The sequence below is a fragment of the Miniopterus schreibersii genome (genome assembly GCF_964146895.1).
Source record: "Miniopterus schreibersii genome assembly, chromosome: 8".
In the NCBI taxonomy this organism is placed as follows: Eukaryota; Metazoa; Chordata; class Mammalia; order Chiroptera; family Miniopteridae; genus Miniopterus; species Miniopterus schreibersii.
In genome coordinates this window covers 79217592-79289680 of record NC_138109.1, presented here as the reverse complement: position 1 = coordinate 79289680, position 72089 = coordinate 79217592, and the positions used below count along the sequence as shown (strand labels likewise).

Below are 72089 nucleotides of genomic sequence, written 5' to 3'. Positions count from 1 at the left end.
AAGGTGCCACTGGTCAGGGTATCTGCTGGGGGAGGAGGCGGGAGCTGTTTTACAAGCGAACAAGGTGTGGCCTAGCATTTTTCTGAACTAAATTGGTGACCAGAGTGGCCACGGGAAGACCTAAGGTTTAGTCTCACAGACACAGGCCAGGGTCTCTGTGCCGTCTCCCTCTGGGTGAGCACAGGTGAGTCAGCCTCACCATGAGGCGGGGGGGGGGGGGGGGGGGGGGGGGGGGGCTGTTTTCCCCACATAATTGTCTGTACATTACTGCCTGAGAAAATATGCTCAGAAGTGACAGTGGCAAGTGGCTTGACTTTTGTGCCTCAGTGTTTTCACCTGAAATGGAGGTCTTATTCGTAAGATGGTTGTGAGGGTTAAACGAAATAATTCATTTAAAGTGTTAAGTACCCAGCCTAGACGAGGAAGGTACGAATGGCAGTCATCATTCTAATGGAAGGAGTAGCCCAATGTTGCTGTCGCTCGAGCGCCTTCAAGGGGCTCCTTGAGCCCGGCCGGGCGTGGCTCAGCCGCTGAGCGTCCACCTAGGATCCGGTTCGATCCCCGCTCAGGCACAGGCCCGGGCTGCAGGCTCGGTCCCCAGCGGGGGCGTGCAGGAGGCAGCCGATCAATGACTCTCACCATTGGTGTCTCTATCTCTCTCTCTCCTTCTCTCTGAAATCAATAAAGACATATTTTTTTTTTTAAATTTCAGGTGTACAACTCTATAACATGGCATCTGCGTACCCGTGGCATACTGCTGTGCGCTCACCACCCAAGGCCTAGTTTCCTCTGTCACCATATATTTGGCCCCCTTCACCCTCTTGGTCCTTCCTCCATCCCCTTCCCCTCGTAACCATTCTGTTGCATCTGTCTTTAAGTTTTGTTTGTTCATTTGTTGCTTTTTGTTTTATATCCAACATATGAGTGAAATTATCCAGTTCTTGTTCTTTTCCTGACGTATTTCACTGAGCATAATATGTTCCAGGTCCATCCACATATTGCAGATAGCAATATTTCCATCTTTTTAATGTCAGTGTAGTATTTCATTGTGTAGTTTATCCTAAACTACAAATTTATCCTGGGAAATCGTCCAAGCTTTACACAGAAAGGTTTTGGAACTTGACATTAAGCTGCCCCATGAAGAAATAAAATGTAGTTTCCCTGGGTTCACAACCAGAACCTTAGGGAAGACTAGGATAAATATCAACAAAAGGAGTTTTTCTAGTTCAACTCCCTTCTATACGAATGAGAAAACTCAGAGATCTGTGCTTCCAATTCTTCAGCTACTAAGAGGCTGAGCTTATGTATCCTGACAGGTTGATGTCGATTCCACTTTTTTTAATATGTTTTTTTAATTGATTTCAGAGAGAGGAAGGGAGAGGGAGAGAGAGATAGAAACATCAATGATGAGAGAGAATCATCGATTGGCTGCCTCCTGCACGCCCCCCGCTGGGGATGGACCCCCAAAACCATGGTCTCCTGGTTCATGGGTCGACACTCGGAGCCACACCGGCTGGGCATCTTGATTCCTTTTTACCTCTCTATTTCTTTCTAGTAAATTACCCTCCAAAAAATGTTCTCCACAAAATTTCTTACAAGTATGGGGATAGGAATTACAACATTGTCAGTCATGTAACAATGTTATATAATAATAATTTCATAACTTCCAAGTAATATAAATACACTAGGACTCAAATAGTTACAAAGTAAGAAATATTTTGTAGATAGAAGGAGGTAGGCTGCATATATTTATAACACTCATCTATTTACTTGATATGATATATCATGTAGGTATTTGGAAGAAAGTTAAGTCACAGCAATAGTGGAGACTACAAAGCAATATGAGAAAAACCCCACAGTTCGTACAGCTAACGCCCTTACAACCTAATCAGACAGTCAAGTGATACACAAGGAAACTGAACCAGCCTCACAAAACAACAGTTAGAACTGTTTTGGGAAATGGGAAACTTGCTAACCAATAGTGTGTGGACCTGTACCCCAAGTTATTCTTTCATTCAATGAGTATTTCCTTGAATGCCTAAAACCTGCCAGATGCTGCTTTAAACGCTGGAGATATAGCACAGGTAAAATTCCCTGCCCTCATGAAGTTTATAGTCTAGCTGGGGAGATGAATAATAAACAATATTAATACATAAAAATACAGTATCTTAGATAATAGCAAGTGTTAAAGAGGAAATTAGAGCAGAGGGAGAGGGCAGGGATTGTTACGGTAGGGCGTTCAGGTTAGGTAAGCCTTAGGAGAGGTGTCCCTGGGGGTGAAGACCTCAGTGAGCGAGGAAGTGAGCCATGTGGCCAAGTGGGTAAGAACATTCCAAGGCACAGGCACAGCAAGTGAAAAGTCCTGAGGTAGGTGTGTGCCCACAGTGCTTACAGCCCGGGGTTACCGGGGGGCAGGTCACAAGGATCTCGGGAACCACAGGAAGAATTGTTTACTCCAGTTAGATGAAGGCCAGCGGGTTTGGGCAGAAGAATAATTTTACCTGATTTATATGTAGCAGGATTTCCCTGGGTGCTCTGACAAGATAAACTGTCGGGGCCAGGATGGCGGCAGGTGTGGAAGCAGGAGCCTGGTCAGGAGCCTATTGCAATAATTCAAGCAAGAGATGAAGCTGCTCTGAAGGCAGGACTGAGAGGACGTGCTGACCACGAGGATGTGGACAGAGAGAGAAGACAGAGGTGAATCCCGGGTTCTCCGCCAGAGGAAATGGAAGGACGACGTTTCCTTGATGAGCTGAGGAAGCTTCCAGGAGATTCCGGCTGGGGAGAAAAGACCCAGCACTCATTTTTTTTTTTTTCCAAATATATTCTTATTGATTTCAGAGAGAAGAAGGGAGAGGGAGAGAGATGGAAACATCAATGATGAGAGAGTCATTGATCACCTGCCTCCTGCAAGCCCCCAACGGGGGATCGAGCCCACAACCCAGGCATGTGCCCTGACCGGGAATCAAACCACGATCTCCCGAATCCTAGATCGACGCTCATCTGCTGAGCGCCAGGCCCAGGACTCAATTTTGATTCATCTGGAATTAATGTTCTGTATAGTATGAGGTGTAGGGGTCAACATTCATTTTTTTTTCATATGGATATCCAGTTGTTCCAGGACCATCTATTTAAAACTACTTTCGTTTCCCCTGTTGGGTTGCTATTTCTAAATTCACTATTCCATTCCATGCTCTATTTGTCCATTCGTGTACCGACAGACATGGCGTTGATTACTGAAGCTGTAGGAGCTCTGCTTAGGACATGCTAAGTCTAAGATGCCTATTAGACAACCAAGAAGAGATGTCGGGCAGAAGAGCCTGCATTTGCAAGAGAGAGAGGCCAGTGCTAGAAACATAAATGTGTCATCACTATACAGATGGTGCTAAAAATTATCACCCTGCATGGGTGTTGCTACCGAGTGAGTGTGGACAGAGAAATCCTAGCCCTGAAGGCGCTCCGACACTGACAGGCCCGTGAGGTGAGGAGGAGCCAGAGATGAAGGCTGAAAAGGGCTGGTCAGAGAAGAAGGAAAATCAGAAGGGTGGTATTGTCCTGTGACCCAAGAGAAAAGTGTACAAGGAGAGGACACCAGTCAGCTGCCAGTTCTGTCATTGGAATGAAGATGGACCAATACATTTAGTGATGCGAGGGTCACTGGTGAACTAAGCACAGCAATTTCCATAGAATGGCAGGGGCAACGGTCTGATCAGAATGAGTTGGAAAGAAAATGAGAAGAAAGGAACTGGAGAGAGTGTGCACGGACAATTCTCCCAAGGGAGGAGTTGGGAAAGAGTGAGGCTGTATCTGAAAGGAGAGAAAGGACAGCATTGTTTAAAGCTAATGAGAACGATCCCTTAGAGAGGGAAACCTGGTGCTGCGGGGGAGAGAAGAGAAAACTGCTGGAGCGGTGCTCACAGGCAGGTGAGACGAGGCAGGTGGAGCTCAGCTGCAGGTGTTACCTTAGCTAGGAACACAGACGATCACAGTAAGAGAGGAGAAGAGCGGTCCACGGGGGGGCTGGGAATTGTTTATGACTTCTTCAATCAGTGTGCATCTCCTAGACTGTGTACATTTAAAAGCTTGGGAAGACGGTGTAGATTGAAGTAAGCAAGTAAAGGCTCTGGGCAGGGTCAAGCCCAGAGAAGGGTTGGGAAGAAGGAAATTCACAAGAGAGTCCTCTTACCATCTGCCAGTTCCTTTCCCTTGGCCAACACCTGCCAACGTCTGCCCTGAGTTCTTAGAGACTACTTGCATGGAAAACATGCCCCCCCCCCATTGATGCCCAAAGACATTGCCAGATTTTTAGAAAAATGTGCTTTCCTGATTTCTCTCCCGCTCTGCCACTCTCCCTCGCCTTCCTCCTGCCCCTTTCCTGAGCTCAGATGCATGGCTTCCCCTCTCCCTCCCTACCTCCTTCCATATTCCCAGTCGCTCTCCCCGCTCCTTTACCTGCCAAGCTCTCCCAGGACTTGCACAGCCCTTACTCTTGGTGAGAAGGTTCTATCTCCCAACTCACTGCAACCTTTTGTATTTCTGAAACTAGCAAGATCCTCTGCCTAGAGCAAGAAAATGAATCAGGAGGAAGAGGGGAGTGGAAGGCAGAGGTGAGGAGGGCCCTGGCATCTGCTAGTGCTCTCACCTTTGACCCTCACATCACACACTCAGGGCTTTCTTGTTAATTCTGCATCATCCATGAGGAAGCTAAGGCTAAGAGAGGTTATGTTACATACTTGGGGTTACAGAGCTCATAAGAGGTAGAACCATGACTTAAACCAAGGTTTTCAAGCCCAAACCACCGCATCTTTCCCATCACTTTGCACATGGCAGGTCCTGTGTAGATTTTCCATAGCATTGGTTTGTAATAGTAATAGTTAGGCTTTGATCAGCTCCTCTAGATCTAATAAAGGGGTTGGACTGGATGCTGAATAAGGGTTCCCCTCTCTATGAGTCTTTCTCAAGTAAATATATAAGCTTTTATTTTACCATGGGCTCAAAGAACAAACGAGAAACAGTCACTAACCAATAGCACAGTAATAAAATGTTGATGGACTGGGCTGGAAACAAAAAATACATAGAGAAGAAGACCTTCAGTAATATCGCTGGTGGCTCAACAGGTGCCAACTTGTAGCTGCTGTTTGCTCTGTAGTAACAGTAGCAGGTACAGTGTCTCAGGAGTGACAGAGGCCATGTCACCCAGTCCTCCAGCAACCCCATGGCCAGTTTGTGTTATAAGGACACTAAAACTTGGAGAGAATAAATACTGTGTCCCTGGTCACACAATCAGTAAATACCAAAATCAGGTTTCAAGCTCAGGCGGCCCTATCAAGAGCCCTGAATCTAACACAGTGCTGCTCCCTTAGTAACTACTTTTCAGGGATGCCATTTCCAGGGCCAAAGAAGCAGTAAGTGTTAGAGCAAGACAGAACCTTGGAAATTAAATCTCTCATTAGCAGACAAGGAGACTGAGGAGCAGGATTGAATGGCATTGTCTGGTCCCTCAGACACATAATTGAGGTTCACAGCCAGTGGTCTCTCCACCTGTTGTGTTTTTACTAGATGCAATAAGGAGCTAACTACAGACAACTTCGGGGAGAAATCCATGACCCTTTGCAAAAGTAGAGTCAACCAAGCCTTAGACAAATAGGAATATTGATCTAGTTTGGAAAAATAACTCATTAATCAAAAGTCCCTCTTGGTACCCTGACATCTTCCACCATCACAGTGCTCAGGCCCCAACCAGGCCCCAACTCACCCCTACCCCAGACTGGTTATCACCAGGTTTCATAGTGATTTGCTTGATAAGATTAAAATAGCAATGCCACCTCTGAGGGACAGTCTCGGGGACTGAGACAGCAACTGTTACAGCAACTGTCATACTGCTTTAGTCAAGGAGACCTTTTGGGGAACTGAAAATAGAACCTTAAGCATATCTGCTGGTTTCACTCCCATCCCCCTCCAGCCGGCTGGGTGGTGCACTCCACGCCCTTTCAGAGGTTCCCCAGGGCCCCTGCACCTGGGGTCTTCACAGTATCTGGCCAAGTCTGTGTCCAGCACTGGAACAGAAGTCTCACCCACCCTAACCTTGTTTGATACAATTCCACCTAAACCCACCGCCCCATCTCCAGTACCAGGGTTCTATGGGAAAACCCCAGCCCAGAATAGCCATCATCCTCTGAGAGGCCTAACATGGTAACTAGACCCACACAGAGTGCGTACCAGAAAGAAGCCATGAGCAAGTAGCTTCTTCATGTGGCCCACAGAGGTCCTGGAATTATTTGAGAGCAAAAACCAATCCATGTGGAATGGTTTGAGCGACTCAGGTGTAGGAGGCTGGGAAGGAGAGGGGAGCAATATAGCAACATTTTAGTATGTATTTCAATAAACTTCCTAGTGCCCATGAGAAAAGCATTCTCTTTCATTACATCATCCTCCATCCATGCACATAGCCATCCACACATCGATTTGTCCTTCCGTTGGTCCGTACCCAAGTCACAGGGCAGTTGCTTGCCTGTCTGCACCAAGCAACCCTGACTACTAGGGACAAAGCTTGCTTGTATGATTGGGTGTGCGGATGCCCACCTTTACTCTTCACAGACACTGATTATCAGCTTCATGTGCCTGGCTCTGTGCTGTGTGCTGCAGACAGCAGAGTGGAAAAGCTAGAGCTCCCCATCTCAAGGAGCCCCCAGCCTATTGTGGAAGGAAGGAAGGGAGGGAGGGAGGGAGGGAGGGAGGGAGGGAGGGAGGGAGGGAGGGAGGGAGGGAGGGAGGGAGGGAGGGAGGGAGGGAGGGAGGAAGCAGGAATTGTATCAGAAAGCAATGGGCCCAAGGGCAGGGTGTCCACAGAGCTCCATGGAACCGTACAGGAGGGCCACAAACCACCTGTTGGAGGTCAGGGAAAATACATACCTCACCCGCCTGCACAAACATTAGCCAACCTGGGACCTACCTGACGACAAGAGTGTTCTCATAAGTCACTCCAGTGCTCCAGCCTGACTGCAAGCCATGGCTTAATAAGCTCTGATGTGGGCGCCCATCACTTTCAAACTCACGTCCTTGTCTTATGCCTCTTTGTCTATAAAAAGCAATAGTCGTAGAGCCTCCATCTCGATATCACTGTGAAGATTAAATGAAAAGTCGTATACAATCCACTTAGTACAGGGCATGTCACAGAATGTGAGCTCGGTCCATGACCTTTTATTCAACCTAATTATTATTAGGTTCTGGAGTCCGTGACTGAGCTTCATGGATATTCTCCCCACAGTGATTCATTCCACAGGAAGCCTCTTTAAGCTTGGCTGAAACTTTCATTTCTTCCAATTTGCAATAACATATCACAGTCCTGTTCCTCTTTACTTATTTGACATGTAAGGAAAAGAAAAATCTCTCAGTCTGAAAGGAGAAACTGAGGCACAAAGTGCAGAAACTGCTCGTCGATACAATATTTCCCCTCAGGGCTGAGGACCAGGTTGTGTTGCGTATTGCCCCTCAGCCCCGATGCCACGCATGAGGTTGCAGGATTAGGGAGGAAGGGCCATTTCCCGAAAGGCCAACATTTCACACTGGGGGAAGAAAAGGAATGTGCCCTTTAGTCATCAGCGTGTCATTTCAAGTGGCCCAACCATCCCGCGGTCTCCCCAACAGGAAGGGTACTGGACTAGGAGTGTGTCTCGTGCCCTTGGAACGGGAGGCTCTGAAGTCCCAGACATCACACACTCTTCCCGGACGCCGTGCCCTGAGGCCGCCTCTCCCACCGCCTCCTGCGCAGGCGGGGGCTCGTTCGCCAAAGTTTTCTGGCGGCTGCAGCTGCCATTTCTCCCTTCACTGTGCAGAGACACAAAACAAGAAAAAAATACATCACGGATAGAGGGGAATAAGAAGATAAATAACTGGGAATCAGCTATTTTACCCATCTTCCTAGATTCTCTGTCTCTAGACATTTCTGAGCGGCTGGTCTGTGTTCGAGGGGCTGGGGGGGCTGAGGAAAGGCGCGCAGGGAAGGCACACAGCAGCTCCCGTCCTCGTGGGGCCCGGCGTGACCTACAAACACTCACCTTGAGCCCTTAAAGATCCTCAGTCACCACACAGAAGCCCAGATCAGTTCCCCAGACCTGAACGAAACGAGAAAGACCCCATCTGCTCCCATTCAGTGTTCACTGTGCTCTGCAGACTCAAGAATCCACATAGGGATTTCCAATATATATTTTCTTTTATTGCCTACCAAAGACAGTAATCTGGACATGAAGAAATTCTATTCAGGATCACCAATCCAGAAAAGTTTCCCCAGACTTCCATGGTGTAGAGAGGCTTTTCAATTCTCTGTCTTCTTTTTTAAGAAATAGAAAATATTCTGTGTGTATGCAGCATTTTATTGAGCAAACTAATGTTTATAATTTAATATAAACATTATATGTTCACTCTGTACCACCCGTCACTTATGTACTTGACTTCCAGTGTGTTCAAGTAAAGTAAATCTAAAAGAGGATTGGGGGGAAAGGATCATAAAGAGACCTGGGAGAAAGACAAAAGATAAAAGAGGTGGAAACAATAAGGCAGGAGAGAAAAACAGAGAGAAATAGGGAGGAACTGGGTGGGCTCTAAGAGAGTTCTCGTCACAGGTCCTTCCCCCGAGGACCCGGGCTTTTGGCAATCGCTGTGCGTTGGGATGTGGATCAGCTGGTCTGCTACCCACTGTTCCAGGTTCCATTGCGAGACGACACAATTCCCAAGGGTCTCCACTGGCGACATTAACCAGAGCAGCCCACCCCGAGTGGAAAGGTTTCCTCTGATTGCCCAGCCGAAGGACTAGATGGATCTGAGCTATGGGTCCTTAGGCCAGCTTGTCTTCTCCTCCCTTCTGCCCCTCACTCTTCTAAGATCGGAAATGCTTGAGGACATAGTCAGTGTCTCCTAAATTAACTGCAAAAATCCAAAGTCCTTGAAACAGGAGAAACTAAACAGACACGTGGAAATTGACACAACCCAACACTCATCATCGCTGGCCCAATGTACCCACGTCCCCACAGACACGCACTTCTGTCTGGAGTGCTTCTCACTACTGCAACTCGCTCCTCCACCCTCCACCCTCCACCTCAATTGGGTTTTCTAATTGCATTGATGCTCAGAAATATAGTAACCTCTCATTTTTAGAAAAAGAAAATACACTTCTTTCTTTTTTTAATTGAATTTATTGGAGTGACTTTGGTTAATAAAATTATATAGGTTTCAGGGTACAATTCTGTAATACATTATCTGTATATTGTATTGTGTGTTCACCACCAAAGTCAAGTCTCCTTCCATCACCATTTATACCCTCCCCACCTTCTCCTACCTCTCCCACCCCCCTTTTCCCCTGGTAATCACCATACTGTTGATTACGAGGGTGTCTTTTTTTGTTTTTTTGCTTAATCCCTTCACCTCTTTCACCCAACCCCTTTACTCCCTCCCCTCTGACAGCTGTCAGTCTTCTTTCTATATCTATGAGTCTGTTTGTATTTTGTTTGTTAGTTTATTTTGTTGATTAGATTCCACATATAAGTGAAATCATATGGTATTTGTCTTTCTCTGGCCAGCTTATTTCACTTAGCATAATACTCTCCAGGTCCACCCATGCTGTCGCAAAGGGTAGGAAGAAATATACTTATATCAATTACTGTATTCTGTAGTAAGAGTTAAGTAAAATTAAATGAGGTCCTAACACTTATATTTTCACTAGGCCTACCTGATACGACAGCTGCAAATAATCTTTTCATCCATGTTGTCAGGTTCATGACAACCTGCAAAACAATGAGGCACAGAAAGCTTTTTAAATGTAGCCATACCAAATTTGTTAGCCTCCGAATTCCTATTCACTATGTATCTGCAGGTATGTCTGAAAATCAATGAAAGTTCAGCTCTATTTCCAGTTAACCTGAAGAAACCCCACCTCCTCAAGAAGATCACCTGAGAGTCATGAGAAACTGCTGCTGTCACCAGAGCCCACTGTGTCCCCAACCCCAATCACCGAGCTCACTCTGTGCCACCCATCACTATGGACTTGACTTGTGCAAGCCCCAAGTATCTCTGTCTTTATTTCCTATCAAAATGTAAGCTCCTAAGAGGCAGGGCCTTCGCAATAATAAAGAAATGCACTGTTTCACTGGGGAGCCATGCCTGACAATGTGGTTCACCGTAGCGACTGGAGGGCTCACAGCACCAATCTTCACTCCCAAGCTCTGGTTTCTGATCCTTCCACCACTGAGGACCTGAACTTGAATCTGGCACCTTGATCTTTATACAGCTTTATGCTTATTGCCACGCTTAGCCAACGCACAACACCTTGGCTGTCAAGCATGTATTCAATGAACACATGAGTGAACAAATAATAAATTGTTGATAAATGATACATGTTTGTAGAACTATTATAGGGGTTGTTTTTCTATGTGGATGGTTTTGTTGGTTATTTTGATACATCAACTCAGAGTGTGACATTATTTCCCCATTTTACAGATGAAGAAACAGGACCAGAAAGATCAGAAGAGCCACCCAAGTGGAAAAGCCACCTCTCAGACACCCACCCCTGATTTCAAGCCCACTGCGCCTTTCGCTCCACACAGCTGCCCACCTGAAGCAACACCATTGGACCTGAGAATCCAGGTCTCTGTAAAGAGTGTCACTGCACTGTGACCTTCAGGGACTGGTCTTCTCATTCCTTTGCTGTCCTTGGACAGCACACCCGCTCCATGCTGCCTTCCACGCCAAAGAAGGCTTCTTCTCAGGGTAGGAGACTGTACCTTCTGGAGCCCGCCTGCTGGAAATGAGGTGCCATTCTCACAACCCACACAATCTGGTTCCACTCCCCCACCCCCACCCCCACCCCCACCTAGCACTAGGGCCACTCTCACCCCCTCTGTGAACACACTGGGGCACATCTAAGAGCAGAGATAAAAAGTCCATTTTGGGTGCAGTGGTTCAACCACAGGCAAGAAGTCATTGTTGACAGGAAAAAAGTGCTTATTTGCACCCAAATGACTTAGAATTATTGCTCCTTCACAACCAGAAATAATTTGTGTGTGTGTCTCCAGACAAATTTATCAAAAAACCTCATTTAGTTACAAGAATAAATCTCTTAAAAATTTTTGTGAAGTTATTTCTAACATTTTCTCACTAATCATCAAGGAGGTGTAAATTAAACCACAATGAAATATCACCTCACACCTGTCAGAATGGCTCCATCAACAAATCAACAAACAAGTGGTGGAGACGATGTGGGGAAAAGGGAACCTCCTGCACCGCTGGTGGGAATGCAGACTGGTGCAGCCACTGTGGAAAGCAGTATGGAGGTTCCTCAAAAAATTAAAAATATAACTACCTATGACCCAGCAATTCACCTTCTGGGTATTTGTCCAAAGAAATCCAAAACATTAATTCAAGAAGCTATATATGTTCCTATGCTCACTGTAGAATTTTTACAATAGCCAAGATATGGAAGCAACCTAAGTGCCCATCAATAGAAAAATGGTAAAGAAGAATTTGTGTGAGTGTATATATATATATATATTTGGTGTGTATGTGTGTGTGTGTGTGTATATATATATATATATATATATACACACACACACACACACACATACACACCAAATGAAATATGACTGGGCCATAATAAAGAATAAAATCTTGCCTGGCTGGGCGTGGCTCAGCGGTTGAGCATCGACTGAGGATCCAGGCGATCAGGGTTCAATTCCTGGCCAGGGCACATGCCCGGGTTGCGGGCTCGATCAGTGACTCGCTCATCATTGATGTTTCTATCACTCTCTCTCTCTCTCCTTTCCTCTCTCTGAAATCAATAAAGATATATTAAAAATAAAATAAAATAAAATCGTGCCATTTGCAACAACATGAGTGAACCTAGAGGATATTGTGCTGAGTAAAATAAGTCAGACAAAAAGAGACAAACACCATATGATTTCACTTATATGTGGAATCTAAAAAGCAAAATAAACAAACAAAATAGAAACAAACTCATAGATACAGAGATCAAACTGATGGTTGCCAGATGGGAGGCAGGTTAGGGGGATAGGTGAAAAGGTGAAGGGATTAAGAAGTGCAAATTGTCAGTTATAATAGTAGTCACAGGGATATAAAGTAGAGCATAGGGAATATAGTCAATAACATTGCAGTAACTATGTATGGTGTCAGGTGGGTAAACTAGACTTATGAGGGTGATCACTTCATAAGTATATAAATGTCTAACCACTACGTTGTACACCTGAAACTAATACAAGATTGTATGTCAACTGTAATTCAAAATTTTTTTAATTATTAAAAAATATATTGGATGTATTAGAATTCTAAGATTTATTTAAAATTTTGATAACTTTTTACTCTTGAATTTAAAATGTCTTATAGACATGAGAAAGACTCTAAAAAGAAAGGTTAGAATCACCAAGAAGAATGTTGTTTTGACAATGGTCCCAAGAGCTCAGGTCACTGTGCGGAGATACAAGGACCCAGATGTCACAGTCTTATCCTTAAGGAGTCTGTGTAGAAAAAACCCCACAACCAACATAATCCTTTCTGCCCCCCCGCCCAAAAAAAAGGGTACAAGGGAAATCACTCCCTGAGAAGTGCCAACTAAAAGTTTCAGAGCGATTGGGATTTGATTTACATTAATCAAGAAGTGCATATAAAAGAGCAGAAGGTGACTACTAGGACTGGAGAGCAGTGGCCAGAAAAGTCAGCCTACTCCCTTTAACTTAACAGATAAGGAGACCAAGGCCTAGAGAGTGTGACTGACTTCCTCCACACTGTTAGCAGTTGAAGTTGAGGCAAGACTAGAAGCAGATCTTGAAGCTCTCTGTCTCCTTCCTCTACTCTACATTCTCAAGCAAACCTAGGCAAGCAGGCCTTGAGAAGGTGGCACACAGAGGGAGTGAAAAGGGGCCCCAGTCTTCCCTGTGGTGGCAAGAATGCCCAGAGGACAAGCAGGGCCACACTGGCTCATTAACTTCTAGTTCAGGAGTGAATTCACTGGCACAAACACCCACAGGTTTTTTGGGCTTGTTTGCATTGGACTGGCTTGCAAGGGCTGAATTGATTTGACTTAAATAAAATGGAAAACTGGGAGATCAGTGAGGACCACAGTCATGTGGCATCTACTCAGTTTCTTCCCCTGAACAAGAACCCACCTGTCCAACCCATGGAAGAGCCAGCCCTGAGAGTACAATACCACCTACATGTCAACCACTGACCAGAATCAATGTGTTTCTGGAAAGTCAATGCATTTTTGAGGGATTCCTGGGGAATCCTTTTGGAAATGAAGAGTCCATCTGCCAAAATAAACTGTAAATCACCTCCTGAATTACCCATTCAGCCAGATGACTGTTGGTGTATTATTCTTTCTTGAGTATGTGGCGTTTGTGCCTCTAGTGGACTGAATGACTCCTGAGAGAACCAAGCACTTGCAGAGAAGTAGCAGGACAAATCCCCAACGTTCAAGGTCAGAGCTGCCAGGGCCTCCCCCTCGCTCTGGACTCAATATCAGGTTGAAGGAAATTTGAGGAGGAAGATCCACAGAAATGTAAACGGAAGAGGACTCCATGACCTATGGGATTTCTTGCACTTTTTTCTCTTTAAAGAAAATTCAAGTCAGCCCAGCTGGGCGTGGCTCAGTGGTTGAGCATCGACCTAGGATCCAGGAGATCGAGGTTCGATTCCCAGTCAGGGCACAGGCCCGGGTTGCGGGCTCGATCTCCAGCCTATCATCAACGACTCTCTCATCATTGGTGTTTCAACTCTCTCTCTCCCTCTCCCTTCCTCTCTCTGAAATCAATAAAGATACATTAAAAAAAAAAAAAAATCAAGTCATTCAGAGATTACAATAAATACCAGAGAGGAAGTCCTGCCTCAGAGAAGGATGGATGGAGCCTTTCCTGGGGACTGATATAGTATTCAATCCAAGCAATTATTCGGCATGAAATTATTCAAACTGTTTGGTCTATGCCGATTATTAGTGAAAGCTTACTTAAAGAAATGCTTTTTATGAAATTCACCCATAAATCCATAACCCTAATAACCCATTATTTTAATTTCTCACATCATTTTTTTCCTAACATTTATCTGTGTATCTTCACACATAGCCACAAGGGAAAGCCACACTATTACTACAATTTTCTGTTCCGTTTCTTTCCCTTGCTGTTCCACAGCACTTCACTTTTCTACTTAGAGGTTATACTGATCATTTTGAATGACACACACCTTTCTCTGCTATTGACAGCACATAACTTCACTTAGTCTTTTCCCCATTGTTGAAATCCATAACATGTGATCTTGACTCTTCCTTAGGATGGTCGGCTATACTGGCAACCACTTTCCTTGAAAATCAGACTGGGAGATCATTCCTGTGAGAATCTACCTGCTCTGCGAGGGGTGCCTTCTCCCAAGTTCAGTAACTGGTTATGTCCTGGCTTAAGCTGTTCTCTAATTGTTTTGAATGCATTCATTTTGTCTTACTAAAGTACAGCTAGCTTATTGCGACCTGAGGGAATTTCTCAGCCTCAAGGCTAATCAATAGCTGCCAGTCATGAGCATAAAAGTGGAACTCATTAGTTGACCGTAATGAATAAGCAACTTCTGAGTGCCTGGTAAGGCTCAGACACTGCTAGCGGTGCCACGTAATTGTTCTCATTTAGTTCCCATGACCACCTCATGAAGGAGATGTTTTTAATTGTAATTTGCAAAGAAGGAGACTGAAACTCAAGGATCAATTTTTGTCTATCACAAAAAAGCCAGAGGAGTTTTATAAATATCCATTTCCTAAAGTTTAACCTCTTAAGATTTAGCATTTTTGAGACAGATCCTTAATTCATCATGGAAATAACCCTCCCTGGTGTTAAATTAAATTACCTATTGCTTTCTGGGATCCCAAGCACACACAGCAGGGCTTAAGAGCAAATGGAATGTCAGGATGTGGGATGACAACTTGAACCAACAAGGATGATCTTTAGTCCCAGCTACTCCTGCTAGAATGATATTGCTGGGAGAATTAAACAAGATAGACGTGGTGAATTCCAAGACCTAAGCCCTATTCAGAAACATGGACACAGAACAGCAAAGCTGAGAAGGATCCTTGAGGTCACCAAGAACAAGCCCTGTGGGGTTTTTTATTGTTGTTTTTTGTTTTTTAAGGTATTTATTGATTTCCGAGAGTGGAAGGGAGAGGGAGAGGGAGAGATAGAAACATCAATGATGAGAGAGTCATTGATCGGCTGCCTCCTGCACACCCCCAACTGGGGATTGAGCCCGCAACCCAGACATGTGCCCTGACCGGGAATTGAGCCTCGATCTCCTGGATCCTAGGTCGATGCTCAACTGCTGAGCCATGCCAGCTGGGCAAGTCCTTCACTTGTTTAACAAGTGAAGAAACTAGAAGTTCAAAGACAAAATGAAAGCTCTCACAGAAGTCAGGAAAATGCCATGATGAAGGGACAGATGTTCCTCATTTCATTCATCTGAACAACAGGTGAGGAAGTAGGGGGTTTCCATAGTGTCACTCTCGAGACAAAAGCTTCTATTTTAGGCACCGAGGCCTGCATCTGCCCTTTCCAGATGGGCTTGCAAAAGGAGAAATGAAAATTGGCTTTTCTCACCATGAGCTAGAGTTTTTCATTGTTGTTTTTTGTTTTTTAAGGTATTTATTGATTTCCGAGAGTGGAAGGGAGAGGGTCTAAGTTGTTTAAGTCACAATGGAGAAGCCAAACGCTCCTGTGGGTGAGCCACATGGAGTCAGGGGCCCTTCCTCCTAGGATTCCAGTGCAGTTACTGCAGAGCTTGTTCCATAGCACCAAGAGAGAGTCAGGCAAAGTCAGAGAAAGGTACTCGAATCCTCTGGCTCCTGTGGAGGCCCCACCCCGTGCTGATTAAGCAGGAGGGAAGGAAGAGAGAGAAGGTCCAGCCACAGCTTAGAGGCCGGAGAGGCTAAGAGCCCACCCTCCTTCCTCACAATGTGCAGAAAAGGAAATTGTTAGATCTTGGAATAAATTACCAAGAAAAGCAGAAAAATGTTTTAACCATAATTTCTTCAGTATATCAATAAAAAGGCAATGGAAAGATTACAGACTTCAGAGCCAGGCAGACCCGACTCTGAATCCAACTCTGCCACTATGCTGGTGGACTGGCTTTGAGCAGGCACCGAACACCAGCGAGAGCTGAGCCTCCTCATCATGGTTTTAGGACAACAGGGCCCCTCTTCGAAGGCTATCGTAAGCACAATGACAACCGAAAGCACCAGGCATGAGGCCTGGGCAAAGGCCACCGCTCCTGTTAGTCTTTTCACCCTGCATGCGAGTATTGCTTTACAATCCCCAGATCTCAGACAGGACGCCTCCCCGCTATGCTCCTTCATTTCAGAACAGAGCCTTCAGTCCTGTCCTCGGCTCCACTCACCAGAGAGCACTCTCTAGCATCCGCCTCCTCCAAAGAACTGCCATCCAGATTCAAGGATTCTGTGAATTTCCACTTAAATCATGTCACTAGACATCCTTTCTCTCACAAAACCGGATGATTTAAAATCTATTGTGTGCAGTTATCAGAATCTGCAAACTCATTTTTTCAGCAAAAGATGAAATATGCAATGCAGGGCTAAGGAAATTGCCAAAGTTTGTTAAGAAGCTCAGAGGATTCCCCGTGAGTTGCCTTCCTTAAGGAATGGATTGTTCTAGTTAAATGTCATTTTACACATTCACACTTTGGCGTGTGCGAGAGTTTAATAAACTTGAAAAACTTCACAGTTGTGAGCTGGGGGGCCTGCGATTATTATTTCCTCTGGTTTCTGAACTGGAACATGTTCTTTTGCCTGCTCCCCTTTGTAGAAGAGCAAACACTATGCTGACTTTCAAAACGGTGGCCCTCCTCGGCTACCACCTTGCTAACCATCTTGGGCAAGAAACAGGCCTCAGTTTCCCAGCCTGTAGTATGAGGGGTTAGACAGGTTAACTGTGATGGTTTCCTCCACATCTAAGCTACTATGATTCCTACATAGAAATATGAAGCATTTTAAGGTCCTTCCTTTGAAATGATTTGCTATCTATAATGTGAAAATAACCACTTTGGTATGAAAAGAGGCCTTGCAGTATTTCTCTTAGAGGATTTTTAAAGTCTTACCAAGTGAAAAGCCATATGAAGAGGCCCTGCTTGAAGGAAGGTAACCGGCCGAGGAGGAACTAGACGCAGCTGCCCCAGGGAGACCGGGCCGCCGCTGGTGAACCAGCTCCCAGCGCTGGGCCTGCACGGCCTTCGCAACCTTCGGGAGCCAGCACCTACGCACGTGCTCAGCCGCGCCACACGGATGGTGGGGATGCGCCCACCGAGTGCATCCCAGTCACTGGGACAAAAACATACAGAATCGGGCTATCGAGTCGGATAGAATATCAGACTTGAGGCCTGCATCTAAATTGGTTACTTTTGCATTTCTGAGTGAGATAGTGTCTGAAGAATTTAGTATCCGAAGCCTAGGTGTTCACAGTAAACATACATAGCTGTACGTCCATGGCCGACTTCACCCTCAGGCACCTTTTTACTGGCTGGAGAGGAGGGATACAAACCTGTGGAAATAAACTGTAAAATAATCCTCACGTGGTTAAAAACATTTGTGAAACAGTTGGCACTGTTCAGTAACACATATCAAAAGCCACTAAAATTCCATTCCTTTTAACTCATATATTTCAAAAAGTCTAAAATTCAAACATTAGAAAAATCCTACATATCCAACAATGGGAGGAATGGCAGAGAGAAAAATGGAAAGCCAATCCCATGGACTAACTCCGGCCAACTGACAGGAGGCTTCCAAAGTCCACGTGGCCACATGGAAACTCAATCGATGAGGCGTTTATGAAGCGGGCTGTGGAATCCATAGGCCTTACAGTCAGCTCTGCTTAAAAACAAAGATGGGAAGGAAAACACAGCCAAAAATGCTACGACTGTTACAATAAAGTGGAAGATTGTGAATTTTCTTCCTTTGAAATGTTTTTTGTTAGAATATCATTTTTCCAATAAGTAATATTCAGGAACAGGAAAGGGGGAGGGAGGAAACTTGCCAACATAGCACAGTGGACGTCAGAGCTAAACCATTGTCCTCTTTTTAGATTTGGGGGGAGCCATCCCTCCCAAGCTCTGTGCAGGCCCTGCATGGCTCACTCCACAGCCCTGGAGACTCTGCCCCAGGCCCCAGGGCACAGTGCCGGTGCTTACAGAAGCTACCTGCTTCCTACAGATTGAACTAAATGATCTGAAAGGCAGAGGTTCACCAGTCACAGCAAACACGTCTCAGAATCTTAAATGACCTTTTACTGTCAAGTGACATGTGAACCATAAAAATAAGTGTAGCCATTCCAGATTGAGAACTAAAAATCCTTTAGATTTAGACAATTGTCTAAAATAAATTAACAAAGATATGTTGCTTTAGTGACTGAAGTCACTTGTCTCTAATTTCTGATGTCTCTTCGTCTCGTTCCATTCTTGAAAGTAATTAAAAGGGCAAATATGTGAAGGAAAACCACCAGAGTGTATCAAATATTTGCTGACTTGATTACTAAGTTTTCCATTTAAATTTTGGAAAGGTATACATGCACTCAAACAGCACAAAGAATAATCACGGGAAGTAGTTCCCTACCACTTGTCCCCCAGATTAAGAAATTTTTAATAAAGTATTCGAGCTCTAAAGTAGTTTTTTTAAAATAAAAGTGGGCTGAAATTTAAAAACTGGTAAATTAGAAAAGACACAACAAGAAGTTAGACGTAGAAGTACAAATTGTAAAAGCCCTCTTTGCAAGGAGAAATAATTCTTGAACTACTTCTAAAGCCAAAACTTGAAACATTCATTTAAAATTATCCTTACTATAAAATTCTTGTTATAAAAGTATTAATTAATTACAGAAAATTATTCAGAAAAATAAGTTCCAGTGATTCAGTAAATGTTAATTGTTTATTTGGGTAAATGTTTTGAATCATTTACTCATCGACATTACTTATACTCTGATACACACTGCGAATTAGAAGTGATCTAATGTGATTCCTACAGAAAGGGGCACACAGGAAATACATTTTGCCCCATGAAATGAATTAATAATTAATGAGTACTTGCCACATGTGTTCAATGAAAAACAAAATCTACAAGGTTAGAAAAAAAAGCATTCGTCTTTTCTCCTCAAAACTTCTAAACATAAATATAAAATTCTCTATACACATCTCATTAAATAGTGACCTATTTTAGGAATAAGAGTGCATTGTGGTGAATTTTATTGTATGTGAATTATATTATAAAAAATAAGAGTGATGTCATGAAACCCACAAAATTGTTCTTAAGAGGAAAGAGCCGACCTGAGGCGTCAGCCAAGACAGACAGGTCTCAGGTCTGCGAAGAGCCTCGAGAATGCCGAAGATCAGCCTTCACACGCAGTACTGGCCGGGTTCGTGCTTGCTGGAGACTCGGCTTTTCATGCCTGAAAGTTTACTCGGATGAAATCAGATTTATTTTCCACTATTAAAACTGCACCCATTGCCCTCTGCACACTGAATAGTTCTATTTTGCTTATACAGTTTCTTCATTTACTTTTCACCAAAGCAAGCTTTTCCTTTAAGAGGGTTTAACTCCTTCCTAAGTAGGAAAGCACGAAATGTAAGTATTCTGAACTCACTCCGGGGAAAGAGCTCCACAAATAGCAGCACAGTGACAGCGGGAGGAGGGGCAGAGGGCCTGGAAAGGACAGCCGGCTGCGCTTACGAGGAATTCTTCCATGTCGGGGCTTTCTGACAGGCACGGGGCAGCAGGCTGTGGGGGGCGCTGCCCGGCGGGACGCCAGGCCAGCCCTCAGCCAGGGTCTCTGCGCAGGCAGCAGGCTGGCGAGGTCCCTGCGGGAGCCCAGGGCGGCCCAGGGCGCTCCTCCTGCGGCTGGCTCCCTTCAGCGGCACAGCCCAGTTACACTTCTGCAGTGAGCACCGGTCAGCCCTCGACCGGGTCTCCCCCACGGAGACTTGCCAACTTCCCATGACCCCTGAGGACCTGTATGGAGATGTCCAGGGACAACCTGCCGCGGGAAGAGGCCGCGGGGGGCTCTGGGCAGGCAGGGCTGCAGCTCAGCCCAGCCGCGCATCAGCAGTGGGGCAGCTACAGTCACGATGCACGTCCCACCTGCAAAGGACTGTCCTCTGGACACCTGGTCACGCAGCCCTGACCAGCCTGGCACTTTCCAGTTAAGGGCTGGGGCTGATCGCCGCTCAGGCCCTTCGGGTGAGCCGCTGGAAGAACAGCAGACAGGGCCAGGGGGAGCCTTGCACACTCATTAATCTGAGGCGATCATTTAGGGGAAACCAGGGTAGTTTTAGGGAGCATTTGTCTTACATGGCACCTAAGGCTGAGAGCTCTAACGGTGACCACTGGCTCCTCCGTGCACATTCCTTTCTGCCAAACATAACTCACCCTCAAGGTTCAGTGGACACACACGCCAAACACTCCAAAGGGCAATAAGGACCCTCGAGTTGGGCGGTGCTTGACTTGCTATAAGTCCTGTCCAAGGCTTGCCGAAATGGAAGATGGGGGCTGGGGCTGGGGCTGGGGCTGGGGCTGGGGCTGGGCCTGGGAAGGCAGGCAGGGCAACATGTGCCCCTGCCCTCCCGCCCCGAGGTGGCCAGGGAATTGCCAGTAGGTATCTGGCTTGAGGCCTGGTTGTGCTGGGCTGGAGCGCACCCTGCTGGCCGGGTCGAGAGCGCACCCAGCCTTTGGGGGGCGGCCCAGGGAAGCCTGGAGCTTCAGGAAACCCACCTCCTATGACTGCTCATATTCATTCTTACTGTAGAAATTTTATTTGGCATCTCTCCCCACACATTCACCATTTTTTAGTTTTAATAATATTGTTCAGGTTCTAAATACAAAAATATATATATGAAAATAAAAGTCATATATAAATCCCATCAGCAAAAATGACTTTGAACATCATTTAATAAGCACAGTTTTTATCTGGCTGAGATCATGCGGTCCAAGGGCAGGTTACTGTTCTACTGTCGGATCCAGGCCCTGCCCTTGGCTCCATTACCAACTGACTTTTGGCTGGTGGGCCAAATGTTGCAGAGTGGGAGAAAGGGTTAAGCCAAGGTATGCGTCCCCTCTGCCTTGGGAGAAGTTTTCCAGCAGTGCCGGCCTCTCCTGTGATTCCAGCTTCCACTAGTGCCCAGCTTCTGTCTGGTGACACACCTTGTCAGCCCCAAGGGGTGGCTTCTTGCCATTGCTCTTCTCTGCGTTGCCTCAACAAGGTCCCAGCCTCAAGTGGTCCAAAATTAGGTGCCACCATTGGTGTTGCTACCCTGAACGTTGTTCCTGGCAGTGGGGAAAGAACTACACAAATAGCAGCACAATGACTTAGCCGGGCTGCCACCAGCATAATGAATATTAAATTCTTCTTACATGTTTGTCATTCCTTGTAACAGTTTGCAAACTGCCATTAATTCCTTCCCTCATCAAGTAGTCTATTTCTCTGCCTCTCTGAGTATGGGCTGGCATTTTAACTTGCTTTTAGTGACACTGTACAATTTCTGAGGAAGCCTTGCAGCTTCCAGAAGAATGCTCCTGAAAATCCAGCTGCCATGCTGTGAGGAAGCCCAAGAGCGCCCATGGAGCAAAGCCCAGGCATCCCCCCAGACATCCCAGCCTCAGCCAAGTTGCTCCAGCTGAAGACACACACAACAGAGATGACCTGTCCCCACCACGTTCTGTTCAATTTGCAGGACTGTGAGCAAATCAGTGGTGTTGTGGAAAGCCACTAAGTGTTACAGAGTAATAGATAACTGAGACACTCCTGTAATGTTTATACCCTGAGCAAGAACAGTCAATTGGCCAAGCCTTCCCAGAGCCAGCACTGTTGGCCACACACAGCTCCTCCAAATGATGTTCCCACCAGGTCCTCACCAACCCCGTCTTTGCACATTCTGTTCCCCCTTCATGGAATGGTCTCTTCTATCTCACTCATCCCACACCCACCACTGCCTGCCTGGTGGTCTTCTTTCAATTTTCAACAACTAGAACAACCACTAAGAAAGCCACTAAAACATATGTAATAATAATAAAAACCAGAGGAATTAGAATGGTATGCTAAAAAATACTTATTTAAATCAAAAGAAGGTAGTAGAGAAAGAGAGGAATTAGAATAAAGAGAGGAGACAATGAAGCAACATATATCCGTATATTCATACACAAAAACTTGCAGCAACATTATTGATAAAAAGTGGAAACGATCCAGTGTCCACCAACTGATGGATAAATAAAATGTGGAACAGCCATACAATAAAATATTTGTTAATTAAAAAGAATGAAGTACTGATACATGCTATATGAATAAACCTTGAAAACGCGCTAAATAAAAGATTCAAGAGATCATAAATTATATGATTCCATTTGTATGAAATACCCAGGAGAGGCGAATCTACATAGCCGGAAAGTGAATTCATGATTGGCGGGGGCAGGAGGCACTAGGGGAAGCAGGGAGTGACTGCTAGTGAACCGGTTTCTCTCTGAGGTGATGCAAATGCTCTAGAATTCATGTGGTGATGCCTCTACAACTATGATCATACTAAAAGCCCCTGAATTATACACTTTAAATGGGTAAACTGCATGGTATGTGAATTATACCTCAATAAAGCTGATAAAAATGTTTTTTAAGCTGATACAAATTTTAATTAAATTGGTTTTAGAGACTCAGCAAAACAAGCACACAGTGCACGAGGCTCCCCCCGACATCCCCAGGCAGAGTACACACACACTCGTCTCCAGTAAACCTGCGGCACTTCACAGGGGCACAGAAAATCACTGTACCAACTTCTTTCAGCAAATTGCAGAGCAAAAGCTGGCAACCATTTAGGAAACAGTCTACTATGGAGAATGTCACATATATAAAAACAGAGAACAGTGAACCTCCACCTCCATGTACCCGCAGCTCATTCGTGGTTTCCCAGCACTGCCCCTTCCAACCAGCTTGGATTTTCAGTAGAGCCATTCTGGGCATCCCAATGCCCTTGATCCTGAGGCCCAAGGAAACTAGAAATCACAAGTCCACAGCAGACTGCTAGTAATTTATCATTTATTAAGTGCTCAATGTGCCAATGATTATCCTAAGCACTTGGAATGAATGAGTTCATTTTATCTGCAAAACAACTCTGAAAGGAAACAGTATTACACCTACACTGAGGACTCAAGGCTTAGAGGTGAAATAACTTCTCCAACACTAAGTGGAAAATGGAATTTCAAACCGAGGTTATTATCGTAAGATAGCAATTCATTTTAATCAGAAAAAATAATATAATTAACTAAATAATCACTTAACCTAGAGGCTGAAAGAATGGTTTCCTCTTTCCTGGACTTATGGCCACTTAGAAGGACAAGGTGGTCACGTGCGTAAAGTATAGATGGTCTCAGTTCTACTGAGTAGACCCCCTTGGGCACCCTCCATTTGACTTCACCTTTGTGGGCTCTAAGAACGGTCTCAAGGCTCCCAGAGGACCCAGGCTGGCCCCAAGAAACCAAAAGAGCCTTAAAAAGCTAGAATGACGACAACACTGGCTCCCCTTGAACTTGTAGAGCTGTGCTCTCCAGAAAGGTCGTCGCTGGCCAGGGTGCCCATCAAGTGCTCGAAGTGTGGCCAGTTCAAAATGAGATGTAGTGCAGTAACATACACAGCGCACTTGAAGATTTAGTACAATAAAAGAATGTAAAATGTTGATTACATGTTAAAACAGTAGTATTTTAGATATGTTAGGTTACATAAAATATTTTATTAAAATTAATCTCACCTGTTTATTTGTACCTTGTTAGCGTGGCTTCTAGAACATTTAGTTACACGTGTAGCTCACATGTCCACTGGGGAGGGCTGTTCCTGACTCTCCCTGTGCTGCCCTGGATGCCAGCTCCATGGGCTCCCCCTTGGGAATGCTCCCCCCAGGTTTGCAAAGAAACAGGCAGCACTGCTGGCACCGGAAGGCTGGCCAAGTGCAGCTCAGCTCAGAGGTCAGGGCTCTGGGCCCTCAGAGCTCCTCGGTGACAGCTCAGAAGTCAGGGGACCCTCAGAGCTCCTAGGTGATGGAAGTTGGCCCCACCCTCCACTGAGAACAGCTTTTCACATAAAATGCGATGAGTATAACTCTGTTTGGAACTCGGGTGGGGACACCCCAGAACCTAATCACTCCCTGCAGTGCAGTTCTCTCCGTCACCCGGGACAGAGATGCAGCAGCCGGGGCTTCAGTTCCTGGTGATGGAGCAGCTCCTGCTCCCACGCACATGCTGGGCAGGAATGTTCTCAATGGCCCAACACAAAAGAGCTGGTTTCAAAACCAAATCCATTTCATTCATCAGTCTGAGTAATGCCCTCCCCACAGACGCTGGGGTTCCCTCTCCAGGCAGACCTTGCCCTCCCTCCCTCGACCCGCTGCCCACACCCACCAGTGCTCCCTCCCTTTCAAAGCACATTCCAGACGCTCACTTGCTGAGGCCACCCTGAACGCTGGGCTACTGGAATGTTCTCCTGACCCACGGTAGAGCCCAGTTACTAAGAGCAGAGGCACTGCACCTGTCAAAACATCACCTGATGACAAGGTTAGGCAGAGTGAAGGCTAAGGAAAGCCCGAGTCTGGCTGCACCAGCTGCTGGTGTGACGGGAAGTGCCCAGCCAGGCTCTGAGAGGCGGTTGTCCTGGCCCCAGTGAAGTCTGAAGGCTGGAGCTACATCACAAGTGCCGGATCCTCTGCCCAGTGCCCAGCACACAGCAGGTGCTCACTACCTACCCTAGGAATCAAAGCGAAGGAGAGGAGTTGATTGGAGGATGCTTGGGCCCTCTAGACCTGGGGTCAGGGGATCCTGCGAAACGAAAACGCAGCCACCAACAGCCAGGCACTGGCCGGGCCCCACAAACAGTCTGGCGCCCACACGTAGGCTGCTGCGTTCTTCTGTGGAACGTACAAAATTTCATAGTCAGCATCAGAAAAGGCCACTCTGTGACTGTGAGAAATGAAGACAGACACCCCCAGACTCCGTAATCACATCTCAACAGACAAAAGACGAACATCGTCCAGACACAAAGGACCAGACATCTCCCCTCCCCCTGCCCAGCCAAGCAGCAGCTGCTGCCGCCTTACCCAGCAGGGCATTAGCCTCGCTCCCTTCCTCTCACCTCAGTTCAAGTTAAGATGACCGACCACAGAACTCTCCTGCGCCCTGACAACGCCCAACCCAGAGCAAAGCCCTGCTTCCTTGAGTCCTCCTGGAAAGCACCAGACGTCAGCCCAAATGCCCTAAGTCCTAACTGCTCTGCGACTCCCTGTGGCTCCCATGCATGGACTTCCCGTCTCCAACAGGTCAGTAAACCCCTGTAATCCCCAGGCCTGCGAAGGGGGAAAGGAAAGGAGGACAGGAGAGAGGAGGAAATTCAATGGTGGCAGACAAGGATGACTTCAACCAATGGCACTTTCCCATGGCCAACACTAGGTTGTGCTGTCTACCTCTTCTCCTGCTAAAGAAAGCCTATCCGATAACAGAAATTAATATTATAGGATTACCCAGGAGCCTAGAAACACACACACACTAAACCACTTCACTAACTTCAGTTCCGTAGGGTCAAGCGAGGATATAGCCCAATTCCCTCTCCCAGTTAGTGGAAAGGTGCCCACCTGGCCAGCGGCCACAAGGAGCAGAGAAGCCCACATCCCAGTGTTTCCTGCATCCTTGACAGCTAACAAGCTTCACCAGACCCTGTTTGGCCTTGGCCTGCAGGCCGGTCCAGGCACAGCTCCCTCCCCCCTCCTTGCTAGCTGCTAGAGAACCCCTTCCTCAACCCTGGCCCGATGTGGAAACACCTGGCCTATAGTGTACCCCTGGATCTTCCCCACTGTGTGATGAATAAAGGCTATGTCTTTTCCCTCTGGTCCCCCACATGAAGTTTTTGGACTAGCAAAGAACAGCGTGGCACTCCCGGGTTGGAGCTCCTATAGTACAAGTACTTTCACAAATTACTTGCGACTCAAGTTGCACAGTCACAAGCAACTGGAATTAGGAGCAAGTCCAAAGCCAGAAAAGTCTGGTCTGCTTTCTAGTTCATAGCCTGTTTCACTCTGCAAATGAAGAGAGCAAATGCCATCAAGTTGCTGAGATAACAGGCCAAAGGCCCAGGGAAGCACCTGGCACACAGGAAGCGATGGCAGGTTGGATCCAGCACGAGAGTCCTGGCCCATCTCTTCCCCACTGTGCGGACAGTGGGTTCCCCCTGCTCTCCCCTTGCGTGGGGCCTCCTGTCCCCACCTGTACCGCCCAGCAGGCTGGGAGTGGACAGTCCCGAGGACAAGAGCACAGGAGCACCGGCAGCACCTTCCCTTCTCTGTCCCCCTAGGAGTTTGCACATGATGGGGACTCAGTTTGATAAATGGAGAGTATAAAACCTGTATGAACTCAGCTGAAACCAGAATTCAGCAGGTTTTGTTCACATCCAAGTGCTTTTTCCCCTTTGATCATTCCCAGAAATGAGGCCATTTAACTTAGTTATCACCTTCCCCAACACTGACCTGCACCCCTATTGACCACCAGCCTGCAAATGATTTCCATCCAACTCATCACCTACAAGGTCACATTTAATAACTATTTTACTGAAGAAACTTCATCAAAATTTACCTCAAGAACTGCTGTGTATGTTTAAAGCATAGCAAGTGTTCTGTTTTGTTCAAGAGAAGGACAACCTCCCATTAACACCTGAAGGAGCTGGAGTTTGGTCTCGGGTGCGAGTGCCTATGACACCAGCTCAGAATTGACCTGTGATCGGCACCTGCAGGTGGGTTTAGAAACCCAGTGTACTTAGTTGTTTGTCTTTACTCCTGAATTTAATCCGCATCACAGAGCTTTAAAGGACCTTTTCAACCATTAGTTCTATCAAGTTTCTCAGCCAAGATCTAGTGGCCATTTTGCACAAACACTGCCTGTCACCCAGGCCGAAGGAGTCCTAAAGGAAAACAAAGCACTGCCAACAACAGGCTCCCCAGTGTGTGAGGCAACTATGTTTAAAGAGCACCTTGAGAACCAAGAGAAAGAGTCCGAGCTGGGAAGGAAGAGAAAGCCTCTCCACACTCATGCCTGGCTAACTCCCTCTGCAGCTTAATTGAGCAGAAATTTGTGTCAACAAGTTGGTAGCTATAATCCAAGCTTCAAACAGAGGCAGCTGACTGTCCCCAGCATCATGCAACGTCAGCACCGGGAGGTCAGGGTTCTCAGGTGGGTTCCGCCCCGTGAGACTCACCGAGCTCTCCCAGCCTCTCCCGCCCTGTCCATGGGGCTGTCTGGACAATTCACTGCTCACCGGGCACACACTGAAGACTGCGGTGGAGGGAATAAAGGTGAGATTCAGGTCACCCACATCACTGCTTGGCAGCTGCCATTTCTAAAGGTTGCACTAACAAAACTTGGGAGTGATCTGACTGGTTTAGTTTTGTTATCCTTGACTAACAAAGAAAATAAAATGTACACTGAGCTCTCTCAGAAATGAAGAAAATGTTTGCCTACTCTCTGGCTCAAGACGTCTTGAGTAAATTCCATCCCTTATCAGAGATCCAATGTAAACTGGGTGAGCAAAATGGATTCTATTTCACCGCAATGCTGCTGCAGATTCTATAACAAAGACAAAGACTACCGGCACCATATTGCTTTATTCCCACCCTCAAACAATACAGAGGCGAGAATCTCTGATGCTGAGCCATGCGAGTAATAATGAAGGAAGCGACAAAATACTAACAACACAGACGAGCACTTACAGGCGTCTCCCACTCCACAGCAGCACTTACTAACCAGTGTTTCTGGCCAACTGCTTCTAACAGCAGGGCCTGAGCGAACCCCTGGCCTCATGGAAGGACTGTGTGTATCCCGGGAGCTCAGAGACTGCACATCTCACGCCACATGCACCAGACTTCTGTAAACCACATCTTAAGATGTGTAACAAGGTGCTGTGCCTGATACTGTGAGTGACCACAACAAAACTAAAGTCCAAGGAGGAGTGCAGCAGAAAAGCAGGCTCCAACGCTTCCTGTAAGGTGCCAGGGAGGCATTGCTGCTGGACCCTTCCTGTACCAATTAAAAAAGTTCTGGTTTACATTACTCAGCAAACTCAACATTCAGAAACTTAACCAGCATGCTCAGGGTGAAAGTTTAAAAGACAGTTCCCTTCTTTTTTTGGTAAATGTTTTATATAAAACATGAAATCAAGTTGTACTTTATTTAGAAAACAGTATTTTTAATAGTAAAAATATATGTTTATATTTCTCTTTTTAAAAAAGACATTTAATAACAATACAAGAAGACTGGATTTAGCCCGCACCCCCATCCTGCCGCCGGCCCCCTGGCACAGACATGTTAAGGCAAAGGCTCCTGGAGAGGCACATCCACCTGGCTGTGGGCTGGGGACTCCAGGTGAACACCCTCCACTCCTGCAGGGTCAGCAGAAAGGCTTCTCTCTCATGTTCACTGAGCCGTCCTGCATCCCAAAATAGACTCTCTCAGCCATGTTGATGAAGAGGCCTGTGTCCACCACACCTGCAGGATAAAGGATGGAAGGAAGAGCTAAGTTCCAGCTTCCCAAGGCAAGAAAAGAATCAGGGGTCACAGGGTCATCAGGAGCAACGGCCATTCGCAACACTGGACAAATTAAGAGAGATTCAGACTCTTTCTACTACTTCTTACAATTCCTTCCTCCCCTGCTACCCTGGCTCCCTTTCTATGTCCATATGTGCCCAGCTTCTTCCTGCCTCAGAGCCTTCGATCATGCTCATCCTATGTCTACACTAGTCACCTTTGAGAGCTTCGGAAGCTGGCTCTTCTCTGTCCTCCAGATGTCACAAGTTATTTTCCAGTTTAAAGGTCTCCAGTGACTTCTAAGTAACTCCACTCCCAGTTACTCTAAATCACACTGGCAGCCTTAGAGGTATATTTGCAGTGTGTATACCCAACCAAACCCCATCAAACTCTATAAACAACTCTCCAAATAAATAAGAAGACAGACAACCTAGCAGAAAAATGAGCGAAAGACTCGAAGGTACCTCGCGAAAGAGGCTATCCAAAATGGCGAATAAACATGAAAAATGGGGGTCAAACAAGACGAAAAGGAATGTAAATTACAACGACGAGATACCACTACCTGCTCCCCAGGAAGAGTAGGATAAATTCAACAAGGATGAAAAGACATTTCCACATGTAGACAGAGGAAGTAATTGGAAAACCACTTTGGAAAATGTTTGTTGACGTATTTTCTAAAACTGAGCATATTCATATCTAATGATCCAGCAATTCTACTCTAGTTATATAAGCAACTGTTAGACATACATATGACCATGAAGAGACATGTACAAGAATGTTCACAGCAGTGCTTTCCCTGATAGCTAAAAACTGGAAAAACTCAAATGCCCATCAAGAGCAGAATGAACATACAAACTTTTTTTCACACACAAAAATAGCATGGAATACTATTCAGCAATGAGAATTAATTATATGTGTGAGCAACCTTTACAGAGGACATTTACATCATCCAGTTAATCCTTAAACAACTAGGGGGTTATGGGTGTCGACCTCCCTCACAGCCAAAAACTGAAGTATAACTACAGTTGGCCCTCCACATATGCAGATTCCCAACCATAGACTGACCCTTGGGCAACATGGGTTTGAACCCCACAGGTCAACTGAAAAATCTGTGTATAAGTGGACTCACGCAGTTCAAATCCTGTGTTGTTCAAGGGTTAACCATATACACACATGCTACAATGAAACAATACTGTTCAACTATCAGGAAAAAAAGTTTGATGGGGAAAGTGGCACCCGCATAAGTTGCTGGTAGATGGGTAAACTAGTACCATCCATGGAGGGCAATTTAACACCAACTAGCAACAAAAGATACTGTACAGAAACACTAGATACCCTTTGATCTGGTAACTCCCTTCTAGCAAAGGACTGAAAACAAATATCTCCTAGTGAAGATCTGGTTAAATAAATTATCCAACAGCTATAAAATGAAATGCCATGGTGATATAACACTGGTTTGGTGGTGAAAAACTTTAGCTTTTTGTCTGGGAAGCTCGCTATTTCTCCCTCAATTTTAGATGAAAGTCTTGCTGAGTAGAGTAATCTCAGTTGTAGGTCCTTGCTTTTCATCACTTTGAATATTTCTTGCCAATCCCTCCTGGCCTGAAAGTTTCTGTTGAGAAGGCAGCTGAAAGTCTTATGGGAGCTCCCTTGTAGGTAACTAACTGCTTTTCTTTGGCTGCTTTTAAGATTCTCTCTCTGTCTTTAACCTTCACCTCTTTGGGGTCATCTTGTTTGGGAACCTCTGTGCTTCCTGGGCTTGTGTATATATTTCCTACACCAAGTTTTCAGTCATTATTTCTTCAAATAGGTTCTCAATCCCTCATTCTCTCTCTTCCTCTGGTACCCCTATGATATGGATGTTGTTACACTTGATGCTGTCCCAGAGGTCCCTTAAATTATCTTTTTTTTTATATTCTTTTTTTTTTGCTTCTCTCAGTGGATGTTTTCTGCTACCTTGTCTTCCAAATCGCTGATTCGATCCTCTGCTTCATTTAATCTGCTGCTGATTCCTTCTAATATATTTATTTCTGTTAATGTATTCATCATTTATGACTGGTTCTTTTTGATGATTCTATGTCATTTTTATACTTACTATCTATTTAAGTTCTTACTGAGTTCATCCATTCTTCCCCTAAGTTCCTTGACCATCCTTATAACCACTGTTTTGAACTGTGTCTGGTAGCTTACTTGCCTCCATTTCATTTAGTTCTTTTTCTGGGGATTTCTCCTGTTCTTTTATTTGGGGCATATTTCTTTGTCTCCCTATTTTGGCTGTCTCTCTGTATTTGTTTCTGTGTATTGGGTGATCTGCTGTCTTCCAACCTTGGTAAGATGGCCTTATGTAGTTGGTGTCCTGTGGGGCTCACTGGTATAGTCTCCTTGATCACCTGAGCTAGGTGCTCTAGGAATGTCCCTTCTGTGGGTTATATGAGCCCTCCTGTTGTAGTTAAGTTTTGACTGCTGTTGGCTCATCCATGTGTGGGGATGACCCTTGGACTGGCAGACAGTGTGGATTGACCCTGACCATACTGTATGAACTATTGCGCAAGGACTAACCCCATGAAGCGGAATTCGCCCCAGCAGGGTCTGGTACCTGCAGAGATCTCCCTTTGGGTGTGCCACTTGCGGAGCTAATTAGCTTGTGGTCTGAAGCCTACCACTGGAAGTACTGATTCTGGGGCTTCTTGGGAAGGACCCTGCTGCAGGTCACTGTCGGGCCGTGCCTGCGACCAGCCCTGGGCTGCCTGATTAGAGCTCCAAAGTGATCCACAGTTGGTGGCTGGCTTTGCTGGGCCTCGGTGCATGCAGGAGCAGCCAATCTGCCCTGAGGCTGACTACCACCAATACTGAGCCTGAGGCAGGTGAGCAAAAGACCCAAGGCACCCAAGACCTGGCTCCGTCTACTGGATGCCTATTAGACTCAGCCACTGAAAGAGCCTCCTTCAGTATGTGAGTTCTAAGTGAGTCACCAGGTAGGAGCAATAGATGTTCTCCAGATCTATACAAGTTCTATCTCCATGTCAGTGCTGAGATTGAGGCCACTCAGCAAAAGTGTCAGGGTATCTAAGTCTAGGTGCCCACAGACCTTTGTAGTGGGGCAGTGTCTCCAGGAGTCATCATGGTGAGGCCAGCAGTCATCAGGCTAAAACAGATTAAGATTTTATTGTGTGGAGGGAAGGCTCTGCATAGGAACAGTGACACTGGTTGGGGTGGGCAGGGAATAATGGCCTTCGTCCGAAAGCCACACAGCTCAGTCTCTTCCTATGTGTCTCTGACACCCCTTTGTCTTCCTGGAACTCCTGCAGAGTCCCTCAAGAAAGACTGCAGTGGGGGCCCAGGCTGGCTGCAGCCAGCAGGTGCAAGCTTGGCAGGGTGAGGCCACAGAGAGTCCGGAGGGTGGGGCTGGTCATGCAGTTATGGCTGGTCATGCAGTTATTTTAAAAAGAACAAGGAAGCTCTTTTGTTGACTATTATGTATTAATCTCCAAGACAGGAAAACCTAGGAAGCAAAACCTGTACCTGATGTGCTTCCACTTGTTTAAAAAGGGGCGAGGCTGCAGCGGGTTGATTTGTTTACCAGAGAATGGCTCAAGGAGGACGCAATTTTGGTAACCACAGGCTGCCTCCAGACAGGGAAAGTTGGAGGAGTAGAAGGAAGAGATTTTCACTGTTTACTCGTGTAATGTTAAACTATTTAAATTCAAAAGAATAAATATAATTAAAACTTCTAAAGACACCCCCAATAAGTAAACTCACCTATCTTCAATGAAAGGCCACTAGGTAGAGAAAAAAACTGCTGAAACACAGAAGTCCCTGGCACTGATCTGTGTGAACATGACTGGAGCCTCCCCAAAATAAGCTAAGTGGCCACTCAAGACCATCCTTTTCAAATTTCTGTAATACAAGGTGACAGCTTCCACCTGATCCAAGAGAAAGTCAAACCAGGTTCAGAAAATGTTTCAAAAAAAGAGCAGAGATGAATGGCAGCAGTCTAAGGTCTGACCTGAGAGCAACCTCTCCTCAGGTTACTGAGATAGAGGGAATGACTGACATCCCCCCCCCCAATAGTGGGAAGGGCAGAGGTGGCTCAGTGTGGACATGGAGAAAGAACCCCAGTAGCTTTGGACCTTCTCTAGAGCCTGTCTGCTCTGGGTGTGACCCAATGGAACATCCAAGGGGATGCACACGGCTCACTCTCTAAATGACCTCGAGAATGCACATGGGACAAGGTAGGGAACAGGGACAGAAAGGGAAACTTGCCCTGCTTCACCTCCCTTGAGCTTGGTCCAGCACCGAGTATCACAATAAGCCAAATTGGGAAGAGAAAAAAAAACAAACCACACAGATGATCCTGGTCGGACTGTACTAAATGGTTTCATATCTAGCCTCTCTTTTTTCATTTTTCTCACTTTAAGTTCTTACAACTCTAACCATCTCTAGGATGTAACTTGTACTTACTGAGGTGGAGCAAAGTTTCTCACAAAGGACATCTCAACGTCTCAATAAGCCAAGAAAGGTCTGAGCAGGAGCAACAGAGCTGCCATGGGCACTGCAAGAACCCTCCTGCAGAGGAGCATGCTGACACTGGTGAGCCATTTCCTACCAGCGCCCTGGGTTTCTCAGTATTATCATTAAGGCAAATCCTCCCATTTTACTAACAGTGAGCTCGATGTCTTCTCTTCCTCCTGCCTTCTTGGCTCTTTAGTTCTTCCACTAAAAACACAACACTAAGTGAGAGAGTAAGCATAATTCAACACTTTTTTTTTTTTAAGAAATCTGCTTAAAATAGTCAATGGAAAACTAAAATAGCAAACTAAAGGGTGGAAGAATTAGCTCTTTATTACATGGCATATATTCACACCATTTTCAATCCCAAATACCATGGATAACTTAGAATCTAGCATTAATTCATGGTGAAGATAGTATCCTTTCTTCCTAGGGATGTACTCATTCAACAACCACCTTATGTGCTGAGCACCATTTTAACTCACTTAGTCCTCCCAACGATCCTATGAGGTAGGTATTAGAATGATCTTTTTACAGAGGAAGAGACAATAACTAACCACACAGAGGCCACGCTGACCGAGCAAGGCTGGGTCAGGACCTGCACTCAGGCCATCTGCTTGGGGATATGCTCTGAGAGGAGGAGACAGTAATTAACCACACTAAGGCCACGCTGACAGAGCAGGGCCAGGTCAGGACCCACACTCAAGCCGTCTACTCCCGAATCTACTCAGCCACTATCATCTGCTAAATTGACCTCCTCTGCCTCATTAGCCAGTTCTGGGCCTAGAATATTCCATGTCATGGAGTACTGGCAGCTAGAATCTTCCTCTCAACACTCTAAGTAATATTTCTCACCTCTCCCTCCTCCTTTTGATTTCCTTATATGACCCCTAATACCTCCTCCAGCCCACACTCATAACTCACCTCTTCACTGCCCACCCAGCCTTACCCAGGGCCCCAAATCTGAGGCTCTCCTCTGCTCCAAATGTCTGTGTCACACAGCCCCTCTTTGACCTGGCTCTTAAAGACATAAGGACTAAAAGTTCAGGGTCTAGAGGCCACCTGGGGCTCCCGTCCTGGTGCTGTGGCCTTTGGGCACATCCTTTAACCTTCCTCAATCTGTGTCCACTCTATAACTATACAAAGTGGGCGCCAAAGGAGACATCCGTAAACAGTGCAGGGTCTAGATTACACTGTGCTGAGGCACAGCTCAAAAACCACCTCTCTTAATGGAACTTCTCCACATTCCCCAAAGGACACAACTTGCGTGCACTCTAGACCCCTGGTATTCCTCCAGCAGAATTTAGCACATGCCATCTTATATGTGGGCATGATTCCTGCACAGCCACAAGCTTCCCCCAGGTTTATACCATGTTCTATAGATGGGAGCATTCCCTGTAACAGGTAGCACAACACCTTTCCTATAGTCTGTATCTATAAATGTGGGTGAATGGAGTCCTTTTCCCTACTGCTTACGCAAAGGTCCTGGGAGGAAAGGCTCTATGCAGAGAGGGTGACGCCATCCACATTACCTGGGGTCATTTTGATAGCTGTGTTCACTTCACTCCATTTGTGCACCCGGTCAAACTTCCAGTCCAGGATAAAATTCCCATTATCCGTCACCACAGGACCCTAGGAGATAATATTCCATATTTTCCAAGAATGAAGATACAGGTAGGTAGAGAGGGGCAGAAAGTGGAGGCAATAACCAAAGGCCATTATCCTAATGAATCCACTCCTAGCAGTACTCCCGCCTCATACTTTCCAGAAGGCAGTGCTGTGAGCAGTAATGAGCAAGAGCTCTTGGATCAGCACTTGAGTCTTGATGCCACACAAGTATAGACAAAACAGGCTACCAACATGGCACAATATTCTCAGAGCTCCACATTAAGTACCATCAATAATGTAAAATGAGGCAATGCTACTTCACCTTTCAATCAGGCAGTCCCATCAAAAAGACAGGAAGCAGAGATGGGTTCTGAGGTCAAATCAGGTAGGGAGTAGTTTTAGTTAATTAATCCATAATTCCTCAACAGTTTTGGGCACTAGAAAGTGTTTAGGACCACAAATGCTGACAGGATGCTAGCCAAAGGCAAAGAAACTAGGGTTCCCCTGCAGACTGGAGGGGAGAGGTGGGTGCTCAGCTAGGAGGTCCATGAAGGCAGGATGCTGAGGCTCTTGTCTGGAATAACCATGAGAGAGCCTCCAACAATCTCCTCTGGGCCTTTCAGCTGCAAAGGAAGCCCGAGTCAGAGCTCTGTACAACCACTATGATTAGGATAATGATTTTAAAGTCACAAAAACACCAGGAAGAAAACATAATAAAAATGTAGCAAGGAAGAGTTATAGATAATCTTTCTTTTCTATATCTCACAAACTTTTTATAGTAGTTATATTTGTAACTATAGTTTGTTTTTATTTTTTTTTAAATATGTTTTTATTGATTTCAGAGAGAGGAAGAGAGAGAGAGAAACATCAATAATGAGAGAGTCATTGATCAGCTGCCTCCTGCACACCTCCTACTGGGGATCAAGTCCACAACCCAGGCATGTGCCCTGACTGGGAATTGAACCATGGGCCTCCTGGTTTATAGCTCGATGCTCAACCACTGAGCCATGCTGGCCAGGCTATAGTTTGTTTATAGATTATTACTTTTGCTTTTTTGTTTTATTTATGGGTAAGAAAAACAAGTTCAATGTAACCCACTTTAGAAGTGAAGAAAAATAATTAAGTATCTAGAAGCTATTCCTGAAGGGTTCACATCCCCCAAGAAATTCTATTTCTTGTCAAATTTAACCACAGAATGAGGAAAGAGGAAAAAATAAAATTATACCACGAAACCTGAAAAACTTTATGCTCCAGAGGCTTCCCAAAGCCCTGGTTTAGCAGATGTTAATCAGGGTGGTGGAGGCTTCAGGTACAAAGGGCCTGGCCAGGCCCAGAGGACCTAATGAAGCAGAAAGAGCCTGTGGGCACTGGAGAGCTTTTATATCACAAATGCAGACACGATACTGAGACCCTAGACTGTCCTCCAGAAACCTCCACGGCCACTTACTGCCTTGTTGACGGCCATTCTCAGTTCAACCATGCCCCCGAACTTCTGAGTCACAGCTCGGCTCACTGGGACATACGCCATGGGGATGACCTCGATGGGGATTCCCTTGTGCCACTGATCCCCAAGGTTCTTTGAATCCTTCCTGGAAATAAAGGGTCAAAAACTACAATAAATATAAATAAGCTCAATGGTACAGATAACACTACATTCAGGAACAGGGTTAATTATATGGTGAAAGGACACAGAAGGTAAGCAGAGATAGTATACAGAGGTTTTAAATGCATTTGAAGTAACTATGGCAAAAATGTTAAAATTTGATTATGACTAGCTTTGTGTGACATACAGGTGTTTATTATTTATGTTCTTCCTACAGTTATACTTCACAAGTAAATACTTTAAAAATAAAACATACTCAGCACAAGTGCCTCTACCAGATACCTTGAAGGGGAGCCCGAGAGCCAGGTCAAAGACTGTCCACAGCACAAGTCACACGTGACCCCGAGAGGAAGCAGGCGTGCTGAGTCACTGCCGGGGGGCAGTGTTTGCCCTGCCTCCTCTGGGGCTCCCTGGGAGGATCAAAGGAGTGACACCCGAGGACGTGCTCTGTTGACAAGGGAGACAACTACTTCTCGTTCCAAAGGCACATAAAGAGCAATGTCTCCCTTCAGCACGAAAGCAAAACAGAAGCCTCCTAGATACTGCCCTAAGTCAGACAGTCCCTCCATGTCTCTGTTCCCTCCTCTACAAAATGCAGGTGAGGCCTGGGGTGTGACTACCTCCTTGGTGGACAGTTCAGAACAAGAAACACTGTACCTGAAGTCAGCAATCACGATGAAGCGACTGGCATAGCCTGCCACTATCTTCTCCTGGGTCAGGCAGCCTCTGGGGATAGGAAGGAGAACGTGAACACGGAGTTAAGACACAAACTTGATCTGGGAACTAGTCAGATACAGAAAACCCAAATCCACTCAATTCTGGCACTTAAAGAGAACCTTCCTTTTACTTCTTTAAGGGACATGACCCAAGTCCATCATGCTGTGCAATGAGTTGAACTGTGCCCCACCCAAATTCTAAGGTCCAAGCTCTAACCCCCAGAGTGATTGTATTTGGAGATAGGGCTTCTGAGGAAGTAATTACAGTTATATGAGGTCATAAGGGTGTGGCCCTGGTCTGATAAAAGTGTTTGTGGCCAGACACCAGAGCTCACTTACTCTCTCCCCCAACCATGTGAAGACACAGTGAAAAGGCAGTCACCTTCAATTAAAGACGCTCCAGAACTGCGAGACATTTCTGTTGTTGCAGCTGCCCAGGCTATGGTATTCTGTTATGGCAACAAAGCTGACATTCTGATTCTACTACACAGACTATGGGAACCTTAGCCTGTGTCTCGGACAAACCCAGAAATGGGACAATGGTTCCATTAGGCCGGGTCTAATGCTATTTAAGACGCGTCTGTGAGAAAGTCCCAAGCTGAGAGAGAAGGCATCTAAGCATGGGGAGGGGCCTATAGCTTGAGAAGTAAGGTATGTCTGGAACAACATGGCCTACAAGCTATTTGACAGTGACGAAGCAGAGAGAGCACAAAGAGCTTTTAAACAAAGTTTGTGTCACTTCAGTCTGAACCAGTAGAACAGGAACTTCACCTTCTGTAACTCACCCTTCCTACCCCCCAAATCACCACTTAAGAAACACCTAATAGTTTGTTTTCTTTTTTGTTTGTTTGTTTAAATATTACAGAAGTCCCTTTTTCTCCCCAATGACCCATTCCACCCCAGCCCACCCCCCTCCCCAGTTCCTCTCCACACCATCGTCCATGTCCTTGGGTTTTGCATATATGTGGATCAGTTCTTTGGTTAATCTCTCCCCCTCCACTCTCCCGCCCTCCCACCCTCCATCCTTCTGAGATTCATCAGTCTGATCCATGTTTCCATGTCATTGAATCTATTCTGTTCATCAGTTTATTAAGTTTTTTAGATTCCAATGTTTTCTAAATGAATGAAGAGATGCATCACTAACTGCTCAGAGGTAAGAGCAGCTTTAAAGCTAAGACCACACACTGGTGCCCAGACCTAGTAATCTTGCCCCAATAATATGCTTGTTCAGCCCGCAGTTTTAAAGCTTGAATCTGCAGAAGAATGCAGACACGGAGAGCCCATTAGGGTGAATCAACTCACCATATTTTGCAACTAATGACCAGAAACACCAATTTGGCTCTCCAGCCATAGCTCTCAACATCCTAGTAGAAAGGCAAACCCAGGTACATCACAGTGCCAATCTGCTTATTCGGTGATCCATTTTGCTTTGCTAGGGCAGACACTCCTTAGTAAGTCAGTCACCACAGCACTCACCCACCGCCCTTTATGAGATTGAGATCAGCATCTACTTCATCAGCACCATCAATGGCGAGGTCGATCTGTGTTGGGAGGAAAGATACAAAACCTACTAGGCCTTCTGAGGGAAGGCTCTGGGCCAAGCTTGAGCATGCAATAACTTATCAGGCCCTCCGCAGCTGATTAGCTAGGTACAGTTAGTTATTTGCTTTTAACCAATCAAGACACTGCGGCTCTGAGAGGTTAAACTGTTCCCCTGGAGTCACCCGGAGACAAACATGGGCCTGGGAACCACACCTGGGTCCAGCTCTTACACTCGTCTCTCCTCACGAACGGGATTCTCTGTGGACAAGCTGGAATTACGGGGATAGTGCAACCTCAATGTGGGTGACATCACCCCAAGTACAGAAACAGACATATACACATAACTGTGGTATTAAAACGTCATGGAGGAAGGGAGGAGAGACCATAGGAAAAGGCTGAGAAACACTGACACAGAAGTTTCCACACTAGTGGGGCAAACACAGGGCGATTTGAAGTGGACAGAGACGACCCCAAGAAGAGTGATAAAGCTGACACACTTGATGTGATCGTAACTGAAGATTATCCAAGGTACCTGACGATGACCCAGCCACACGCCTGTCTGGACTTGCCCACTCTTTCACTAGAAAGCTCTACCACCGGCCCCCACCGCAGTCAAAGGGCAATCGGTTCATTCACCTTCCAAAATTTGGAATCAAGGAAGCTACGTATTTCTCATCACTCCTGTACTCTGCATGGACAACGTGGGAGTTTCGAGTAGGTTTTTAAAAATAGCAATAGGAAACCTCAGGGTGCAGATTCAGTTCAAACTGCAATTGGAAGTTGCTTGGCGCAGCCGCTGGGGCACAGAAGTAAGGCCGGCAAAAAGGTTCAGGCACACCCTTGCTGCCCTTTCGTGTGTGTCCTTTGTCCGAAATCACAGCCTATGTTGCTCCTCCTTGACTCTCAGAACCCCAGGGCTGCGCTTGGCCTGGGCACTGACTCTGCAGGGCCTGGAAGGTGGCAACCCTTCCTGTTCGGATGGCAGGTCCATATTCAGACTAAACTACTCTCCTAACAGTGCTCAACAGCTGATTCGCCTGTGCCCAGCTCTGCCCACATATCTTTCTCAATGAGCCCTTCCCATGGTCCTTGCTAACCCCTCTGAGGCCCACGTGCACCATGACAACTAGGGCACTAGACCACCTCTAGACGAGCATCAATCCCTAACCACCAGCCTGGTTTTGGAGTTGCCACACCCTGCCTGACTCTTCCAATCCAATGTTGCCCTTTCCCCATTCCCCCTCGGTCCTCATCACCCCAGCCAGCCCGGGCACTGTCTACATATATCCACATGCCTGCCCGGAACTGCTGCTGTGGGGCCCATCTATCCCTCTCCAGAATGTTCTCTCCTGTCCTTGCCACCTAGCCTTCACAGTTCCACTCAAACTTTACCTCTTCCACAAAACTCTTCCAAATAGCACCACTCTACAGCTAGAAGCACCCGAATTCATATTGAGGCTCTGCTACTTACAAAAAGCACAGCCCTGGGCAAGTGGCTTGCCCTCTCTGTGCCTTTTCACATCTGTGGAAAAGGTGGGTACATAATGGTACCCACCCTCAAGACTACTGGAGATTAAATAATTTACCACCAGTACAGCACTGAGCAAAATATCTGGTCCACAGTAAGGGCTCAGTAACTGTTGACTGTGAGCATGCTGCTCACCTTCGCATCTGCAGCCTCCTCTGACAGCCCCAGTGTGTAATCATCTTTACCATAAAACTCAGTGTAACCCGGTCCCCAATGAGAGTGGTGCCTCAGACAATCACTTCTTTTCTCCACGTCATGGTGAGCTCCACGGGCCGACTCAGTATCAAACATCTGTCCAAGGACCGAAAGAGGCCCAGGGTGCAGCTGGGGCTCCTCTAACCCCCTTAATGACACTCAAATTGAGCCCTCAAGGTTAAACCAAAGAGAATGTACTGGAAACTAAACACCTCTCTGCTTGAGACCTCAGCCAGGATTAATACTCAAGGTCTCAGGAGAAAGGTTAATGATGAACTGACCTCTGTCCTACCCACGACAGATACCCAAAGCTCATGGACAAGCGAATGCCACAAAAAAGGAGGCAGCAAGACACAGCAGCCTGACTCTTACCTCTGGGTGTCGGTCCAGGTCGCTGAGTGTTAGGCCATATTGCAGGATGAGCTGGCGGGCCTGCGGAAGACAGGGAAAAGCACCGTGATCGCTTACCCAAGCATGAGGCAAAGATGTGCAGAATTCTGTTGGATTTCAGTGTTGAACACTGAGTCCTGACCGAGGTTCCCTCCCAAATCCAAATCTGGTTCACCAGCAGATAGGAGATCTAGACCCGTGAAAGGTAAAGCTAAGTTAATTCATCCTGGAGCCAGAAGGTCGCACATGGCACAGAGTGAAGACTGAGTCCAGTGCTGGCTCAGCTTTTCCTCAGTGGTCTGCTATTTAAGACAATGTCATTGCCTCCTAAGGCTTCTGGTAACACAGTGTTTAAAAAAACTTCCTAAAATAAGAACCAAATCTATAAGGATTAGAAAAGTTTTTATTTAAATCCAACAGTGTGGAGAAAAGGCTGAAGATGATCACTATGAATTGATACGGCGTGATTCCCAGGCAATACCACAGAGTAAAAATAAGCGAAAAAACACATATTCAGAGGCATAGAGGCAGGACTCCCTGAACGGGAAAGCGAGGGGCTCGGCAAAGTGAAGGCCCAGCCTGGGAGACATTCGGGATGTTTGTGGGAAGTCAGCACCACTAATTTTACAGACACGCCTACAGGTAACCTGTAAGAGGCTGACCAAGCAAAGGGCAGTGGTGGCCGCCACCACCTGGCCCTGGGCAGGACTCACAGCTGGAAAAACTGCACATGAACCTCGTCATCCGAGGCCAGTGAGGAGGACTCGTGCTCATGTCATTGCTCACAACCTGCAAAGGAATCAGAGGACGGGAATGTTTCTTTCAAAGGCATGCCTTGAAAACAGTTTCAGCTTAAAGCGAAAAGCACTCGAGATTAAGAATTGGGTCTGGGTTCAATCTTAAATGAACCAGCCATGGAACCCCTGGCAAATTTTCTCATCTACAAAAAGATGAGGGTGACTGAAATGGCCAACATAAATCTTCACACCCAAAATCTAACAATAAAATACTAAGGCCCTGGAATTTGCAATATATGGACCTTATTTGGATCCTGGTTCAAACAAACTGTAAAAAATATTTTAAGGATAAGACAAGAAGGGAATTTTGAACCCTAGATTTATATTTGATGCTATTAAAGCTTACTGTTACATTTTTAAGTATTGTTGAGATGTTTAAAAGTCTCCCTATTTTTCAGACAGAATGAAATACATACAATGAATTTACACTATGACTAGGATGTTTCAAAATAAGGTGGAGGAGAATGGGGCACAGATGAAACAAAACTGCCCATGAATTAGGAATTGTTCAAACTGGGTAATGGGTACATGGAAGTTCTTTATATTGCTCTTTAGCCTTTCTAAAGTTTGAAGTTTTCCATAGTAAAAGGTTAAAATAAAATGCTGACTAAAAAAGCACAAGTTAAAAAAAATGCATGATTTCATTCTTATTAAAGAGAAACATATAATGGAGAAAATAATAATAAAAATGGCATTGCTGGATTAGTTCCAAGTTCCTAGATTTCTCCAAAAGTAGTCCTGGAGAATCACCCTAATTCCAGAACTTGAAACTATAAAAACATTGGGAATCCTGGAAGGCAGCCTCCAAGCTGACCCCCCAAAGATCCCGTTGGTATTCATGCTTTTGGGTAGCCCCTGCCCACAATGTCCCAGGACTGTCTGTGTGACCAATGGCACACAGCAGGGGAAATGGCATGACACTCTGAGGACACCAACTGCTATGTCCTTAAGACACTGAGACAGTCTTGGGCACAGGCCCTCTACCCAACAGCCTGTGAAGAACAAGCCTGCAAGCACCACATGACTGAGCAGATCCTTCAACCACGTTGAGTTTTGAGATGTCTGCAGCCCTGACCAACAGCTCAACTGTACCTCATGAGAGACCCAAAGCCAGAACCACCCAACTAACCATAGAGATTCCTGACTCTTGGAAACTAAAAAATAATGTTAGTTGTTTGAAACTGCTAAGTTTGGGGGTAACTTGTGCCATAGCAACAAACATCTGTTACAGATAGTGTTAGAAAAATGACAAGAACTGTATACAGTTCAGTGTGATATTGTATCATGCAAATAAAACTGTGATGTACTATGATTTCCTATTAGTTTTATATACTTTAAAAACAGTACTAAAAAAATAAATAAATAAAAATAAAAATAAATAAAAACAGTACTAAACTGTACCCAAATACATTACATGAAAACTGGATATAAGAAAAACGTTCTATCACAATTTCTATGGGAAAAGTCCTATATAACTATATCATTTTAATTTAACATTTCTTAAGTTCAAAGCACCACTTGACAGTGTTGCTGTTTGATGAGGATGTCCTGTTTGTCTATCTAGGCTGTGATCAGAGTATGAGAACACATTTCAGACACTTTTTAAAATATATATATATGTCTTTATTGATTTCAGAGAGAGTAAGGGAGAGGAATCGAGACAGAAACATCAATAATGAGAGAGTCACTCATCGGCTGCCTCCTTCATGCCCCCTGGGGACTGAGCCCACAACCTAGGCTTGAGTCCTCTTGCACGCCCCGTGACTGGGAATCGAACCACAATCTCCTAGTTCATGGGTCGACGCTCAACTGAGCCACGCGAGCCGGGCAACAGTAACAGTTTTAAAAGGAGTCCTGGAGTTCTTGGCATTCCTCCTCTGCTTGAAATGCCAGCCTTCTCCCAGACTCCAGCCTTCTCCCAGACTCCACCCCTCATAGGAAGCCTTCCCAACTCCCTGGAAAAGAGTGGGATCTCTCCTTCCTCTAAAAGGCACATATCTCTCCTTCTTCTCTACTGTGTATTTGTGACAAATGACACATAAAGACAGCATTCATTCATCCAACAAACACTTGTAGAGTGCCTAAGAGCCAGGCACAACACTGGACTCTGGAGACAGTGAATAACACCTCCCATGTACAGGGAGCCTCATATGCCTGATAAAAATATACACCCTCAATAATCACTATGTCCAACTGACTCCTTTTTCACTACCACCACCATTAGCTGCCCACCCCTGCACCACTCCAGAGTCTGGCATGAGAGAGGGCTGGAAGGTGTTGTCTATGTTCTGAACCTGGGAGGCTTGTGGGTATCCCTCCTGCCCCACACCAACTCTCATCTCCCCAAACAGTAAGCAATACCACGAGCACAGGATCTGTACTTCCTCTAAACCGTATATGCCCCATTTACAACATGGAAGACCCTGTACAATGACCTCAGATCCCACTGGGTCTGGAGGCTGAGCTTTCTCCCATCAGCAAATCCTCCAACTCTCCCTTCTCCCCACCTCTGGCTGGATGCCCCTGCAAGGGGCCCTGCACAGACAAGTCATGCTCACAAATGGCCTGAGTGCTAAGGATTGAACTGTGCTCCCCTAAAGAGAGGTATGTTGAAGTTCTATCCACCAGTACCTGAGAGTATGACCTAATTTGGAGACAAGGTCCTTACAGAGGTAATCAACTTAAAATAAAAATCATTAGGGTGAGCCCTAACCCCATATGACTGGTGTCCTTATGAAGGGAACTATGGACACAGTGACACACACACACACAGACAAGGGCATATAAACATGAAGACAGAAGCCGGGGAGATGCACCTACAGGCCAGGCAATGCCAAAGGCCACACCCCACCACAGCCAGAAGACAGGCAGAGAACAGGTTCTCCTCCCAGCTCCAAGGGATCAACCCCGCCAACACAGGATCCCGGGCTGCTGCCTCCAGAACTATGAGAAAATATATCTGTTTTTTAAGCTACTACGTTTATTGTGCCTTGTTAGGGCAGCTCGAGTAAACTAAAACACTGAATTCAACAAAACAGCCCTACCCTGGGAGCATCGACCCATCACTGGCTCTGTTAGGGGCAGAAATATTAATTATGCTCTGTTAACCATGATTGTTTTGTTGTGATTAGAAAAAGCACATTCTAACCTGGCTGAGAGTTGTACACTCCGCGACATGGGCGTTAACTTTGGAATGTGGTCTATACTTCTATTATCATTGGAAGATTAGTAGCCTTGTTCCCAAAACAATGGAGTCCTGGAGGCACCTGCCCTTTGTGACCCCCAGCCCACAATGCTTGTAATCTGTTAGCATTATACCTTGCCTAGTTTCCCATGCCTGTAATTCCTACTTTCCTATGTAATTTTTATCCTTCTACCCAATATAAGCAGCTAGCTTATGGGGGAGGGAGGGGCGGTGGTAGAGCAGATTTTCATGGGTGAACCCCTGCTCTCCCATAGTGCCGGCAATATTGGAATAAACGCTCATATACAATTCAACCCTGTCTCTGCTTAATTGGTTCAAGTAGTGACAGGCAGCCAGGACCCATTTGTTGTCCAGTTTCAACCCAGCCAGCACAAATGTAGCCTCAGACACCCAACTGAGACCAGCAGCCCCTGGACACCAGACACTCCAAACTCACAGCTAAGGAATCTCCTGAGGGTGTGGAGCAAAGCCCCTTCGGCCTCTTCTAGCTCTCAGAAGTGCAGGGAGCCAGAAAGCTAATAAAGACTAGCTGGCACTAGTGAAAACAGGAAGCAATGACTTCTCACTGCAACCCCACAGCTTATGCCCTCCCGACAGTGGTATATGTAAGGCTAGCAGTCCTTCTGTTTTTCACAAATTTTACAATAAATCTGAAAAGATCTTCCCTCTAGGGCCTGCTTGAGGTAGATTAAAGGCCAGTGTGAACAATAAACAACTACTTTTGACTTAAACCAAATCTGACTTTCAAATGCTTTTTTATTTTCTTCTTCCAAAGCCTAACTTTAAAGGGAAAATCTATACAAATACTTTAAATCACTATAGGTTGGATGTAGGAAAGTGGTGGTACTCTGACAAGAAGCAGAGAGCCCTTGCTCCCAGCCACAGACTGGATTTACCACTAAAATACTGTGTAACCAACTTGGAAAAACAAGAGAAATATACCTGAGTGGACATATTTCAAGTAAGGAGCACTGAAGAAATATCACACAGTCTGGTAAGAGAGAGAGGGCACAGAAAAGGGGAGTTCCCCCTGAAGCCAGTGCTGGGCTGTGAGGCCCAAGGGTTAGAGGCTGCAAAGCTCCCTCCCCTTGGGAGTATGGATTGACATCCAAAAGCTGGGATCTCAAGCCCGGAGCAGAGAAGGGAAGGAGAGGCCATGCAGGGTGGGCAGAGGGAGCCAGGGGAACAGTGTGCCTGTGAGAAGGGGACCTCGCCTTCCTAGTGAAACAATGCACCTAATGGCAGCAGCTGGGACAAGAGTCTTTCACCCTGACTGCTGACAGTAGGAAAGGGTGTCCCACAGTGTATGGTTTCTGAATAGAAAGGAGCCAGAAGGCTTCACTGAGCAGCCACCTAGAGGGACCCTCTGCTTTCCTGTAAGGCATTGTGTGGAACCCCAGAAAGCATTTGAACTGTGTGGCACAGGGAAGGGGAAGAGAGCCCTCCTGCCACAAGAGAGAGGACCAGAGTTGCCAGCTGGGTAGATCAGGTCTCCACCCTCTAGAGAGGAACCAGAGCTACCAGCAGGGCGGATACAGTCTCCAGCCACCAGAGCTGCCAGTGGATAGGGACTCCAGCAGCCAGAGATGCCAGTGGGGTGAATCAGAGATTTTTCACCTACTCTAAGGGGAGCCAGGGGAGCACGCAAAGAGCTGTCTCAGCTTTACTGAGATCAACTGTGCAGGGGACCTGAGAGGGGCTGACTTTGTGGCCCCTCCTGCTTGGTTCCAAGGCCCGGGGCACTGGAACCTCCCCAGGCAGGTTCTCTGCCTTTTTTGCTGCTTTGTGTGTTTTTGAGTTTTTGATTGCTGAATGGGCGTTTACATTACTGGCTTGCATTGGGGAGACAGACAGCGAAAGCTGGGATTTGCGTCTGCATTGTGGAGAGTATGAAATGAGCACTCTGTGAGATTAGCAAACCTGATCTGGGAAAGGAGGGGAAGAGCATGCCTACCTCTCCTGCACGCTAGGAGCACCACCCCCAACAGGAAAGGGGCTGGTTCCGCTCACTGAAGCCCCAGATAGCACCCGCAGGGCACAGACCTGAGGGGGAAGGGAGAACAGCTCAAAGGACAACAATACAAGACTCTCACGGACTATAATTTGGAAACTGAAGAAAAGCTTAAAACCCCTTCTGGGGGCTGGGCAGGCAAAGTGCTCACCAGAATCTTTTTTTAATTGAACCCACTGAGCCCAAGCCACTGAACCTGCCCATACAGAAAAGGCAAAAGACTGAATTCAATCTGAACCTGCAGCAGGCAACTGTATGAAGAACTAGAATTGGAGGATAGGGTAAAGAAAGAGAAGTTGGCTTTGAAGCAGAGACTAACTTTTCCGTAGTGAGTGCCTGACAGTAAAACATCTAAGTAAGGGGAGAAATATCCCGAGCTACACTAGCCAGCCTGCACCCTAAAGACTCTCTTCAGAAGACTCTGGAGTAAAACCAGGCAACCACAAGGGGGAGGAAAAATAGCTGACAAGGGGAGGTGGTCCACAGAGAGCCTCAGACCGGTCAACTACCTAAGGACACCAGAGCAAAAACCTAGATTGGCTGATATATAGATACCTCCCAGGAGAACCAATATCAGCATAAAAACCAGTGAGCCATAGACAACATAAGCTGCCCAGATGAAACTCACCTGATTGACTTTTTTTTCTTTTTTTAGAAAAAAGAGAAAAGAAAAAAATTTCTTTTTAAATTTTCTGTTCTTAATTTAATTCTTTAATTTTTTAAAAAACTTGTTTTGCTATGTTTTTTGTTTTTTTTTTGCTTTGTTTTGTTTTTGGTTCTATTATCAAAGTTTTCTTGATATTCTCTATTTTATTGCTGGGATATTATCATTATAACCAGTAAGTTTACTGCTTTTCTTTATTGTTGCCCTCATCTCTCTTATTAGACTCCTTCCCTGCCCTTGATTTACCTCTCTCTCTCTCTTCCTCTTCCACTGGCATAACTTTTTTTTCTTTTCTTTTTATCCCATTTTTTTCTCTGTCTTCCTGTCTGTTTGCTGTTTGTCTCTTAATTTTTTTATTTTTTTCTTTTTCAACTATTTTCCTATTCCTACATGCTACTCTCAATATTTTGCTCGCTCTTCTTTCAGATCCTTTCCTCTACATCTTTTATCTCCCAGTGGCGTCTCTATTTTTTACTTTTTATTTTATTTTATAATTTTTTTTCTTTATGTCCTTTTCTCTTTCTCTATTTTTTTTTTTTTTTTTTTGCATTAACATTTGTGTTCTCGCTTTGCTCTCCCAATTCTATTTTCTCTTTGCATGTTTTCATTACGATTGTCAGGATATTTTGTAAGTTACTGCTTGTTTTCTGGCAGTTTGGTTGTGTACTGTCTTGCCTTGCCAGCACCTGTACAACAGCTCACATGCCGTGGTTGGGGCTGAGACACACAGTTAGCCAACCTGAAAGGAGAGTCCTCCCAAGAAGCGGTCAACAACAATCTAGACCCAATCACACAGGAGAGCCCAAAGAACTCACAAAAGGGATACCCACAAAAGGGACACACCTAGAGCAAATAGCTCAGAAGATTAAAGAAAACACACCTCTGGGCTCCACTGGACTCACACTACAAAATCCTTCCCCATAAGGCTGGGAGACAGTAAATATATCTAACAAACACTAAGAGTCAACAAAATGGGGAGTCAAAGAAACAACTCCCAAACTAAAGAAAAGGAAAAATCACAAGAAAAAGGCCTTGATGAGATGGAGTTAAGCAAGTTATCAGAAATAGAGTTCAGAACAATGGTTACAAAGATGCTCAAGGAAATTAATGAGAACCACAAGACATTTAATGGGAAGGTCCAGGAACTTAGTGAAAACATGAAAAAAGAGCTAGATATGATAAATAAGAACCAGGCAGAAATGAAGAATACTATACCTGATATCAAAATCACCCTGGAAGGAATTAAAAGTAGGCTCAATGAAGCAGAGAATAAGTGAGTTAGAAGATAAGGTAGAAAAAAACACTCAAGCAGAGCAGCAAAAAGGAAAAACACTTAAAAGCATGAGGACAGTTTAAGGGAACTTTGGGACAACATAAAGAGAAACAACATTCACATCATAGGGATGCCAGAGAGAGAGGAAAGAGAGCAAGGGAGAGAGAATTTGGTGGAGGAAATATTGACAGAAAATTTCCCTAACCTGGTGAGGGAGAAAGCCACACAAGTTCAGGAAGCACACAGGGTTCCAAACAAGAAGAACCCAAAGAGACCCACTCCAAGACACATCATAATTAAAATGGCAAATGTTAAGGACAAAGAGAGAATATTAAAAGCTGCAAGAGAGAGACAAGCAGTGACCTACAAGGAAGCCCCCATAAGGCTGACAGCAGATTTCTCAAGAGAAACACTTCAGGCCAGAGGGGACAGACATGAAGTTCTCAAAGTAATGAAAAGCAAGAACATGCAACCAAGATTGCTTTATGCAGCAAGGCTATCATTAAAGCTGAAGGCAAAATAAAGAGCTTCCCAGACAAAAGAAGGCTAAAGGAGTTCAGTATCACCAAAATAGCATTAGAAGGAATGCTAAAAGGACTGCTTTTAGGAGGAGGAGGACTATTGAGAGAAAGGTACATCAGCAAAAGGGGGAGTAAATAGCATTAAGTCAGTATATATCAATAGTAACCTTAAAAGTAAATGTAATATATGCTCCAATCAAAAGACTATAGAGTAGCTGAGTGGATAGGAAAACAGGACCCATATATATGCCGGCTACAAAAGACCCACGACCTGAGAGCAAAAGATTCACACAGTCTGAAAGTAAAGGGATGGAAAAAATATTCCATGTAAATGGAAATGAAAAAAGCTAAAGTAGCAATAGTTATTTCTGACAAAATAGACTTCAAAATAAAGACCATATAAAGAAACAAAGAAGGTCACTACATAATACTAAAGAGATCAATCCAACAGGAGGCAATAACCCTTATAAATATATATGCACCCAATATAGAAGCACCTAATCATATAAAAAATTTCTTGGTGGACTTTAAGGGAGATACGGACAGCAACACAACCATAGTGGGGGACTTTAACACCCCACTGTCATCACTGGACAGATCATCAAGACAAAAAATCAACAGGGAAACACAGACCTTAAATGACATACTAGTTCTAATGGATTTAATTGACATTTGCTGAACATCTCATCCCAAAGCAGAATACACATTCTTCTCAACTGCACATGGAACATTCTCAAAGACAGACCACATGTTAAGGCACAAAGCAAGTCACTACAAGTTCAAGAAGACTGAAATCATACCAAGCATCATTTTGGATCACAATGGCATGAAACTAGAAATCAACCACTATAAAAAAACTCAAAAATATTCAAAAACATGGAGGCTAAATAGCATGTTATTAAACAATGAATGGGTTACCAATGAGATCAAGGAAGAAATCAAAAACTTCCTGGGAAAAAACGAAAATGAACAGAAAACAACCCAAAATCTATGGAACACAGCGAAAGTAGACCTCAGAGGAAAGTTCATAGCAGTACAGGCATACCTCAAAAAACAAGAAAAAGCTCTACTAAACCATCTAGCACAACTAAAACAATTAGAAAGAGAACAGCAAGAAAAGTCTGAGGAAGTAGAAGGAAATAATAAAGATTAAAGCAAAAATTAATGACACAGAGACTAAAAAAAAAATACAAAAAAAAGAAAATCAATGAAACTAAGAACTCATTCTTTGAAAAGATAAATAAGATGGATGACCCTTTAGCCAGAATCACCAAGAAACAAAGAGAAAGGGCCCAAATAAATAAAATTAGAAATGAAAGAGGCAATACAACAACCGACCCAAAAGAAATACAAGGAATTGTAAGAAAATACTATGAGCAACTACATGCCAACAAAATGAACAACATGGGTGAAATGGACAAATTCCTAGAAGCATACAATCTTCCAAAGCTGAATCAAGAAGAATCAGAAAAGCTAAATAGGCCGATAACAACTAATGAAATTGAAGCAGTAATCAAAAAACTCCTGGCACAGAAAAGTCCAGGATCAGATGAATTTACAGGCAAGTTTTACCAAACATTCAAAGAATTAACACCTATCCTCCTCAAACTATTCCAGACAATTCAAGAGAAGGTAAAACTCCCAAGCTCTTTTAACGAGGCCAGCATCATCCTAACCCCAAAACCAGATAAAGACACTACAAAGAAAGAAAAGTACAGGCCAATATCCCTGATGGACATAAATGCTAAAATCCTCAGCAAAATACTAGCAAACCAGATCCAGCAATACATTAAAAAGATGATACAACACGACCAGGTGGGATTTATTCTGAGGATGGAAGGCTGGTATAATATTCGCATTTCAATAAATGTGATACATCACATAAACAAAACGAAGGAAAAAAATCATATGATCATATCATACATGCAGAAAAAGCATCTGACAAAGTCCAGCACTCATTTTTGATAAAAACTCTCTGCAAAGTGGGAATAAAGGGAACATACCTCAACATAATAAAGGCCATATATGAAAAACCTACAGCTAACATCATACTCAATGGGCAAAAACTAAAACAATTTCCCTTAAAAATAGGAACAAGACAGGGTTGTCTGCTTTCACCACTCTTATTCAACATAATACTGGAAGTCCTTGCAACAGCAATGCGACAGGAAGAAAATATAAAAGGTATCCAAATTGGAAAGGAGGAAGTAAAACTCATTATTTGCATATGACATGATATTGTACAAAGAAAACCCACCAAAGGACTCCACCAAAGTACTACTAGATTTGATAAATGAATTCAGCAAAGGCAGCTAGATACAAAAGTAACATTCGGAAATCAAGGGCATTTTTATACACCAACAATGAACTCTCAGAAAGAAAAACTAAAAAAGCAATACCATTTACCATTGCAACTAAAAAAATAAGATACCTGGGAATAAACTTAACCAAAGATGTAAAAGACCTGTGCTTGGTAAACTTAACCAAAGATGTAAAAGACCTGTACTTGGAAAACTATAGTACACTGAAAAAAGAAACAGAGGAAGATATAAACAAGTGAAGAATATACCATGCTCATGGATTGGAAGAATTAATATCTTTAAAATGTCCACACTACCCAAAGCAATTTATAGATTCAATGCAACTCCTATTAAAATACCAACAGCATATTTCACAGAGCTAAAACAAATATTCCAAAAATTTATATGGAACCAAAAAAACCCCAAATAGCCACAGCCATCTTGAGAAAGAAGAACAGAGTGGGAGGGATCACTTTACCAGATAGCAAACTGTACTACAAAGCCATTGTGATCAAAACAGCCTGGTATTGGTACAACAGACATATAGATCAATTTAACAGAACAAAGACCCCAGAAATAGACCCACACCATGATGGTCAGTTAATATTTGACAAAGGAGGCAAGAGCATACAATGGATTAAGGGCAGTCTCTTCAATAAATGGTGCTGAGAAAATTGGACAGCTACATGCAAAAAAATGACACTAGATCACCAACTTACTCCATACACAAGAATAAATTCAAAAAGAATAAAATACGTAAATGTAAGTCATGAAACCATAAAAATCCTGGAAGAAAACATAGGCAGTAAAGTCACAGACATGTCATGTAGTGGAATTTTCACCGGCACAACTCCTAGGGCTAAACTAAAGAAAAAACAAATGGGACTACATCAAACTAAAAAGCTTCTGCACAGCAAAAGAAATCAGCCTCAAAATACAAAGGAAAGCCATGGTATGGGAGAACATATTTGCCAAGGATGTATCTGATAAGGGGCTAATTTCCAAAGCGTACAAAGAACTCATACAACTCAACAAGAGGAAGGCAAGCAATCCAATTAAAAAATGGGCAAAGGACCTGAACACTTCTCCAAAGGGGACATACAGATGGCCAAGAGACATATGAAAAAATGAGAACGTGGCTAATCATCAGAGAGATGCAAATTAAAACCACAATGAGGCATCACTTCACACCTGTCAGAATGGCTACCATCAGTAAATCAACCAACAAGAGGATGTAGAGAAAAGGGAACCCTGGTACACTGCTGGTGGGAATACAGACTGGTGCAGCCACTATGGAAAACAGTATGGAGCTTCCTCAAAAAATTAAAAATGGAACTGCCATTTGACCCAGTGATCCCACTTCTAGGAATATATCCTAAGAATCCTGAAACACTAATCAGAAAGAATATATGCACCCGCTATGTTCATAGCGGTACAATTTACAATAGCTAAGATCTGGAAAACAGCCCAAGTGCCCATCAGTAGATGAGTGGATAAAAAGCTGTGGGACATTTACACCATGGAATACTATGCTGCTGTAAAGAAGGATGTCGTACCCTATGGTGCAATATGGATGGACCTGGAGATTATGCTAAGCAAAATAATCCAGGCAGAGAAAAACAAACATCACATGATCTCACTTATTTGTGGAATCTAAAGAACTTAATAAACTGATAAACAAAACAGATTCAGTGATATGGAAGCATGGATCAGACTGACGAATCTCAGAGGGAAGGTGGGGGTAGGTGGGTGGGTGGGTAGAGATTAACCAAAGAATTTAAATGCATATATGCATAACACAAGGACACACAATAGTGTGGTAAGGGACTGGGGAGGGGAGTGGGTACGGGGTGGAAGAGGTCAATGGGGAGAAAAGGGGACATCTGCAATATTTTGAATTAAAAAATAAATAAATAAATCACTATAGATTTCCCTGTTTAAAACGTAAGGCCTAAAATATTTTGATCTCCTTTCAATCATTCCATTTCAGGAGATTACATCTGGCTCAACTTAACATGAAATAAGTTTGGGTTTGGGAGGGGAAAAAACAAAAACAAAACAATAACTGAGCAAGTGAATTTTTAAAAGTCCTGTGAACTGTGAACAACCCCTCCTCCTAACTTTCTGGAACCCGCCATCATTTTCCTAAGCTGTTCATGTCATTTCCACCATAAAACAGTAGGTTAAGAGGATGATGCTATCTTAAAATCGCAGGATCAAATTTCCAACTAAGGACAGCAGTATAAACACCTCTTTCCCAAAACCTCTCTAAAACTGTAATAAAAGAATTTTTCTTAAAGGCATAAACCAAAACAAAAAGAAGAGAACAGCAACAAACTTTTAAAAGCTGGACCACTGATGCATACGGGTTAACGGCAGAAATGAGAAAGAAATCCTAAGCCAGTACTGGACAAAGCTAAGCACCAGCCAAATAAACACAGAACCTCCCAAAAGGTTCAGGACGCAGCTGCATAGTGAACTTCGGGGAGCAGACGTGATGGTGCACAGAGAAGGCTGGGGAGGCTGTGCAAGAACCTATTCCACCTGCACAGCCTACTCTGCGGCTTCCACAGCAGACGTTTCTTCTCTGGAGGTCAAGCAGCAGGTCTCAGGACTGGGCTGCTGGCACAGGTGACGACAAGGGGTATTCTTTAAGTAAGCTTTGGCTATGTAGCTACTACACAAAAACACAGTGGCTTTAGAGCTAATATTTATTAATTCTCGTGACTCCCTGGACTGACTGGGAAGTTTTGGTCTGTGCTAGGTGGGGTAGGATGGCCTCCCTCACAGGCCTGGGCTACTCCACCGCTCATCTGCCAGAAATAGCCTGGGCTTGTTCATCTGCTGGCAGAATGGTTTCGGCAGCAAGAAGGGCCAAGCCCAACGCAAAACCACTTTTCAAGCCTCTCTGACATACCACTTAAGCTACTCAGTTTGGGGTGCCATTTGGTCATGTTCCATTGGCAAAGGAGTCACATGATCATAGTCAAAGAGATTCTGCAAAATGCTACAGACACTTCTTTTTTTATCTACCACAGGTATGATAACGAAGAGCAAGTTTATATCCGGAAGAATAGCAGATGTCTTGCAGCCCTCTTACCTACTTGGCTCCCAGGACATGGGCAGCTGGGCAGTCTTCTCTGGGAACCTGACCAGCCAGGAGAGACAAATGATCTGACATCACGAGTTCCTCAAGATAAGGGCTCAGCAGATAAGCCTGGAGCAGAGATCACCTGCATCCTGAGAGCGAGTTTCCAATCAACTTCCTATCCCACCCGTGGGTCTTCACAGCCAGAAGACAGCAAAGGAACATCAGAGTAAGAAAAACTGGAATGTAATTTTTAAAATACCAAAGCAATCTAACAACATTTCAAGCAATCTAACATTCTGACTGTGTTGGTTGTTCCATGACTGTATTTGTCAAAACTCAGAATTATATGCTAGAAAGGGTATTGTATCTCCAAAAAACTGTAAAAAAACAACTTTGAGGAAACAGATATGTAAAAAGAAGAAATCTTAAAATGAAAATAATCATTAATATCCTCAGGGAGGTAAGAGCAGAAATAGAAAAACTGGACCCATAAAACCAAAAAACTTCGGAGAATAAAAAAGGAGTTCTAGTTTGAAATTAAACATGTGAGCAAAGTTCAATAGAAAGGTTATAAATAGGCAAAGCCGAAAAACAAAAGGACAAAACAAATCACAAGCACCAAGGACATGGGAATCCTAGAAAGAAAGACCAGAGAACATAGAGGAAAGAAAATCAAAGGAATTAACAGGAAAAAATCCCCAAAATGGAAGTGTGAATTTGCAGAATGAACTGTCCCAGCAAGTGCACAGCACAGTAAACAAAACAAAGCCACACCCGGACAGCCACAACATGGTGAAATTCAGACCACTGGAGCAAAGAAAAGATCAAGTAAGGAATAGTGTTCAGAGAGGAAGAAATGAGGTTTCACACAGAGGATCAGTCAGAACAGCTTCAAGCTCAACAGCAAACTGAAAACCAGAAGACAATAGAGACCAGAGAGAAACCCTTGAAAATTCTAAGAAATGGTTTGGCATAGAATTCTCTACTGAATCACATAGTTGACTTCAAAGGAGACTAGAACAAAGGCATTTTCAGATATCCAAAGTGTCAACAAATTCGCATCCCATGCACCCGAGTAGCTACCTAAAGGATGTGCTTAGCCAGAACTGACGAAAACAGAAGGGTGTGAGGGAAGCGTGAGGAACCACCAAGAAATAGGATGGACGCAAAACCAGAGAAGGAATTCCCTGACTGCGAAGGGGGTCTCCAGGATGACAGCCAGGTGTAGCTGCTATAGCATTACCAACCCCAAACTACCAAGAGATTTGACCAAGAAGACGACACTGACAGAGTGGAAGATCCACTGTGTGGGAAAGAGGCGAGATTTCCTGTCTGGGTAAAGGTGGAGGGCTGAATTAGTAAGGAGTACATACACAGACAGCCAAGCAAATGAAAAAACAAAGGCAACGTTTACTTCACTTTGGAGAAAACAAAATAATGGGCAGGTGAGGAAGAGTAATCACAGCACACTACAGGTCAGCTGTAGTCTGGATGGTCACAATTCTGCAAACACTGAGTAAACTGCACCCAAATGTAACTCTCCTGGAAGACTGGGAGAGAAGTGTGTGAACCGTGAGACCAGGGAGGTAAAGGATCACCACATGCTACCTTCCATTCATCCTTCAGTGCAGATCTATTACCTAAAGTTGAAAATTAATTTTAAATACCAAGAAAAGCAGGTCTCTGAGATGTGGAGCAAATATCCAATCAGCTGAAGTATGTCCATCTAAAGAGCAAGAAATGTGGTAGTCAGGGGTGGGGGGTAAGGGGAGTCTTTTTTTTTTTTTTTAACTAAAAAGGCTTGAATGATTAGATTCTTCAATCCATATGTGTGTACACTCGCGTGTCACTTAACAGCAATACAAATGTGCTGTTGGGTGATTCCGTTGTTGTAGATGACTTGCCTGCACTAATCCTATAGTCTTAGCTCCCCTGCAGTGTGGCCACTGATATTTTTGCTCAGTTTGGGTTTTTCTTCAAGTGTTTTTATTTTTAAGCTTGGATTCCGAAGAGTAGCTTTGTGTCAGCACAGTACAGCTGATCAGAAGTTATGCTTCAGCACCTTAAACCAGTAGGGCTTTTGCCCTTTGCTAGCGGGGCTGTGTGTGGGTTGGGGAGGAACACGGTCAAAGGTCAGGCACTTTACAAGTCTTCCCTGGCTTTCACTCTCTGCAGGGCTTTCTTATGTCTCCTCTGCACCTGCACGAGGCACCCTATTTAGCCAGGGCAGATAAGTAGATAACCAGGCCCTGTCTGATCTCTCTTCAGCCTGTGCACCGCACCTTGCCCCAATGAAGTCTTCCAAACCCCAGGAATACATATGAGCTTATCAAGACCCACCATAAAAAAAAATCCAATGTAAATAATTTATTAAATAAGAAAAATACTAAATGGTTAAGTGACTTGGGAAAATGAGACACTTAGCTTTTCAAAATGCCAAGAAAATCCATTCAACCACTGATTTTCAAAGCATCTCCTCAGAGCAGCAGAATTTCCAAGGCAAAGACCTGACGTGAAACCACTCATTTTCTAGCCTGTGGCTCGAATTATGGTGCTGTCTTCAGTCCCCTGGGTGTCCACCAACCTTGCAGAGGGTCCCAAGAGATTTCACTCCATGAAGTTCTGGCAGCACATCCTTCCCTAACTTCCTATCCTGTCCACTTGGAGTCCCTCCTTGGCTCCTACTCTGATAGGCAAAGGCCCCTGCCAGGCTTAGAGGGCACCTCTCCGGCCCCTCACCTGCCCTCTCCCATCACCAGAGCTGCCTACAGGCTGCTGGCTGAGTCTCCAGGGTTGGAAGAGTTTCCTTCCTGATACCTCGCTGTTCAAAACTGAGTCCACAAAGTCACAGAAGCACCAACCACCCGTAATTGCAACCTTTACCTCAGTTCACAGTGTCACCGTGATGAACCCCATGAGAGATGATACACTACCCTCCCCACAGGAGCCAGATGTGGGGCAGGGACAGCTCTACCTGGGCACCTCTCCTCCTTCCTTCCCAAAGTCTACTCTCCCCTGACCTCTCCCTGTATTTAACTGGCTCCCCTGCTTTCCTCCACCAACGTCCACTATTTTAAGGTGAGAGAGCATTAGACATGAACTGTAAATACTGCACTTGCATTACTAACACATCACCTAATGCCCTTTGCCTCAGTTTTTTCATCTACAAATGGAAATAATGTTCCTTAAGGATAGAGACCCTGAGGTCATCTCTACAGAATCCACCATCTTGCCTAATGCCAGACACACTGAACCATTCAGAGTGAATGAACGAATGCATCCGAGGCCCCACTTCTGAGGAGCAATCCTCAGTAAATACACTCTCCTCTTGCTCCTGGCGCTCTCCCCAGCCCTCACCAAGAACAATCCAGGTGCACACCCACGGCCACACCTCCATGCCCTCAGGGACCCGGAAGACTCAAGCCACTACTAAGATGGCTAAGATGCAGAAGGGAAAGCAGGACCTACCTGGAAGGAAGTGGGGACACAGACAAGGCTCAGGTTCTCCTGCTTCACTCTTTCCGCTGTGGAGACAGAAACAGTGCTAGTGGGTCTTCACTCTCTCACTTTACTTTTTGAATCTTGTACACATTTGCTCAAATCCAACAAAAAAGGAAAGGTCTACCCCCCATTGACAGCTGCCTTTCATTCTGTGCCCTCCCCTTGGTGACAAAGTTGGTGAACTACATCACACATCACACGACAGGGACACTAGAAAGTCCCAGGGAGTAAGTACTAACTACAGGAAGCGCAACCCCAGTGTTTGCTACTATTACATGCTTGGCGATATTCAAAGAACTTTGTGAACCCTTTAATCCTGAAGGTCGGTTACAACCCAAAGACATGGTACAATTATTATCTCCATTTTACAGAAGTGGAAACTGAGGCACAGAGAGGTAAAGTAACTGGGTAGCTACACAGCTAACAAGTGACAGAGCTGGAATATGATGCCAAGCAGTCTAGCTTCAGTCTTAACTACATCCCTATATTGCCTTTTATAGGGAAAAGCTAGAACTCAACTTTTACATTTAGTACAAAAAAATATAATAATTTGTAGCCCCTGGAGGGTTGTTAAAGTGGGTTTATTTATGCATTTGGGGTTTCTATCTTTTGGGAAAACTTGACTTTAAAAAAAAAATCTTAAGAAAAACACTGTCTTGTTAAGACTTAAATCTCTTTAATCACTGGGTTGCATCTTAAGGTTTATGTGTCACTATTATGAAACCCACAGTTAACTCCTGAGCTTAAAATACGCCACATTCTCAGTGCTAAGGCAGAAGGGTGTACATTACAGCCCCTGTTCAGCCAGTGAGAAGGCTTCCAGGAGCCATCATGCAAGCCCCAGAGCCACTCCTTAAAGACAGGGAGTTGCTGGACTTTGACTCCTGAGCACTTTCCCCAGGGAACTAGAAGAGGTCAGCAAGCAGGCAAGCCTGTCCTCTGGGCTTTGTTCTTACAAACAAAAGCAGGACAGGAAAACCTGTTGAGCAGCCACAGGGGCTGAGAATTCCTGCACCTTTCCTAAGCAGAGAAACCTTAATCAGAATCAAGTCAGCACCTGTGGGCACCAGCTACCAACTGCAGGCACCTCCCATTCACTCCAGGGTCAAGCCTGCACTGACCTTGATTTGTTTGCCTGAAGTTGCCTGAGAAACCCACAGGTTTCAGAGAGCTTGCCTCAGGGTCCCCGTGATGGAAAACAAACACACACACACACACACACACACTCTCTCTCTCTCTCTCTCTCTCTCTCTGATGGGGATTAAAATTGTGTTTAGACCCCACTCTAAGTCCATTCCTCCCCTCCAGCTGAGTAAACAAAGCTAGGGTAACCCCCAAAGGTGGCTGAAGATATTCAAGAATCCCTCTAAGGGAAGAGCAGAAACACTCAGCTGAGAGACAAGCAGCCCCTTTCCCCAGCTCCATACTGCTGGAGCCATATCCAGCAGGTGTCAAACCTTTGCCCCACTCCTGCCTTCCACTTCTACCCCCACACCCTCCATGCCCCCCAAAAGATATAGAAAACAGCCCACAAACATACCTATTCGCTGCACAGCATGGACAATTGTAGAACCACTTCCAATTCCCAGCACTTGGTTATTCTGCCAGAAAAGGGGGAGAGAAAAAACAAAACTTATACCATCTTTTATTCCCTCTCCAGCCTGCTTACTAGAGTTATAAAATTATTATGACATTAATTCATGAACCAGGGTGCCCATTTTACAGACACATAACCACTGGTCTTTATTATAGTGCCCAGTGGCAGCTTTTCAGAGCCCTCCTGCTTTCATCTCTGACACTGACATCACCACCTCCACCTGTTGAAAGATACATTGAGCAAGTTTACAAATGTCAAGAGTTTATTTGAGCAAAAACTGACTTGAATTGGGCAGCATCCAATCTAGGAGACAGAGGAGCTCCAAGGAACTGTCCAAAATGAAAGACTTTCACAGACTTTCCTCTAAGGGATGGCAGGGTCTTTCAGGCTGATTGACTGGCTTAGATTCCATTCCTGGGAGCCAAACTGTCATTAAGACTTGGTTTGGGGATGTGGGGCTTAGCATATGCGACTCCATTTTGGGGCTGCTGTCTAACAGTGAATACTCCCTATCAGACAAAAGGCTTGGCTTGCTTACAGTGTACAGCAACTGAAGTTGGCCTCCCAACGGTGGCCTGCAGATGAGCCCAGAAAGGTCCCTGTCTAACCCCCAGGAAGGGCATCAGAGAGCAAAAGCTATAGGAAAGAACAGCAGAGCCTAGATGCAACCATAGAACAGGAAGCAGGGATTTCTGGCCTCAGTGCCTTGTTACAAAAGCCTAACATCTAGAAGGCAGGGGACTGACCCCAGATACCTTCACATTGGGGCACCACAGGGAACCTGATGGACATATACAGCCCACTGTCCAGAGCCCCCAAAAGTCAACAGAAGAGGGGAGAGTCTGAAGTATCCCTGACATAGCAATTATAATGGTCTCTGTGCAGGTGATGTTAAGGGGGTCTACGTCTTGCATCAGCTGCCTCAGAGAGTCTGCAGAGGGCAAAGGCTTAGTTAGAAGTATGAGGAAAAGTTTTCATCTGCAATAGGACTTGCAAAGATGTCGAACACTTCCTGGGTGCAACGAACAAGACAAGGCCTCACACTACTGAGCCTGCCTTCTTAACAAAGGGGAAGGTGCCTAGGAGCAGAGCAGAGGCCCGGCTGCAGTCAGTTAAACCACACACAGCACAAAGTCAGGGCAGAACACTCAGGAACTAATGTGAAGCCCAGGTCCTAAGCAACTTTCTGGGAGCAATCTCCTGCCAGTCTAAGGCCAAAGGGCTGAAAACCAAAGCAGCAGCTACCATTTACTAAGTGTCTTCCAAGAAAATGGATAAATATTATAAGTCCCTTCTCACAACAAGCCCTTGTGATCTGAAGACCCATTATCCGCACTTTAGAGATGAATTCAACACTCTAGGAAAAAGTGAAGACTTAGAAATGAGCACAAGAGATCACGGGTGGCCACTCAATGTCTTGCTGGAGTCTGTAGGTACTGCGTTACCTGATCCTTCAGGGGGGTGGGCCTTTGCCTTTGACACAGCACAGGGGCCTGGGTCCAAGACCCTAAGGGTGCCAGATGGTCCAAAGGAATGTGGGATTGCAGGCTGTCACCACCTCTCCATTCCCTACTCAAAAATGCAGAAGTAGCTAATTTTATCCCCATTCTAACTGCCTCCTTGACTGCTGACCCACATGCGCAGTTGATCAAGGTTTGACCGCTATTTGACCTTCCTACGGTGGTGGTAGTGAGCAGATGGCCATCTTGCCCCCACAGCTCAGGAGCCAATGTACAAACCAGGCAACAAAGCTGGAAAAGGCAATCACCCAAGCCTGGAATAGAAAATTCTGCATGCCTGCCTTTTTCAAAAAACCCTCCTATTCAAAAAGACCCCCTTACAGGACAGCCCAGTTTGTCCACAGCCTATAAAAGCAGCCAAGCACAGCCAGCCCCGGGACCAGTTCAGAGGACCTTTCTTTCCTCTGTGCTGCCTCCCTTGTGCTCAAGCATAAGCTTAATAAAATCTGTCTGGAAATTTCTCTGGGGTTTCCTCTCAATTTCTATCTTGGGAAACCCAAGAACCCCAATGCCAGTAACACCTTGACTAGGCCATTTTACAACTCTGTAGAAATAGACTTTAACTTTTAGAAAACCATTAACAATACAAATAATTCAAGTCCATATAAATGTAAATTGATTGTTTTATAAGACCCATTTGATTACTACCCTAGAGATAGATCTGTAGTAGGCAGTTAGACAAGAACAAAGACAATGGGCCAGGTAAAGAAGGTCACCAGGGCAGAAAGCCTGGGGTGCATAGCCACAGACAATTTTAAGGTGGGACCTTGCCCACAGGGTAACCTTTCCTCCCCTAGCATATAGCTGGTCATGCAGTTTGGACCCCCACACCGTTTCATATCACTGGATGTGGTTTAGACCCCTTGATTTTCCCTCCCTAGAGATAACATCTAGGCCTCAGTTGTATTTTAGTAGCTCCAGGTCCAGAAAGGCAGCAAAACCAGACAGTGATGCCACAGCTGACTTCAGGACCAGCTGCACTGAGTAATGACCCCCTGCCCTGGGGCCAACCAATCAATCAGTGGAGACCCCAACCCTGAAAAGACACACCTGGAAAACTGCTGAATATTCTATTGAGATCTTCCCCTGGGACATCCCCTAAAATCTCCACCCTTAAAACCCTTAGGAGGGAGCTCCCAGCTTGCTCTCCCTCCCAAGACCATGCTCATGTCTTTCCCCTTCATCTCCCTCACCCCTTCCCGCGAAGATGCATTACCATTACCTTCCTCACTCCCAAGCTCCAAGGGACCTTCTTTTGCCTCTGTAACTTGTTTCCTGAGCCCATTTCTTCTACCATTGATTTCTTCCACTTCTGTAATTTTCTAAATAAATATTCTCTTATAGTTTGAGTCTTGGCTCTGAATTCTTTCTTAGCCACAACTCAAGTACCAAGGTTGCTGAACCCGGGTCTGGTCTAATAACTGGTACCATTCCCATTGCCACCAACATATCTTGTAAATTTTAACATTTTTGACTGCATATAAATTTATGGTTCTTTCTTCTGGTGAAGATGGCGGCACAGATAAACAAGGTACTCAGAACCTCCCACAGCCACACCAAAACTACAACTCAATCATAGAACACCCATTCCTTCAGGATGCCTAAAATATAGCTAAACATAAGTCCTCTAACTAAGGATATAAAGAAGCCACATGAGACTGGTAGGAGGGGTGGAGACAGGGAACCGGCTGGTTCCACACCCATATGTGGAGGTTAAAAATTGGGAGGAATATCTCAGCTGCGGTGGTTCCCATAAGGGGAGAGGAGTCCCAGCCCCACACCAGGCTCCCCAGCCCAGGGTTCTAGTGCCTAGAAGAGACATACCCATAATTTCTGGCTGTAAAAACCAGCAGAGATTGTGGCTTAGTGCGATGAAGGCAGTTGGAGGCAGTTCCTCCTAAAGGCCCAAGCCTAGACTTACTTGGACTCACTCTGGGCTCCAGCTCTGGAGCAGGAGCTGGAAAGGTTCCAGGGAAATAGTGGGAGGAAATGAATTGTCTGGTTTCAAGGCGAGGGCTGGAGGAGAAGCTTTCTCCCAGACAGAAGTGTTGGGAGAGGCCGCTGTTCCTTTGCTGAGCCCTTCCCCACAGACCCGGAGGGTGGGCACCATATCTGAGTCTCCATCAACCTGCCTAACACTATTTGCCCCCTCCTGGTGATTCCCTGAGACCCTGCCCCACCGCATTTGCAGGCCCAACCCAATCTGTTTCTTGTGGCTTTCCTATACAAATGGCCTCTCTTGGCTCAGGCTTCAGACTTTCCTAAACTCTCTCAAACAAGCAGCATCTAGCCTCTGCATACTCATTACCTCTAGCTAAATGGCTTCAGGCCTGGCACTAGTGGCAGACAGCCTCAGTTCACAGCTTGGCCTCTCCTGGACACATTCAAGCCCAGCACAAGTATCAGCCACCTGCAGATTTCTTTGTAGCCCATTCCAGGTGGCCCCAGGCAGGGCACAGGAGGGGGCTGACTTTGCACTTCCCAGGAGGCCCCAGGACCAGTGCACCTGGTGGACAGCTTTAGATTACACAGTATTATAACCCAACCACCTCTATGAGCAACACACTCAAGGGGCGGACTCAATGGACAGCAAAGCCCCACTGCAGCAAGTCCTGCTCCATAGGGTCAGCTCCTGCACAGCAGCTCCTCTGCTATAGTCACAGCCAGTCCTCACAGCTGATTAGCCTGGGGTGTCAATCGCTACCATTGACGTGCCAATAGCAATCAAGGCTCAACTACAATAGGACAAGGTACATAGCCCACACGGGGGGCTCACCTAGAGCACCCAGCTGGGGTAATAAGGTAGGCTGTGCCACTGGGCCCTACAGTACACCTAATACATAAGGTCATTCTACCAAGTATGGAAGATGTAGCAGCTCTACCTAATACACAGAAACAACCACAGGGAAGCAACCAAAATGAGGAGACAAAGAAACAGGTCCCAAGTAAAAGAACAGAAGAAATCTCCATACAGGGAACTAAATAAAATAGAGGCAAGCAATCTACCAGATACAGAGTTCAAAACAATGGTTATAAGGATGCTCAAGAAATTTAGTGAGAGTTTCAACAGCATAAAAAAGGATATGGAAACCATAAAAAAGAACCAGTCAGAAATAAGGCTACATTAACTGGAATATAGAATAAATTACAGGGATCAACAGTAGAGCAGATGAAGTAGAGAATCAAATCAGCAATTTGAAATATAGGAAAGCAGAAAACACCCTATCAGAACAGAAAAAAAAAAAAAAAAAACCCAAAATGAAGACAGCATAAGAGTGTAAGGAGCCTCTGAGACAACATCAAGTGTGCCAACATTCACGATATGGGGATGCAGAGGAAGAAGAGAGAGAACAAAGAATGGAAAACCTATTTGAAACAGTAATGATGGGAAACTTCCCTAACCTGGTAAAGGAAGTAGACATATAGGTTCAGGAAGCTCAGAGAGTCCCAAACAAGATAAACCCAAAGAGGCTCACACCAAGACACCTCATAATTAAAATGGCAAAGGTTAAAAACAAAAAAGAATCCTAAAAGCAGCAAGAGACAGTTAGTTACTTATAAGGGAGCTCCCCTAAGGCTGTAAGCTGATTTCTCAACAGAAACATTTTAGGCCAGAAGAGACTAGCATGAAATATTCACTGATGAAAAGTAAGGACCAACAACAAAGATTACTATATATGGTGTGAGATATGTACTAGATTTATCAGGGTGATCACTTCCCAAGTTACATAAAATGTCTAATCACAGGGTTGTACACCTGAAACTAATGTAATATTTAACATCAACTATAATTTAAAATGAAAAGAAAAAAAAACACACATGGTTCTTTGGTATTTCCTATGAAGAGGTTTTAACATCTTTTCCAGTTCCGTCATTAATTCAATGAGTAAAATAAAATCTTTGATATAGGTTTATATATGTATAAGAATCATGATTTTACCTTTCTGAACAACCATCTCTGAACAATATCAATAACACCCCCTACACAACTTCACTTTGAATAAGCAACTTCAGGAAGTTCAATTTGCTGAAACATCATTTCACTTCAACTGATTAACAGTGAACTCATCTGGCAAGGGAAGCCCTTAGTGAAACTTACTTTGTAAAGGAAAAGGTCTGAAGGCCCACAGGACAAAATCACCAGAGGAATACCTTATGTGCCCCCCCTCCCCCAATTGAGACTATACCTAAAACTAGAAAAGACTGGAAAGAATGACCAACATGTCGAGGGAGTTACAAAAAAGAGGTCTAATGCTAATGACCCAGCTTCCACCTGGGCCTCTCCTACCTACAGAGGGCTTTACCCATAAGCCTCTGAGTTCCTGACCTGATGGAAATGACTTACTAGCTCATCATTTCAAAGCCACCAAATATACCAAGGGGCCTTAAAACAGAGCTCATGCTAGGTCAGGATGATGCCCTCAAGAAGACAATGCACAAAAATAGTCATTCAGCTACCTGGGCAAATCTCAACAGCAAGATCTTCAACACAAGTAAACGGTACATCACAATACAAAACCATGCAGAGTAGCTGAATATCAGAACATGTAAAGATCTTCAACTGAGAAAATAAATACCTTGACTTACTCATGCCTAGGCAGACTCAAACTCACTTGAAGCTGAGAGCTCTAGCTATACAGAAATTCAACTGCCACATTCCTCACTGTAACACTCAGCCATAAACTTTTGTCCCCCAGCAGGCAAGTGACACACAGATGAACTAGGGTGAGTCACACAAGCTCTGTGCAAAGCTCTTCCCTTGGCTTTTGAAGGCGGCCAGAAATTGCAGGGGGCTGCAAGGCCCAAGGCTCTTCAACCATGTGATGGGGTCCTGGAATTAAATGACTGGCCCAGGAATCAGTGTCCAAGCCAAAGCCAAACTGAGGTGATCAAAGACTGACTATGAGGTGACCCAACAGCAGAAGGCTGCCGAGCAGGCTGTGCTGGAGGAGTAGGCCCCTTCTAATAGGCAATACTTAAACCGCATGTTCTATGTGCAACATCAGAATTTCACTCACCTCATGCAGTGGGGTAACTTTGGAAATACTTCTGCTAACCAACTGGAACCACAGCCCCACAATTTTTTCAAGCTAAGCCAGTCAAAAACAACAACAAACCAGACTCTAAAGAGAACAAAGGGGGCTCTGGACCTTCAGGAGAACAGGGCCCTGGATCGTAACCCATCTGGGGTGCTATACTCCCAGAAACTGGCAGATCTGAGTTCAGAGTGGCTACTCAAAGGATTCAGCTGAGAACTCTCCAAGTCCTCCATCCACCCAGATGTGGAGGTGGTCACCACATTGGAACACCAATGGACTATGGAACTGGACCTGCACTCAGAGATTCAACCCACCACTAATCCCATGACCTCCATATTTATGTCCACATGTCACCCAATTCACTGAACATTTACTAGGAAGGCCTCACTGAACCCTCACTGCATGAAGATAAAGCTAACTCCTCCCTAGGAGCTTACCTTTTACAGGGCTGGGAGACACAAACACAGAGATGACTAGAACATAAGACACCTGCATAAGGCGCCTACGAGGTATAAAGTGCTACCAAATCAAAGAGAATCTGCCCTCCCCTTATGAGGCTGAGGAAAAACGGAAAGGAAGAAATGGCCTTTGAAGCAAATTCTGAAGGACATACATGGTTTTCACATAAAGGCAGAGGACAAGAAAGAGCATTCGAGGTCAAGGATATGATGTGAAAACACACACTATATAGTCTGACTTTTCCAGTGTTCTGGTACATCGGGAGACGGGAGCAGAGAAGGAAGATGGTGGAACTGAGGACAAGGACCAGTCTCTTGTCTATGGATCCTCCCCACCTGGCTAAGTACCTAACTTACAACAGATGCTCCCGATGTGTCACATGGAGGTCAGGATGAAGCCCAGTGAGGGCCACTATCAAGAGAGCAGCTGACAGCTTCAGAGGATGATAATGCACCACTTGGGAGGTTGACAAAAGAGAAAAGATAAGGGTAACCACTATCACCTGGCCCCGGGGAGAGCCTAAACGGGGCAAACTGGTAGGTCAAAGGGAAGGGTCAGCTCTAAGAACATTCCAAAGATGGAACCAAAAGGAATTTGCATATAACCCACCCTGATAATCTTACACAAGTGAGTACACCAAGCCAAGTCATAAAGTGCTAGAGGAAAACATGGCCTTAGATGGAGCAAAGGATACCCCCTGGAGAAAGTATGACAATTAAGTACATGAATATGCTCAATAAGTGTGTGAATTTGAATTAGTTTTCTGACTAGACTTGCAAAGTGTCCAAGACCAAACTCTCCTCATCCCCCCACCCCCAGCCACATTTCCCGTGACCACACCTACTGACACTGCTAGGCACTAATAAACACCTGGCAAACAAATGAAATAAATAATTGTTAAAGAGCACAAAATACAAAGTTCAAGTAGTGTTGGCATTTCAGAAGAGAATGGTGGTAGGAAAAGTGGGCGCCATTGAGACTGGGATGAGGTAACCCTAAAAGACCAATGGAGATCTCCCCAGTATCACCTGGTAACTTCTGGAATAATGTAGCTGGAATCTGGTGTCTGGGGCTGTAGACGGAGGTGGGGGCTTGCAGATTTTTATTTAAGCAAATACATAAAACCAAGGTCAGGAAGACATGTGCCACCAAATATTAATGTAAATACGTTAAGAGGAAAACTAAGATATGGGGCTTTTCTAATTGTACTGATTTCATTAACCTGTAGATCAGCTATTCACTTTATCCAGGCATTTTGAAATCTCAGCTTATTGTCCCAATTTTGCAGCTGAGACACTGAATCCCAAAAGTACACATTTTACATTAACTCTGTGAATTCCTGTAGAAAATCCTATGCTAACCAGACCTGGAACAAGAGACTGCAGGACAGGGCAGCTGTGGAACTGTGGAAGGGCACTGGAACAGGAGTCACTCCTTCTGGAGGATGGTTGGCCATTCCTTCTACAGAACATGCTGAACCAGCTTATTGCACTGGCCCCTCCCACTTCAACAGGCTGTTTGGAGATCAAACATTACCCACCTGTGCCAAATAACTTTGTAAGCTAATGCACTATCAAATACATATACAGAACTATCAATAGAAGGTACCACTGTTTAAGTAGAAAAGACAAAAAGCTACCCTAGCTGGTTTTGCACAGTGGTTAGAACATCGGCCTGCAGACTGAAGGGTCTTCGGGTCCATTCAGGTCAAGGGCCGGTACCTCAGTTGCACACTCAATCCCAGAGCAGGTAGGGTGGGTACAGGAGGCAACCAATCAATGTGTCTATCTCACATCGATGTATCTCTCTCTCTCTTCCCCCCCTTCCACTTTCTCCAAAAAGCAATGGAAAAAAATATCCTTGGGTGAGAATTTAAAAGAAAAAAAAAAGACAAAAAGCCCATAAAGTCAAAGAAACTTCATCTAAGGACAGAGATACTCCAGTTGGCTCCCCAAATACTATAATTAAGATAATTAACTTGATTGGCAGCAGCAAATTCACTCAGGTCAAAAAACTCCACTAAAAGCATCACACTCTCCACTTAACAAACAAGTGGGGCCACAACCTCACCACTAACAGCTGGACACCTCGAACAGCATCCCCCAGACTGCAAGTGTCCACCCGGCCTGTGGAAGGGCTTTAAAGCTCAGGTCTTCCCCTCTGACTCTCCCCTTCCCTCTGGCGGGCACGCTCAGGAGCGGGCGCGCCAAGCTAACACCTACCTGGGGTGAAACGCTCTGGCACTTTTCAAGCCAGCTCTCCACCCGCTCCCCGGAGAGCGAAGAGAAGACCTCTCCGCAGCCAGGACTCGACCGTTTCCATTTGTTGATAAGGAAACCAGAGGGCAAGCCCCTTCGAGCCCCACTCCACATCTGACACCACCTGACTCCACTTGCAGAACCGTTGTCCGGCCGCACAAGGAGTCTTTAGAGAGCTCGCCCCCCGTAGATCCCACCTCAAAAGGCCCTTTACGGAGCCGGGATGTCACCGGGGACAAAGCGCGCCCTCTTTCTTCTCAAGCGGCCCACGCCCTTCCAGGAACTAGGCCCCCCAGCGGAGCCCAACAGGAGCCCACAGCGCAGCCCGAGGCGCTCACCCTCACGTGATTCTCCACTGCCGCGTGGCCCGCAAGCTTCTTGGCCTCCTCAGCCTTGGACATCGTGCAGGGGGCCAGGGAGGCACTGCCGGCTTCCCCGCCGCTGCTGCTCGTTCCGCCTACGCCGCAAGGAATCCCAGACTGAGCGCACACTGGCGACCGCACGTGGGAGCCCAGGGCACCCCAACTGTTCCCGCCTCCTCCAGAGGCCGCGCCCCCGGCCCGCCCGGGCAGTGGGGCCAGGACCCGCCCGTAGAGGGTGCTGAAGGGCCCCGGGCGCTGCATCCCGACGCTGGGCTCTTGCCTCAGCCAGGGTTCCTCCCCAGGTCCTTCCGGAAGTCTGGTCGTCACGTACACGACGGGCGTCCGCGCGGGCCTTCCTGGGAAATGTAGTTCTGTGGCTTCGGTAGCCCGGTGCCGCGCCCCCATCCTGGACTACCAGCCCCACAATGCTCCGCGATCGTTAGCAAATTGGCAGCGACCAGCTTTGGCGCGTCGGCCCGTATGGGGGAGTAATCGCGGTTGGGGGAACCCGGGAGGTTTTTCCGTCTTCCCGTGCTTCCGAGGAGGGATTTTCGACCCGACCCTGTTTTTTTCCCAGCAGTAAGGAAGGGGCAGTGGCGGAGATCTCTCGGCGGGGCAGTCGGTCTTCTGGAGACTTCCGTTGGGGGGTGACTTCTCTAGACTCCCAAGAGAAACGCATATGGGACGCCCGCACCCGAAGAGGCCTGGCCGAGACCTGCGGAGGCTCAGGACCAGCACGTTTAGAACCCCGCGCCCTAGACGTTGTCTTGCTCCTTGCGGTACTGGAGGGCCTGCTCCTCCGGATGGAGCCTCGTCCCCTCCGAGTGTGCCTTGCAGAGACCCTGCAGTTCTTGTTGACTAACAAGGACTTACACCGAACGTAGCAGCTTTCTCTTCTCTCTGTAAGGTGTCTTGCTGGGGGCCATAGTAAGGATCGGAGAATTTTTATTGTCCCCGTTTTACAGAAGAGGAAGTTAATGCCGACCCCAGCCATACCTACCACTAGGAAGTCCTTACCAAGCTTGCAGCCTTTGTGGTTCGCTCCCATGCTGGTGGAATTCCCTGTCTGCCCACGAAGCCATCGTCATACTCCAGGTCTTCTCCCTGTTTGTGCAAAGCACCAGTATGGGCCCCTGTAAGCGCCCTCGTCACGGATTCTCTTTACTATGCCCACTGAGGCTGTCAGCCCCTGGGCCTCTCCACCTTATTCTAAGGAAGAAAAGTTACTTGCGGTGATGTTTGAATCCTAGGTTTTAAGCAGAATTTAGAAAGTAGTACAAAGTTATGGCTAAGATGCAAGAGAAAATATTTGGGACCCCCCCCTACTTTTGGTCTGTGCACCTCTGAAGGCCACCTGAGTCAAACCAATGACCTTTTCTGCATCCTCTGGGGGGCAGTCTTTTCCCCATTCTCGCCCCTCAGTACTCACTACCCAGAGGTTGGAGCAACTGTTCGTAGCCAGTCTCTGCTTTACCCCTCCAGCCTCCACATTTGCCCTGGGGCTTCCCACCACATTAAATGCTCTCCCCATCTCCGCACTACCAGCTGAATCTTATCCTTCCCTCAGCCAAAATGCCACCTCCTCAGTCTTCCTGATCACCTTGTCTAAACCGGGTTCCTACCCACCCATCTATCACTTTACCCATTGTTTATTTCCAGCAGACCTCTCATGGATTTGTTTACTTAGTCTTGTACTTGTTTATTATCATCCTCTCTAGAAAATAATATTTCTGAGGAGAGGGACTTTGCTTTTTCCCTACAGCATCCTCCATATGTCTGTCCTATAGATAGTCCACAACACACACCTAGAGCAGAATTGGATAACAGATTTCTTGCCTCAGCCTCACACTCTGTCTTCAGCCAGACAGAATTTCAGTCTGCTGTGCACATCTTACCTCCGTGTCTTTGCGCACAGTTACCCTTCTAGCTCTCAGACAACCTTAGGGACTCCTCCCCTGCTGGGATAGGTGCTCTTCTGTGCTTCCAGTCACCTGTACCCTCTCTGTCATAATTTATCTCAGTCTATTCACTTCACTGTCTCATTCCAAAGACTACAAGTCACTTGATGGCAGAGACCTTTTCCTTATAGAATGGGCAGCGCCTGGCTCAGTATTTTGAGGGTGACCAATGTTCTACAAAATTCTCCCTGTCTGTGCCTCTCTCTTTTCTGTCTTCCCCATCTTGCGATCCTTTCTCATTCCTGCCCCACCTAACCCTTCTCCTTAGGTCTGCAGTGATGCCCACTGATTCTCACAGATGTTCTAAAGTTCCACTGGCACCTCTTGGGGCTGAAGACTATGCTGACCCTTGGAATGGTATGTTACCATGTTCCTAGGACACTTAACTTGCATATGTATTGGTGATGGAGCCAAGCACCAAGCTGAATGCTTTGTAGATGCTGTCACACTTAGTCCTAACAACTCCAAGAAGTAGGTACTGTTACCCCCATTACACAGAGGAAGCATTAAAGAAGTCCTCACTTAGCCAAGGCCCTGATGCCACCACCAATCTAGCTGTAAACTTTGATGTGTGTAAACCACACAAGTCATGCGTTTAGTCTTTCAAGTCACAAGTAATAGCAAGGACCCTGAGAGAAAATGGATAAAAAGGGAAAAAAGAATGAAAAAACTATAAATGGGGAGGTATAGTTTTCAGATCCTGGACCACATTTCAGGTCTCACAAAGGTGAGATCAATCTACTTTATAATCTTAGTAACACACCAAAAATTTTAATTTTTTTTGTAGATTACTCACATTGAGAAGAACCACATGTGGCTCA

At 45.4% G+C, this 72089-nt stretch overlaps 1 protein-coding gene across 2 annotated transcripts; it reads right to left on the bottom strand.

The window, feature by feature from the left end:
- Positions 1 to 27623: 27623 nt before the first annotated feature.
- RPIA (ribose 5-phosphate isomerase A) lies at positions 27624 to 69626 on the bottom strand. Of its 2 annotated transcripts, XR_013999416.1 has the most exons (10): positions 69287 to 69614; positions 59616 to 59676; positions 58043 to 58098; positions 40695 to 40754; positions 38534 to 38598; positions 36999 to 37067; positions 36186 to 36327; positions 34663 to 34762; positions 31710 to 31766; positions 28493 to 28582 (listed from the first exon to the last, which is right to left on the bottom strand). XR_013999416.1 is itself a non-coding variant. In XM_081145364.1 (9 exons), exons 1-9 carry the CDS (start codon positions 69569 to 69571, stop codon positions 28485 to 28487), a joined length of 936 nt encoding a protein of 311 aa, XP_081001490.1. In that variant the 5' UTR covers positions 69572 to 69626; the 3' UTR covers positions 27624 to 28484. The 2 variants fall into 2 exon arrangements, 1 of the variants encoding a protein (XP_081001490.1); XM_081145364.1 differs by lacking the exon at positions 31710 to 31766 and having other exon boundaries at positions 27624 to 28582; positions 69287 to 69626.
- Positions 69627 to 72089: the final 2463 nt, after the last annotated feature.

What these genes read in the sequence shown, in the direction of transcription:
- RPIA (XM_081145364.1), bottom strand. Translation starts at nt 69,571, where the DNA reads ATGCAGCGCCCGGGGCCCTTCAGCACCCTCTACGGGCGGGTCCTGGCC. An exon ending in CAGTGGAGAATCACGTGAGG is followed by an intron (nt 59,677 to 69,286) that starts GTGAGCGCCTCG and finishes CTTTTCTGGCAG; the next exon opens with AATAACCAAGTGCTGGGAAT. An exon ending in ACCTGGACCGACACCCAGAG is followed by an intron (nt 38,599 to 40,694) that starts GTAAGAGTCAGG and finishes CTCCCAACACAG; the next exon opens with ATCGACCTCGCCATTGATGG.